This window comes from Raphanus sativus, chromosome 9, assembly GCF_000801105.2.
Source record: "Raphanus sativus cultivar WK10039 chromosome 9, ASM80110v3, whole genome shotgun sequence".
In the NCBI taxonomy this organism is placed as follows: domain Eukaryota; kingdom Viridiplantae; phylum Streptophyta; class Magnoliopsida; order Brassicales; family Brassicaceae; genus Raphanus; species Raphanus sativus.
Genome location: NC_079519.1, coordinates 11,882,722 through 11,943,669, shown reverse-complemented (window position 1 = coordinate 11,943,669; position 60,948 = coordinate 11,882,722). Strand labels below are relative to the sequence as shown.

General features: G+C 39.3%; 5 protein-coding genes and 1 long non-coding RNA gene across 12 annotated transcripts; 2 read left to right on the top strand and 4 right to left on the bottom strand.

Moving 5' to 3' along the window:
- Positions 1–3,346: 3,346 nt before the first annotated feature.
- Positions 3,347–4,284, bottom strand: LOC108826754 (uncharacterized). The gene is made up of 2 exons (XR_001945531.2): positions 3,987–4,284; positions 3,347–3,738 (listed from the first exon to the last, which is right to left on the bottom strand). It is a non-coding gene; the product is annotated as an uncharacterized LOC108826754 (long non-coding RNA).
- Positions 4,285–11,261: 6,977 nt separating this feature from the next.
- Positions 11,262–14,290, bottom strand: LOC108825752 (protein DYAD). Of its 3 annotated transcripts, none has more exons than XM_056995202.1 (9): positions 14,152–14,290; positions 13,960–14,045; positions 13,795–13,882; positions 13,632–13,726; positions 13,014–13,540; positions 12,552–12,935; positions 12,362–12,476; positions 12,205–12,288; positions 11,262–11,941 (listed from the first exon to the last, which is right to left on the bottom strand). In XM_056995202.1, the coding sequence occupies exons 3-9, from the start codon at positions 13,874–13,876 to the stop codon at positions 11,531–11,533; spliced, it is 1,698 nt and encodes a 565-aa protein (XP_056851182.1). In that variant the 5' UTR covers positions 13,877–13,882; positions 13,960–14,045; positions 14,152–14,290; the 3' UTR covers positions 11,262–11,530. The 3 variants fall into 3 exon arrangements, with proteins under 3 accessions (XP_056851182.1, XP_018454606.2, XP_018454604.2); XM_018599104.2 differs by having other exon boundaries at positions 13,972–14,045; XM_018599102.2 differs by lacking the exons at positions 13,960–14,045; positions 14,152–14,290 and having other exon boundaries at positions 13,795–13,888.
- A 2,043-nt stretch (positions 14,291–16,333) lies between these two features.
- On the top strand, positions 16,334–20,024 carry LOC108823988 (sister chromatid cohesion protein SCC4). Of its 2 annotated transcripts, XM_056994621.1 has the most exons (12): positions 16,334–17,012; positions 17,138–17,206; positions 17,283–17,399; positions 17,468–17,969; positions 18,117–18,155; positions 18,249–18,370; positions 18,439–18,585; positions 18,696–18,785; positions 18,876–19,000; positions 19,078–19,283; positions 19,395–19,519; positions 19,595–20,024. In XM_056994621.1, the coding sequence occupies exons 1-12, from the start codon at positions 16,500–16,502 to the stop codon at positions 19,781–19,783; spliced, it is 2,244 nt and encodes a 747-aa protein (XP_056850601.1). In that variant the 5' UTR covers positions 16,334–16,499; the 3' UTR covers positions 19,784–20,024. The 2 variants fall into 2 exon arrangements, with proteins under 2 accessions (XP_056850601.1, XP_018452812.2); XM_018597310.2 differs by lacking the exon at positions 17,138–17,206 and having other exon boundaries at positions 16,335–17,012.
- Positions 20,025–24,492: 4,468 nt separating this feature from the next.
- On the top strand, positions 24,493–26,880 carry LOC108824418 (F-box protein At5g51380). Its single transcript, XM_018597842.2, has 2 exons — positions 24,493–25,909; positions 26,431–26,880. Exons 1-2 carry the CDS (start codon positions 24,702–24,704, stop codon positions 26,696–26,698), a joined length of 1,476 nt encoding a protein of 491 aa, XP_018453344.1. The 5' UTR covers positions 24,493–24,701; the 3' UTR covers positions 26,699–26,880.
- A 625-nt stretch (positions 26,881–27,505) lies between these two features.
- Positions 27,506–29,049, bottom strand: LOC108823897 (cell number regulator 6). The gene is made up of 5 exons (XM_018597205.2): positions 28,891–29,049; positions 28,704–28,811; positions 28,374–28,488; positions 27,982–28,250; positions 27,506–27,869 (listed from the first exon to the last, which is right to left on the bottom strand). The coding sequence occupies exons 1-5, from the start codon at positions 28,891–28,893 to the stop codon at positions 27,660–27,662; spliced, it is 705 nt and encodes a 234-aa protein (XP_018452707.1). The 5' UTR covers positions 28,894–29,049; the 3' UTR covers positions 27,506–27,659.
- An 8,116-nt stretch (positions 29,050–37,165) lies between these two features.
- Positions 37,166–39,528, bottom strand: LOC108827394 (uncharacterized). 4 transcript variants are annotated; one of them, XR_001945654.2, is made up of 9 exons: positions 39,369–39,528; positions 39,145–39,273; positions 39,024–39,063; positions 38,665–38,740; positions 38,376–38,576; positions 38,039–38,248; positions 37,639–37,949; positions 37,468–37,566; positions 37,166–37,399 (listed from the first exon to the last, which is right to left on the bottom strand). XR_001945654.2 is itself a non-coding variant. In XM_018600781.2 (8 exons), exons 1-7 carry the CDS (start codon positions 39,409–39,411, stop codon positions 37,683–37,685), a joined length of 966 nt encoding a protein of 321 aa, XP_018456283.1. In that variant the 5' UTR covers positions 39,412–39,528; the 3' UTR covers positions 37,166–37,566; positions 37,639–37,682. The 4 variants fall into 4 exon arrangements, 2 of the variants coding, with proteins under 2 accessions (XP_018456283.1, XP_018456282.1); XR_001945653.2 differs by having other exon boundaries at positions 37,468–37,949; XM_018600781.2 differs by having other exon boundaries at positions 37,166–37,566.
- Positions 39,529–60,948: the final 21,420 nt, after the last annotated feature.

The window sequence follows — 60,948 nt, the reverse complement described above, 5'->3', positions numbered from 1 at the left end:
TCACAAACACAAAAAATAATAATAATACAAACGGATGCTAAATCAAAAAAAAAAACTTATGATTAAAGGTATTAATCTGATAATTCGTTGAAAGCATATAAATGTTCTTCAACAACAAAACACAAAAAAAAAATACACAAACAAAGATTCGACAACGCGAAATACAAACAAGCAAACCCATTAGTCTTCAGCTCGAGACGCCTGAGAGAGGTATCAGACACATAAGCCGCTCCGAAGTCAACCTCGAGCGAAACTCCTGACGCTTAAGGCGCCTCACTTCTTCGAGCTCGAAACCACCCTCGTTATATTCAGTCAAAGCTTCGATTCGAGCTCGCACCCCCTGCAAACGGATCTCCATGTCCTTCTCTTCCTTCCCCTTCTAAAGCTTAGCTCTCACAGCATCTAAAACCACGTCATACCCATGAGCAAGGGAACGACGAGCCAGACGACACTCCCTGCGGGTTGCGACATCGCGACCTCCGATCTCTCGCTTAAACTTCTCCTTCATCGAATCAAGATCTCCCCGAATCGCAGACTTCTACACCTTGACGACTGACAACCTTTCCTTGAGCTCCTCGACCTCCTTTCCATATTGTTGTTCCTTCGCCCGAGCCGCTTCCAAATCGACCCGGATTTGTTGAATTGAAAGAAGATGATTCTCGATCTCCTCCCAGCTTGGGAAATCAGCCAAACGTGCCTCCATCAGGGCAGCGAACTCATTGCTCGCCTCCATAGCCTAAAAACAAGAATCTGAGACGAACCGTTTTCGACAAAGACTCTGAAAGAAATCGAAAAATAGCTTACCTTGGCATTGGCAACCGCCATTTGAATATATGCGTCACATTCCCGCATCTGATCCAAAGAAGGAATCTAACACCCCCGAGCTCTGATCTTACGCCAGATCAACGCAAGGCTCTCTGGGTTCTCAAGAACCGAAGCATTGGTGTCATACGAAAACGCTAACGAAGATACCTCCCGACTGGTCGAAGGACGATCGATCGGATTGGCCTGAGAGTACCTTCGCAAGGAACCCGCACCGGTTAATGGAGCTTCAAGCTCGACGAACTAAGATCCACAAAAACTATCCCTTCCAGAACTCAGCACTGAGTTCAATGAGTTCCAGAATCTACATCGTCTTCACCTCGATTCCCCACCGAACCAGCCGAAACGATCAGTATGGCCTGTTTCCCGGTAGCGGGAACAGCGATCGACACTGGCCTAGCAAGAAGACCAGGAGATTGAGGCTGTGATCTCGTCCTAAGCGCTCGTCTTTCCGGAGTACCTCGAACCCGCTTTGACGATTCAGCGTCAGAGGACGCATCGGAGTCGTCGGCTGAAGTTTCATGTTCTCTCACCCTTTAGCAAAGAAATTTTCAATTTCTAGGAATAATGACTTATCAGAAGATCGATAAGGAGGCAAAAGCTGACTTACTCTTACCCTGGCGACTTCTCTTAGGTCGAACAAGAGCTACCAGCCCAATAGGATCAGCACGATTCCGCCCAGGTGGAAGAGCAAAAGCAGCTCGAATTCGATCAACAGTAAAACCAACACCGAGGGTTGCCTCGACGCAGCGCCGCAATCAGCCCATGGAGATCAGGAGTCATGGGATGGCAACCAAAAGGCTCTACAAATAAACTAAGAATCAATACACGATAATTATCGAGAAACGAGGAGGTAATCAAAATCATTTACCGATTTTGTTAGACCAATCCCCGGGAATCCTAGTGAAATCGAAGTCACCAACCGACGCCGAGTTGATCTTGAAAACAAAAAAAAATTCTCTCTCCATCGATCATATCTTTTGGGAGTACCACCAATAATGGTACGACCTTTGCATGGAGTCAGAATCAGCGTACATGGGAAGCCGTTGTTCTGCTTTATGGTGAACAACTGCTTCAGCTCGGCCAAACCAAACTCTAACCTCTCCTCTCCAGCTCGAATCCACGATGTCAAGAAATATCGAAAGAAATGGGGAGACATCCGGGTAAAAGCCATTCTAAGCTCCGCCAAAGCCTCCAAAACAAAACGAGGAAGAGGAAATGACAAACCGTTGTCTTTAAAATGAGACATATATGCTCTGCAATATCCCGGCCTTATGGCTTCATGACTATCGCCGGGAATTTCAATCTCAACGGCATAGTCGACCCCCCAAAGTTCGTAGATGTCCTCGATGTCCGGACCTTTGAGGATCGTTGGAAGATGCGGACCATACCTCTCATTCGCCATGATTTCAAGACGTAAAAAAGGAAGTATAAGAAGAACGATATGAAAGAGATTGGATTGTTGTGTTAAAGAAGGCAACTCACTCGGTAATATATATATAAACCCGTGTGAAAATGGTTCCTGAGGTGGTTAATTATAACCGGCCATGAACAGTCGATACTGGCCACACGATTTGAGAAGTGGCCGACCAGTAAAATCGAGCCAGCGTGCGTGATGTTCCATTTACCAAAATTCGTAACAAGACCGGATAATGAACTTTCGCCTTTTCGGCTTCCTAAATGGGCCACAAAGACTGGGGGACAAATGTTGGTCCCAATTTTGGTCAATCCTCTTAACGGGCCGAGATTAGAGACATGGTCCGCGAAGAGAGAAGCCCACGGCGAATCAGCGAGCTCGAGATGAAGTCTTCAGGGATCCCGAGATCGAAGGAGAGGTTGCGAAGGCTAAGGAGCAAAGAAGCTATAAAAGAAGAGGAGATGTCAAGTAGAAGGATAGGTGAAAAATCTTAGAGAGAGCACACAATACACTTCGATCTCACTTGATATAGCTTTAGATCTATTCTTTTATCGACTTCTCTTGTAGTTTTCGATCCCTTCTTGTTTATTGTAATCGATCTCCTTAATCAATAAAAGTTTATTTTTTTTCAACCGATTTTCAGTTACATCGTTGTGTTCTAAGGATATTGTTGCCCACATCCTTTTCATTTTCCAGTTTACATCACAAACACTATCAAATACTTAGTGCGGATTTAGGATCTACAGATACTTTTTGTCTTTTCTTTACAATAAAAGACACTTCTCACATTTGACACATTTTTGTGGGACCTATGTGATTCTTTGACAATTTTGCCCTTAATGAGAAGGAAGAGATTTTTGTGGACATGGATATATATATGTATATATATATGAATATTTGTGGACATAGATATATAAATGTTTTCGTTTGTGGACAAAGCAAGTTGTGGACAAACGATTTTAACGTACATATCTTTTATATCTACATCTTCTATAAATTATATTGTTTAAATAGTATGAGTGATATTGTTTGAACCAATGAATTGTAGATATACAAATTGTGGTTGGATTAGTCGTGGATATCATAGATATACTATCAATAGATTGATGAAACTATTTTTGTTGATTAGCAAAAACAAATTACATTAATAAATCAATAATTTGCGACGATCATTCATTATATCCGTACAACAAGAACCAACGAAACAAGAAGCACAAGAAAAAAGGAACATATTTTACATCACCTCTTAACTGAATCAATAAGAGCGGAATATGGGTATCAAATCAATAACATAGAAGAAAAACATTGTATGTGGACGGCTCACTTGCAACAACTTCACCAAACAAGACACCACTAGAAGCCACCCACTAGTCACCAGAGATCTATTCAACCATCCACGCTCCAGTTATCCACACACCACCTATCCACGCAACCCCCATCCACACGCTACCCGTCCACATCTTTTGCAGATCTGGATTTTGAAATCGAACTTTGCAGATCTGGATTTTGAAATCCACAACAACACTAAAAAATCAGCAAAACAAAAACGAGAATTGATTAAAATAATTTTGAGATCAAGCTCATAACAACAAAAAGATCCCAGCTTTTCTAACAGAGAAAATATATAGACGGAGAAAAAGAAAGATGTTATTGGAAAAAGGAGGAGAAGAGAGAAGGTGGAGCCATTCATGGGAGAGTAAATGATGAAGAAGACATCAAAGGAAGAGACGAGAACACGGATGATTACCATCGCATAGATCGTCACGAACAGAGGCTTCAAATTCCTCACCTCTTGAAACCCATTTCGCCAATCCTCCACCATTAGTCTCTCAATTTTTCAATATCTCCTTCCTCAAATCTCCATTACATAAAGATTTGTATTTCTCGGAATTCCTTCTTCCTCAAATCTCAATAAAATGGAAAAGAGATGTTTCGGAAAGAAGCTTTTGGATGATGAAGACAGGATGAAGAGAGGAGAGAAGAAGGTTTGTTTAGGTTGATGTCAATTAGGGATAATATTCTTGATTCAGTTTAGAGAACGACAGATGCGTGCAGACTTAAAGGAACAAAAGAAAAGGTAATTTTTGAGTTGAAGTAGGATATGATGGACAAAAACACTAAAAATATGTCTCTCAAGTAGAAAGTGTCTTGGACTGTAAATCCAAAATCATAAAGTGTTTTAGGGAGTATTTTCTAAATATATTTCACTCTGCATAAGTCATACTCACACAGCCATGTAGTGAACACAAAGCAATATATTCTTTCACCTTTTAGAGAAGAAAACTGTACATGTGCTCTCTATGCCAAGTTGTATACGCTTATTTTTGGAGGGTTTCTCTCTATAAGTGGACTTGGAATTTCGTAGTTACAAATGTCTAGTGTCTTCTAAATTATAAAATGACACTTCATCTTTTGTTGATCGGGTCAAAGAAATATTTCAAAAATAAACATCTAAAGTAACGATGGTAGCGCATGTATTGACCCAATCAAGTATATTAAAACAAAAATAGGGGACTTCATCGTTATTTATAAAATAAATTTTCATTTCCAGTATGATTATCCTGATGATTCTGTAACCGAAAGCTCAAATGACATATCCATGGCATAGGAGAACAGTCTGTGGTTGTTAACCCTATACTCTTCTAGTAAAAAAAGTTAATTGAATACTACTGAAAGAACTAAATCGCCATAGTTGAAACCACATATGAATTGTCAAATCACCATAGAAATTATCTCTATCCAAAAACCGAATGCGGTTGCATTTGATAGTGACCATCTTTCGTAGTATTAGGAGCGATGGAGCTTTCCCAGTGAAAGAATGCCACAAAGGATTAAATAAGAAGTATGTTGTTTGCTATGTTTGATGATAAGTTATTGGGTAAACGACCTATTTCCCCACCATAAGTATCGTATAGTAACAAATACACACAAAGTTTTACCCTCGTCTTAATTCCACATATTTTAAGTTATTCTACATATTTCTCTCTAATTCAAAGTTTCAAACAGTAAAACCACATAATCTTTCAGATGAAAACTAAAACCGACACAGAGCTGATTTACATCGGTTTAATATTTTTTAATTTAGAAAATAACCAATCAATAACCAAATTAAACCAAAAACATATGTGTTACAAATAATAAACCAAAAATTAACTAAATCTAACCTAATAACTTGTTTCAAACCAAGAAGCCACGTCATCATCTTCTTCCTCGGTTTCTCTTCTTTTACCATTCAAACACCACTAAGCTTTCTCTAACTTGCATATCTCCTTCGTTTCCTTCAATGGATGCATACCTCCGAAAGCTAGAACACATTACTTTGAATGATGAATCTCACTATCTCTTGGTCTTCCTCGGGGAGTGACTCGGTGACGATAAGTGGCGGAGGAGGGGACGCGACGGACAAACGTGACGAGCATGATTCCGAGATCGATCTCAAAGCATGACATGGAGAACAAACTCAGTGGCATATCTGTGTTGAGACTGATGGTCCTTAGGTGAGCAAGGTGAGCAATAAAGTCAATGCTAATGCTCCTTTGGCAATTTATATTTATTTTGGATGTCTCTATTTTCTTTTCCCAGCTTTTTAAGCTCTGTTTGTAATTGCTAAAGTTTATATTCTAGAGATGTTCTAAAGAAGGACAAATTGGTTTTTATTTGGTTAGTTTTTTTTGGTTTAAATGTTTCCATTTTGGTTTAGTTTATAAACCATTAAATCAATAAAAAAACCGGGTCTATGTGGATTTATGTTTTTTTTTTTTTTTTTTGTCGTCAGCCCATCTGTTTAGATCAAGTGGTGGTCGGTCGGGTGACCCTCCGTAGAGTGTCTCCGTCTGATCGGGTCTGATCTATATGGGAAAATATATGGCCTCTACTCCTTGCTTCCTTCGCCAGTGCGTCGGCTCGAGCGTTCCGGATTCGAGGAATATGAGTAAGTCTCACATCCATGAAGTCCTCTTGGAGTTTCCGGTAGATCTCTATCTCTGCCGAGAAAATAGGCCACTCCGTCGGATTTGTGGTCATGTCCACAAGGTCCGAGCAGTCCGTCTCGATTTGTATCGAGGGAATCCTCATATCTCTCAAGCATGAGGTTGCCCAGAGCAGACCTTCCATTTTCGCATGTAGCGCTGATAGGCTTCTGTAGCATGCCCGCAATCCAAAGATTTCCGAGCCCGTTTGGTCCTTAAGACTCCACCCTAATCCACTTACCATACCATTATCGATCCATGACGCATCGATTTGGCAAGTAGGGATTTGAGGTGTCCAAGGGGACCGGGGTATTGTCACCACCGCCACTAAGGTAGGTTCATCACGATCATCCTCTGATACTTCCTTCTCGTTCGCCTTTCTCCACGACTCTGCTTCTAGAGTTGCATGTTGTAGAGTGTCCATCGGAGAAACGACTTTCCCATTAAAGAGCTTGTCGTTCCTTGCCTTCCAAATGTACCAACAGATCCATGGGAAGGTATCGAATTGTGGTCTCAGCGGAGCCACTTCTTTTCTTTCCCAAAACAGAAAATTCATGTTTTGGTATATCGATGTACTCGGGAAGTAACCCGGAAGGGACGGATAGTCCGATAAGGCCCAGACTTGTAGCGCTGGGGGGCATTCAAAGAGAAGATGGTTAATCGACTCCACTGGGTCGGCACATCTAGGACAGCTCCTATCGTTGCCCAGGTGTCTATAGGTGAGGCTTTCTGCCGTCGCCACGCATCCCGAGATAGCCTGCCATAAAAAGTGTTTCATTTTACTCGGGGCCTTCGTCTTCCATACATGTTTCTGGAGACTCGTGATGCTTGGTTCAAGAACCCGCTCATCCATAAGACTGAGCTTGTTCGAACAGAGTACTTCGTAACCCGTCTTGACCGTATATACTCCTGACTTTGTATGATTCCACACATATCCATCTGGAACTGACGACTGAGAAGGTTTCAGTCCAAGGATAAGGGGGATGTCCTCTGGATGGAAGAATTCCCGTAAGAGCGGTATGTCCCACTCCTTGGTATCATACCTAATAAAGGATTGAACAAGGAGTTGGGGTAATCTATATACGATGTGATCCGCCGGTCTAGGTGGTCGGGCCACGGAGTCAGGGATCCATGGTTCACTCCATACCCTCGTTTCGCGACCGGTGCCAATCGTCTTCCGTAGGCCTAACTTAAGCAGAGGCCGTGCTGCCATAATACTACGCCATCCATATGATGGGGAGTATGTCTTCCGATCTTCTAAAGGAGAGGTATGATTATAGTATCGTCCCTTCAGAACCCGTGCTAACAGTGAGTTCGGATAATGTATTAGCCTCCATAATTGTTTTGCAAGAAGTGCTATGTTGAAGTCATGGAGATCAAGAAAACCTAGTCCTCCCGAATCTTTCGGGGTACAGATCTTATCCCATGCTATCCAATGCAAGCCTCTGCTATTTTGTTTTGAACTCCACCAGAAGTTCGAAGTGGTGCTCTTTAATTTATCCGTAATGCCTTGTGGAAGTAGATAACATGACATCACATAAGTTGGGACCGCTTGGGCCACTGATTTGATTTGTACTTCTTTGCCTCCTTTGGACAGAAGTCTAGATGACCATGTGTTAACTCGTCCATTAAGCCGGTCTTGTACAAAGGAAAAAACTTTCATCTTTGAGCCGCAAATTTGTTCTGGTAACCCGAGATACATTCCCATGCCTCCTTCTGTAGAAAAACCAATGACCTCTTTTATGTCTTGTTTTAGTGAAGATGGTACTTTATTTCCGAAAAATATCGAGGATTTGGATGCATTTAGCCTTTGTCCTGATGCTTTCCCATACGTATATAGGGTGTCTATGATCTCCTTGCATTGGCTAACATCCGCCTTACAGAAGAAGAGACTATCGTCCGCAAAAAGTAAATGTGTAACTCGCGGGCTCGCCCTCGCTACACGGAGTCCTATTATCTTATGTTCTGCTTCCGCTCCGTTCAGCAGCGAGATCAAAGCCTCGGTACAGAGGATAAAGAGGAACGGGGACAGCGGGTCTCCTTGTCTCAACCCTCTCCTCGGTTGGATACGTCCTCTTGGTTGTCCATTGATAAGGACTTGATATGAGACCGAAGTGACACAACACATAATGAGGTCAACTAGTCTTTCATCAAATCCCATCTTTATCATCAATGCTGCCAGAAAATTCCATTCCACCCTATCATATGCTTTACTCATGTCTGTTTTAATAGCCATGAAGTCCTCCCTACATCTTTGGTTCGTCCGTAGCGCGTGGAAATTTTCTTGTGCTATCAAAATATTGTCTGTAATCAATCGTTTTGCCACAAAAGCAGATTGTGTCTCCGAGATCAAATTCGGGATGACCCTCTTAAGTCTCTTGCATAGAAGCTTAGATATAATCTTGTAGCTAACATTGCAGAGACTAATGGGTCTGAATTCCGTCATGTCTCTCGGCTTCTTTTTCTTGGGGATGAGGCATATGTTTGTCTGATTCAACAACGGGTCAAACTTGCCCGTCGTGAAAAAATCACGCACCAGTCTTATGATATCTTGGCGCATCTCCTGCCAGAATCTCTGAAAAAGCTTGCTAGTCATACCATCTGGTCCAGGTGCTTTATCAGGGTTTATATCAAATAGGGCTCTTCTGATTTCTTGCTCTGACGGTACCTCTAAGAGTAGCCTATTGTCAGCTTGAGTGACCTTCTCAGAAATATAGCGGAGAGGGGTATCTAACTCTGTCGGCGATGAAGTCGAGAAAAGGTCCCGAAAGTATTGAACAGCCACGTCTCCACTCCGATCTCACTTTCTACCAACTTTCCATGCTTGTCTTTGATACTAATAATCCGGTTATGGGCTCTCCGTTGTTTGGTTAAAGCATGATGGAATTTAGTGTTTCTGTCTCCATCCTTTTGCCACTGATCTCGACTCTTTTGTTCCCAATAAGAGTTTTCCTCTTTAAAAGCTGAGATTAGTTGTCTTCTCAGAGCCTCCAAATCTTCTGTAGTAGCATTATCATCCTCTTGTGCTCTGTCTATTCTTGCTTTTAAATCTTCAATCAGTGTGGCGGAATTAGTAGGATTCTGTTTTCTCCATGAGCTAATTTGATTTCGACATGAGGTAACTTTTTGATGAAAATTCCGAATTGGAACTTCATCAAACTTTCCCCATCCTGAGATTACCGCTTCTTTGAAACCTTGTTTTCCTATCCACCTCTTGTCAAATCTGAAACTCTTTCTTGTCCTCCTCACACTAGATTGGATCCGTGCTAGGACCGGTCTATGGTCTGATTCCCATAGTTGTAAGAATTCCACAACAGTATGGGTAAATAAAGTGTGCCATTCTTCATTTGCGACTGCTCTGTCTAATTTGCATTTAACTTTTCCGGATCGTCTTTTTCCCACCCACGAGAAGGAGTTTCCCTTATATGGAAAGTCAAGCATTCCACAATTTTCTAACATGATTCGGAAAGGGAGGAAAGAGCTCTCTAAACGACGTCGTCCTCCCCTCTTCTCATGGTTTCCAGTTATCTCGTTGAAATCTCCAATCATGAACCATGCTTCGCTTCGGTTTGTATTCATGCGTGACAATCGTTCCCAAACTAGATCCCGATGTCTAACCACAGGGTCACCGTACACAAATGTCATAAAAATTGCATGTCCTTCAAGTCTCGTTTCAATATCAATCATGTGCGCATCCGCATACAAGATTGTAACCGAAGGATCATCCATATAAAAAAGTGCTAGACCACCGCTTCGTCCACGAGGCTCAACGGTATAAACTTGGTCATAACCATAAGACACTTGCAAATTTTGCAGAATATGACGATTGTTTTTTGTCTCTGACAGAAACAGAAATCTCGGTGAGAAACAATGATACAATTCATCAAGATGTTCCTTTGTCAGATCGGCTCCTACTCCTTGACAATTCCATGCCACCACATTCATCTTGAAAGTTTATTATTCTTTTTTTTTTTAAATATAAGTATACTGGACACATCAACACCAGTTATACACTAATGCAATGAGCCAGGACCAAACTGCTTGTTGATATGTTGCAAGTCTGTGGCTAAATTCTACGAACCAAAAACACACTCAGAAATAACAAAATGGAGTTTTGAATCTTATTGGGCTACACTTATACATGGGCCAACAAAACCAAACCAAATCCACTTTAGAAAGCCCCGTACAGAATTTGCTTCTCCTCCAACGAAGCGGTGCCGTCGACGGTAAGGCCAGTAGCTCAGACACCTGAAGGCTCGCCAGCAGTATGTTTCGGGAAGTAGAGAACTTGAAAAAATTATCAGGCACTCTTCGTTATTACAGTCGTAGCAAGCACTAGAAGAATCAAGTGATTTTTGTGTCGTCCGTCCACAAATCTGAACAGAAAGAATGAGGTAATTTTTCGACGAAACTCTTAACACTAGGGCAAAAATTAGAGACTGATTGCACTTGCACCATTGTCAATCACCCTATATCAGGGGAAGACGATGCAAGGCTGGAGCTTTCCCGTAACGTAGATCAGTCCTCGGAGTTTGGGGCCTGCAGCGATGGAAGCAATGTATAGAGAAGGTCTCGAGAAGACTAGATTGACGTGGTGTAGAGCACGAAGGTGAAAATTATGAATTAGAGAAAATAGATAGAATAACTTAAAATATGTAGAATTAAGACGAGGTAAAACTTTGTGTGTATTTGTTACTATAAGATACTTCTTGTGGAAAAATAGATCGTTTACCCTAAGTTATTAGGTCCTAACATATACACGAGTTGGTCTTAACTCAACCATTCTTACTCGTATATATTTGATTGATGTATACTGTGGATTTACATTTCGAGAGAAAAATACATTTATGAGATTTTTCTTCACGATTTCGAATAAAATATCTTTAAAACATGGCGGCTGAATTTAAAGGGGACCGTATTATCCAGAAAACCGGACTAGCCTGGACCAGTTAATTACCACAAAATTCTCTGCGTGGTAGATACATACAAGTTTATCACAGCCAATTTTGCATAAAATGGATTTGAAATTAAACGCCTCAAGAACTGAATACGTATATATAATACTTAACGTACCGTTGATAAAAAAAATAGTTCAGTGATAAAGAACCATCTGATCCCAGTATCCAATGTATGTTTCTATGATAAGCCGAGTCAAGTTATACCCCCTCTAAATACACTTAAACAGAGATATGAAATCTCTAAATTAAAGAGGGGAAATTTTCAAAATTTTACAATTATTTCCATAAGAATAATATAATAATAATAATAAACCTTTTTCTCATTTCCGTACTCTAAACCAAAACAGAGCTTACTTGCAGTTGCTTTAGAGGCTGAAGAGATTCAAGGGAGCTTGATCAGGTGGAGTGGCGGTGAAGGGAAAAGGCAAGAAGAGAGGACGCTTAGCTGCAAATGGCTTGACTGGACAAGTAGTGGAAGAACGAGATGGTCGGTTGGGACTTGGCAAAGAAGCAATCTCATCAGTATCAGTAGCAGCAGCAAGAGCAGGCAGGTTGGGCCATGAGAAACTCGCCACAGGCCTGCAGATTCTGAAACCAGTGTTGTTTATAAGTGAAAGTGGTGATCTCCTGCCTTTTTGAGGGAACTCTGTCTCGTTGTTCACTTCCTCTGGTGTCTTCATCATTGGTGAATCCTCTAGTAGCAAAGGCGTCTCTATTGAGTCTGGCTTTCTAGGACAATTCTCATCCACTGTTTTCTGAAGCCATCCCATATCTTCCTGCAATATTATTTTGTATCCATTAAACACACAAATGTTTCATCATTATTCATTATCACCAAAGTTGTAACAGAATCATTTGTATTCTCGAAGGGAGCTTCCTAGTTTCCTTGCATCTGCTACATATTAGAGGTTTATCTCTTCTGACTACTTAATAGTTACTACATCATAGCAAAATTTAGAAAACTTTACGTTAAAGTAATTGTTGAGCTATAACTAGCAAGAGGAGTGCTTGTATTCCATAATTTAGTAAGGAGATATACCTCCATTTTATGCAAGGTTTCGGCAATTATCACTAGCTGGTCCTCGATTTTGTATTTCTTCTTCAGCAGATCGGCATAGATCTCCTGACATGAGGCAGCACAGATGTTAGCATCAAATTAAAGACTATCACAAGATAGAGATTAGTTGGGCTCTTACCTTTGCTAGAGGCATCATATTGTCTTGGTCCACGTTCTGAGTTGTAACACATGAATTAGGTGTAGTCATGATAGCAAGCTCCTCGTCCTTCTTTGAAGCGAGTTTCTCCAATTCTCTTCTCAAGACCAAGACAGGACATGATGAGTTACAATAAGAGAATCAAAAGAAGAGAGAGGGAAGTTTTTGGTACCTTTTCAGGAAAACCAATTCAGCTCTGATGTCACGGAATTGACCAGCGCAGATAGGATCTTGAGTAGGGCTGTCACCGAGCTTCCAACCAGGTGGAGGTGTCCAAAAAGGATCATCAACTCCAGCTTCTTTCCTTAAGTGAACCAAATCAGAGCTCTCCAGCCAATACTCCATAGCCCCATCGGCATTGTGTTTCCTCATGAACCTATCAAGACCTCCAGGAGCCACCTTACCTTGCATGTGCTTAAGCAGATGATCCAACAGACCCGTGTCTCCGATAAGCTTCCTGGCTTCTAACCTCAACTCAGACCTGAGTATGGGGTTGCCAAAAACTGCATTTTTATCCTTCATCACTTTCAACATGTTCTTCTCAGCTCGTTTGTACCTTACCAATACCACAAAACTCCAAAAACTAGAATCAGAAGAACCACAAAATGCAAATCCAAAAGATGATCTTTTTTACCTCTCAATAGACCATCTGTCAATAAACTGGTTTGGTGATCTCCTCTTGTAAACAACGATCTGGGTTTCCTTCCCAGCGAGTCTGGATTCAACAAGCTTTCTCTTACGTTTTTGCTGGTCTGAATAATCAGAGCCTTGTGTTTCTTCTTCTTCCTCCTCCTTGAATCTAGAACATTCCTTGTGGCGGCTCTGGTAACGCACGCGCATTCTCTTCCCCCATTTGATCATCCCTCCCGACTTCAGCTCAGACAAGCACTTTCCTTCAACGCGAGAGAGATTGTCGTCGACCCAGAAGCTCCAGGAGTTTCTATTCATAGAAACTTGGTGAGGTGCGATTCTCCTGTAAAGCAAATCCGCGGCTAGCTCCGACGACACCACGTGGCTCTCGTCCAAAACGGGAAGAAGACTCCTCCTCCTCCTCCTCCTCTCTGGTTTAGTCCGGTTCGTCCTGTTGCTACCGAAATGGGATCTGATAGAGTACATGCTCGGGTATCGGAGAGACACGTGGCTTCCCGTGATTTTGCTAACCTGCAAAGTTAAACCCCAAACGGAACATCAAAAATAGAAGAAGAGATTAATAAAGTAACAGAGGGGGGAATCGGCGTAGTATTTTTGATACCATGACGATTCGGACGGATTTAAGTTGTTCCGGCGACCTCAGAGGGAGGACAGAGTGATCGATTTCGTAATAAGATCCGACTCTTAGGTGACCCACTGCAGAGAAATAAATTAGAAGAATAAGAAGAAGCAGATGCAAACTTTTGGTACTTTTCAGTCCTTACCGTTGACGGTCTGTGGCGGCGGTGGCGAAGAGTATTTGCCGGCGGAAGAAGATCCTCTCAACGGATACCTCTTCACGAACATCGTTTCCTGCATTGAAAAAAAAAATCGGTTGTTGCTTGCTGGAGACTATTTATTTGAAAAAAGAAAAAAAAAAAAAGCTCAACAAGAAAGTACACGCGCTAGATGATGATGATGATTTTTGCTCCCGATGATCCTCCTCTTAATTTATTTACTTCCACCTTCGTTTTATCTGAAAAAAAAAAGACAAATTTAAGCAGCGAAAACTTAGAAAACTGACAACTGAGAATCGAGTCGGCAAATATATAAAGATCTGAAAATTTTGATTTTTCTCTCACCAGAAATAAAATCTTTTTGGGGGATGGCGAAGGAAGAAGAAGGACGAACGGGAACAAAAATAAAAAAGTTTCGAAATGTTGCATTAATTAAAAATCTGATGGGTGCTTTTTATACCGAAAAGAGAGAGAGAGAGAGAGAGGAGAGAGTGATATGCGTGTGCATGTCACGTGAGAGAGTTTTCCTGCACTGCAAGATGGGCACAGTGGACATATTTGCCCTCAAACTGTCTCTAACCTACGCAACGGTGATCGTCCGCGTGATTTGTTCGTCTGTGCTCGCCTACAAAGAAAAGGGGAAAAATGGCACACTAGCTTGATGCCACGTGTTCTGTTTTGTAAACTTCTAAGGCTTAGGGGAAAATGAATCAGTCGTAGCCAATAAAAGCTCTGTGCACTACTATAATACACACGTCCGTTATAGTCTACTAAAGGCTAGTTACTCTAGAGTCCAGAGGGGGGGGGGGAGCGCGACTAACACGCGAGAAAATCAATAATCTACTGATATATTTGATTTGATGCACTCTGATGTATTCATAATCAGACAAAACTTTTTGATTTACAAAAATTTAACTTTCGTGGCCAAAACAAATTACAAACCTAAGTATTTATATGGAATACGATGTATATATATGACATTTAAAATAATTAATAAACACTCTACTGATATATGTAGTATTAGTTTTAAAAATATATTTAATATATAATAATTATCATGATATTTAAGACATTCAATAATTAATAAATATTAGCAATTGGTATTAAAAATACATACCAATAATATCATCATAATTTTTATGATTTCAATGATTAATATCATAGCGTGTTTCTCTTATTTATATTGGAAATATTGATAGATAAAGATTATTATAAAATTTATATTAAGTATACTATTATATCTGAATTAATCTGTTTCTTTGGTTTATTCGTTTTGATCGCTTAATGTACTGTGATTTCTTAAAAATAACATACATTCGGTTTACACGATACTAGGAAATCCAGACTATTTTCACTATATATGTTTAGTTTGGTTTTAAATTGTTTGGTTTTACTAGATTGAACATTTCTAAACTATCATTATTTTGTTGATGTTTTATAGTTGTGTTTTTAATAATACCTTCAGTGCTACATTATCTCTTTTCATTCCATATACAATATGTGTTTAATTTCAAATACAAAATTTCTAATTTAATTATTACTATATAAAAAATTATGATCCAAAATCTATATCACATAAATATGAATGTGATTACGAATATGTATATTGAAGTTTTATAATTTATAATAACTTAAAAATTATATCTAATTAAATTATTAATTTTTATAAAAATAAATATTAATCTGCACAAGGCGTTGAACCAGTGGCGGACCCACTAAGTTAAATGGGGTGTCAGCTGACATCCCTTAAATATGATAAATGTTAGAAATGCATGTATTAAACGTAAAGTTTCTGCAGCATTAGTGGTTCTAGTAGTACTCTGACCCCCGTAATATCTTGAGTTCGAGCCCATAGTGGTTTGACCCCGGTTAAAACCAAACCTGGGTCCGCCACTGCGTGGAACATCAACTAGTATATTAATATTCACACTAAATTCGTTTATCGTAAGCATTGATGTTTCTCATATACATCTTTCTTATTCTTTGTAACTTTTATTGTTGTTCAACTAAATCTAACTCAATTTGCATTAAAATAGGTTTATTTAACAAGCTAGAAATAATTTAGTCCAATAAGCCTTAAAGATTTTTATTATGAGCAAAACCCAAAACTTTGATTCCATTATTGTTTCTTTTCATAAAAAAGAATTAGTTAGTTTACAAAAAACAAAAGAATTAGTTGACAAAAAAAAGATAAAAAGAATTAAAATCAAATATTTAGATATAAAAGAATTAAAATTAAAATCAAATTATTTAACATTTTACCAAAAATAAAATAAATAAAAATCAAATGTTCAGATATATGCAGGTACGACCTCGTCTAGGAAACGTACTTTTTTTTTGACATGAGAAATTGTGTATTAATCGTTGCACAAAAAAAAAGTGTGTATTAATCAATTTCGGTGTAAAAAAATAAAAAAGGAAGTGATTTACCCCCAAAAGGAAACTGACGTAGAAATTTACAAAAAATTAAACCCTGGGCCTAGCTAATTATGGAACGAAGCAAAATTAACGGGCCTGGATATCATTACACCGGGTCGGATCTGAGAGAGAGAGAGAGAACTTTCGACATCTTCTTCGCCGAGAAAAGAAAAAGGTCAAGGCTTGGTGTTCGTTCCACCGTCTCCGATCTCCAGTCAAAAAATCGGATCTTCCTGGGTTTCGATTCCACAAGTAAACAGAGATTGTAAAAGAGTATGGAAGGTGCTGCGGTGGCGGAAGGTCTGTGGGGACTAGCGGATCACCACGAGAAGCTTGGCGACATCGGCAAAACAATAAAGTGCTTAGAAGCCATCTGCCAGTCCCAAATCTCGTTCCTTCCTCTCGTCGAAGTCAAGACACGACTCCGCGTCTCAGCTCTCCTCCTCCGTTACTCTCACAACGTCAACCACGCCAAGTCCCATCTCGAGCGCTCTCTCCTCCTCCTCAAATCCATCCCTTCCTCCTTCGATCTCAAGTTCCGGACTTTCAGCTTGCTCAGCCACTGTTACCACCTCCTCGCTTCCTTCCCTCCTCAGCGCAACCTCCTCCTCAAGGCTCTCGAGCTCGCTTCCTCTGTCCCTCAGGATCTCTCTGCTTACCTCTGGTCTTGTAATTTCAACTCTCAGCTCGCTAACACCTTCATTATCCAAGCTGATTTCCCTTCTTCCCTCTCCGCTCTCGAGTCTGGCTTTCTCTCCGCTTCTCACATCTGTTTCCCTGAGCTCCAGGTTAGACTAGACACTCTTTTTTTTTTTTTTGAATGAACAGACTAGCGGTGAGTGTCCATATCAGCCTACATTATCGGCCGGTCACCGGAATCTGGAGTAACCCAGATTTTAATTTTTACCCCCAGTGGCCAGCGGGATTCAGGGTCCGTATTGGGGCCGAAGCTCCCTCAAGACCACTAAGCCGTCCTCGCTTGGTTGACTAGACACACTCTCTCTCTCTCTCTTCAGATGATTCTCTGTTATTAATGTTTTGTGGGTTTCTGTAATCAGATGTTCTTCACTGCATCTATGCTTCACGTTCATATCATGCAATGGACCGATGATTATTCAGTGGAAAAGGCTGTTCAGAGATGTGATGACATCTGGCAGACCGTTTCTTCAGACAAGGTAATGCTTCTGTTTCATTTGGTTTTGTCTATTCCGTCAGCTGATTGATTACTCCTGTCATTTTGTAGACTGAAAGATGCCCCGGTTTGTTCTTCTACAACGAGATGCTTCATGTTTTCTACCGCCTCAGGCTCTGTGACTACAAGAACGCTCAGCATCACGTCGACCGCTTAGACCAAGCCATGAATGCTCACTCCCACAAAACCCAGGAGGTTCAGCAGCTTCAGGATGAGCTCAGTTCGTTGAGTCATAGTCTCTCTCGTAACGACCTTCCCTACAGGGAAAGAGCAGCACTCTCCGACAGACAGTCTCAGCTCCAGGATCGTGTAAATGCATTGTCTCAATCTTCTACTACCACTGCTAACTCTCTGGAGCCTGCGTTCTTTGGCAATATGGACCGTGCGTGGACGGAGAGGCTACTGCTTTCACAATCTCCGATCGATGGAGAGTGGCTACCGAAAAGTGCCATCTATGCTTTGGTCCATCTTATGGTTGTCATATCCGGACGTCCCAAAGGACTCTTTAAAGAGTGTTCAAAACGTATTGACTCTGGAATGCTCATCATTCAAGGTTATAATTCTATAAATTCTTCTTTTTTTTTTATCTCACTAAAATCACCAGAAAACCATTTCTGCTTCTTAGGAACCAACTAAGAAGCTTAGGGGATTTCATATAATGGCATGACATTCATTCTGTGTTTGCTTTATTTTTATGCAGACGAACTGATCAAGCTTGGAATTACTGACGAAGTTAGAGGTTTAATACTACAACTCTATTGAAATTTGAATCTTGGTCGAAGCAACGGTTCTTAATGTTGAAGCTCACATTCGTTTTTTTTTTTCTCTGCAGAAGCTGATTTACGGCACACAGCTATCTGGATGTCTGGGATATATCTAATGCTACAGATGCAGTTCCTTGAGAATAAAGTGGCCTTGGAACTTACAAGGTCTGAATACGTCGACGCACAAGAGGTAAAATCATCGCTTCTATTTACCCCTTTCACTTAGGTCATATTAACAATAAATATTTGATGGTGCAGGCTCTGGTTGAGATGAAAAATTTGTTTACTCGATTTCCAACGATCTTGCAAGCGTCTGAGTGTGTGATTGAGATGCTCAGGGGGCAATACAGTCACTCCGTCGGTTGCTATGGTGAAGCTGCTTTCCATTCTATCCAAGCTTCTAAGGTAAAGTTTTCTTAACCTCATGTCTGTGCCTAGTTAAAATATTGAACCAACATATTTGACTTTATGCTACTGATAGTGATTTATTTATTATATGCAAAATGTAATTTCAGTTGACAGAGAGTAAATCGTTGCAAGCTACGTGTCAAGCTTTTGCAGCTGTTTCTTACCTTACAATAGGAGATGCTGACTCATCATCAAAGGTGTGACATTTTGATGTTTATACTTGCTTTGCTTTATAGCCGTGAGCTGCTGAAGAAGGCTGCTTACACCCCCTTCTGCTTTGTCTTTAGGCACTTGATTTGATTGGACCACTCTATGGAATAACGAATTCACTATCTGGTGTGCGAGAAGAAGCTAGTATTCTCTTTGCTTATGGTCTCCTTTTGATGAAGCAACAAGATCTACAGGAAGCAAGGTATGTGCTCCCTTCTCAGTTCACTAAGATAAAGATTTATGCTTTAAATGTAATGGTATGATGATATGAAAATGCAGAAACCGGCTTGCCAAGGGTTTGCAGATAGCGCATACTCATATGAGTAACCTGCAGCTAGTTTCACAGTATTTGACACTCCTGGGAAATCTGGCTCTTTCCTTACACGACACGGTACAAGCCAGAGAGATCCTTCGTTCCTCTCTTACACTTGCAAAGAAACTCTCTGATATCCCTACTCAGCTATGGGTTCTATCCAGCTTCACAGGTTTTTTATTATTATTATTATTATTATTATTAGTGTTATTTTTTTTGGAAACAGAATTGAGTTTTAAAGATCCAAATATCTGACCACAAGATTTTGGTTTTGTTACCGCAGCTCTGTATCAGCAGTTGGGTGAAAAAGGGAGCGAGATGGAGAACGAAGAACACAGGAAGAAGAAATGGGATGAGATGCAGAGTAGACTAGCTGAAGCGCGTGGATCCATCCATCACATTGAACTAGTAAGTGAAGAACCAAATGATTCTCTCTTTTATCTGTTGTTTAGATCTTTGAGGTTGACACAATTCTGCTTACAGGTGGAGAAAGCTAGGTTAGAAATGGATAGGGTGGAGGATGCACAAGAACAGTGTGAAGTAACATACGGGATGCAAGCGAGTCTGGACATTCCAGAGTCTGTGGGTATAGAAGGTCCATCACCGGCACAGTACTCCTCGAGGCTTGTAGGTTTAGACACGGGAAAAAGATGGGGAAAACGAAGGGTATGACTTACAAGTTACAACCCAGGAGCGATGAGTTGTAAGCTGTGTAAGATGTGTTGATTAGTTGGTGTATTATTTAGGAGTTAAATTGTAGAATATTGAAACATCAATAGAAGGCAGCTAAAAATGCCTTCGTTTACGGGTGTGTAGTCCGAAACCTGAAATTAGGCTATCTCTATACCCGACAGCAACATGGATCTGTCTGACTGGATATATAAGTTAATTTACAGAGTGTTTGGTCTGATAACCTTTGTTCTTGCTATTGAGTTATTTCATGCATGCTATAGTAACATATCAGTTAGATTATAAAGGAAATTAAAATATGTAAAATATACAGACGAGGGAGTACTTTGCATATACCACGTGGAAGCTCGGGAACTAATGCTGAAAGTGGTTCACGAGGAAATCTTTGAGCCAACAATACAAAACACAATTAGAGCATCGTTAACCTTAGCACTTCTAATGGAATACTTATTCATTTTTTAGTAATAATTACTCTCTCCGTTTCATAATAGTTAATGTTTTAGAAAGATAATTTTGCTTCAAATTAGATGAAGTTTTGAGATTTTAAAGTTACTTTAATTTTATTAGAAAATGTTCAACCAATTAGGTTTTACACTCTTTTTGTTATTGGTTAATTGATTTTAAAATTATATCTTTAAAATACTTTTATTAAAGAAATATAGTTTTCTTAATATTTGTGCACTAGAGTAAAACATCAAGTATTATGAAACGGAGGGAGTATGTCTTAAGAATTCAAATCAAGAAACCTCTAAATTTTTATCCTCCAATGTAAGTTGTTTATTTTGAGGTGTTTAAAAAAATTGTTAAACTTTTGGTTCACTGGGGAATTTCATCAAACACTTGGTGGTGGTCATAAACAGGTGAATGTTTTGAAGAGTGTAAACAACAAAACCTAAAACTAATTGAATCTCTAATTGGATTTTAAGGAGAAACCTTGACAGGAAGTTTCTGAAAATTAGAATTGTTGGTTGTGATTAGTGGAGGAGAATCAAGCAGATTGGGTTTTGGATTGTGGATGACAACAAAGGAGGAATACTTTTGATGCCGATGAAATTTGAGAGATGGGTCTGTCTGATTCCGTTCGTAAGGAGCGAACTCGAGGTCATGCTGAATCATGAGGAAAATACAGAAAGAGAAGCGAAAAAGAAAAGCAGAAGATGAAGGGGAAACAAAACAACACGTGTCTTTAAGCACCACTTCAGAAGACGCTTAATTAAGCACCGTTCTTGTGTAATTACTTCATTTTCATTTTTCTTTTAAATCCAAATCATTAAATAACCCATTAAGCAACTCATTAAGCACCTGGGTTAATGGTACTCTTAGTGGTTTTAAAGATTTTCAACGACAAAGTTTACAACAACTTCTTTCTCATGCTTTTCACCAAGATGATTATGATGAATAAAACAAGGCGGAACGTTATTCTTTGGTGTACAAGTTCAAAAATATACTAATTTTTATTGGAAATGTCTTAATACACTCTAAGAGTTAAAGTTTTGGTGTAAGTATTTCATTGATATAGCTGCAAGCACGCACTGACAAGGATAAGCCACAATTGCTTGAAGCTATGACTAGAATTTTGTGAAACAACGAAAATATTCTAAAACAGCTGAGTTTGGGCCAATCGAATCAAAATCAACATTTTGGAAGACTTTCATCTCGGAGTCCATCTTCTGTGGGCAACAATTCTGGCGGTCAAAGTTAATTTAGTATGGGTCCCGGTTTTCAACAGTGGAGAACACTGTCAAATGTACAACAGTAGGGCACACTATCAAGTGCATAACAGTAAAGCATACCACCAAATCCACAACATTGGACTGTACAGTCTGGTTTTCAACAATAGAAAACACTGTCAAATTCTCAAAAATAGGGGACATCGCCAAATACTCAACAGTGGGTTACACCACGAAATGCACAACAGTTGGAAACACCATCAAATTCTTAACAATGGAGAAGTACCGCCAAATGCACAACAATGCCAGGGGGGGGGGGGCACCACCAACTGCAAAACAATAGGACACACCGCTGAATGCTTAATAATGGGACACACCACCAAATGTTCATAAGTGGGGTACACAGACAAATATTTAATGTAATACACCACCAAGTATTCAACACTCGGGGTGGATGTTAAAGACCAAATCCTTGAAATGGAAAATCAGGGGAACGAATCCAACTAATATTCAATATGGATTTTCCTTGGGTAATAATCATAAAGTTTAAGATACTGCAACAAAAGGAACTTCGCTGGGTACCCAACAACCACAATCACCCGGGATAGGTTTAACAATTTTGAATCTGTACAAAATATTCGAAAAACCTAGATCAAAACATATGTTCAACATATGGGAAACATGCAAGAAAATCGAAGTGACGAAGAAGATGAAGATTAGTTTGGTATAATAATGTTTTGTCATTATTGCTATAGTAATTTGGCGTGAAACCTCTATTTATTAAATGCTTCCAAACATTTTCACGATTTGCCAATTTCGAATTGTTGCATTTCCGACATGGACAAAACATCTTACCGCTTTCTAGGGCGAGCGGTGTGGAATATGCTTGATGCATAAATGTCTCCAGTCCCGCAATGTATTCTTTCGTCACTCTCCCGTTAGCATCTCTATGCATATACATCCACCTCCGCAACTCGTAGACATTCCCGGAGCCTGACATTTTTTTCCTTTCACGTTTTTTTTTTTTCTTGTTGGTGTGTTTAAAATGATGTTAAAACTTCCATATTTATAGAAAATTTTCGAATCTAGTAGTTGAAGTTTTGCGATGAATTTGCGAGGAATAGGTAGGTAGCCAAAAAAAAACGTGCTTCAAAATTCCTCGTTAAGTTCACGTATATCATTTCCTCGTAAAGGTGACATAATCTTACGTTGATTTAACGAGGAATGTATATTTCCTCTTTTCCTCGTAAAGATAATGCAAGCTTTACGTGGTCTTTACGAGGAAAGTGTATTTTCTCGTTAAGACCACGTAAAGTTACGTTGGTTTTACGACGAAATATTGTCTTCGTTATTTTACGAGGAAATAACGAGGTTTACTTCTTTCTTTTTAATTTCCTCGTAAAATCGTCGTAAAGTTACGAGGATTATATTTCCTCGTTAATTTTCCTCGCCAAAGTGCTGTTTTCTTGTAGTGCAATGAGACTTCACTATTTTATCCAAGTTTTAAAATTTGCAGATGCAAATTTTGCCGAAGTAGTGATAGAGACGTGAATATACAACACATACTCAGAGAACGATTTAGATGACACAGAAACATTATACACTAAAAATGCAGTAGATGAAGAATATATAGCTTATTAAAGGAATAATATTGCAAATATGTTATGGAAAATTTTAAATTTTTGATATTATGTTGTCTATGCTGTGTCATAAGAAGAAATTAAAATTTTATATATTTATTAGTAATAATTATTCTTCTATATTAAATACTCCCTCCGTTTCAATAAGATCAATGTTCTAGGAAAAAATTTTGTTTCAAAAAGGTGTATTTTTTATGTTTTCAATGTACTTTTTGTCAACTAATAATTAAAAATTGTGGTTTTCAAAAACATTAATTACATTTCTTGAAATCTTTATTGGTTTAAAAGTATAGGAAACATAAAATTACAAAAAACTATGCAGTAATAACTATATTTTAATATGTTTTCTTAATATGTGTAAAAATCCTATAATATGTATTATTTTAAAACAAAGGGAGTATACATTTAAATTTAATTTGTATCCTGCACTGTTTATAATATTTTTATAATTCTATTATTAGTTCCGTAGCGCATTTTGTTTTTGTTACCATTCACATTTTACTATGTATTGTTTTTATTTTTTATGACCGGTAATATTCTAAGTTAATTTTTTTTTTGGACAAAATATTCTACAGTTAATAAAACCATACTTTAACTATATCACAATGGTGATTGGTTCGACTGTGTCTGAAAAAATTTAGCTGTAGGTAAGTTGGTCGTGGCTGTAGAGTTGTTACTGTATATTTTTCTGCAAAGACTTTTGCTGTAGTTAAATTTGTTGTAGCTGTAAGTTATATGCTGTAGATATTTCAAAATAAAATATGTTATGTATATAAAATAGTTATTTTTATCTACTAAGATAATTTACATTAATGATTTTTATAAATTATCAAAGTTTACTGTTATTTTGAGATGTGATATGTAAATAATATTTATATTATTTAAAATATTTCACTAATTTTTAAAACATACAGAACTAAATTAAAATATTTATAGATGTTTTTACTATGATTATCTAATTTATTTGATATTATAGATAGTTTTTTCTTTTTTTTAACAGCAATTCTCATTGATATTATAGATAATTTTTCCATTTTACAGTTTATACATCATATAAAACAAAGACGTATAATTTTGTCTAAAATACATAAGAAAAAAATTTGTTTTAGCTTTTTTTGCAGTAAATTTAAAAAAAAAGTGTTGCGAAAAAAAAAGTTTAAAAATAAAGCTAAAGCATAATTGGTAAAATTTAATAGAAATTTGTTGTACATAACTTACAAAAATAAAGTTACAAACATGATTGGTAGAGAGATACAACTCAACACGGTATCTAATCGGTATATTCATTACCACTCAATCTTGTGTATCATTCGGAGTCTAAATCCACATTGCTTATATTACCAAATCCAAAATCATTGTTCAATGCATCAAAAAGGTTACTATTCGGAATCTTAGTTTTTTATTGTAATTTTATTTTTATTTTATGCGGAAAAAAATTCGAAATACCTCTCCTTCTCTCTCTAGCCTTCGTTCTCTCTCAAACATCTCTTTCGAAGTATCCGTTAGAATCTAAGAGAGAAAAATCGCCACTAACTGAAAAACGAAGAAGCAGAGAGAGAGAGAGAGTAGTCATTACAACCTGAAAAGCAGATGACGTTCCCAAAAACGATGTCGTTACGCGAGAAGAATCCGACGAGTCCCAAATCGCCTCTTCCGAGAAGGAGACGGTCGAGCAGCTGGACCACCTCATGGCTCAACCACTCGACAACGTCCTTCAAGCAAGTCGTCTCCGCCGTGATGATGCAGCAGTCTTCTCATCAATCCCCAAGATCCATCTCAAAACCCCAAACCACTTCCACCACCGACATCAACATCAACATCGATCGAACCCTCTCCTTACCCGATTCCCTCCTCCTCAAAATCCTCCACAAGCTCCCCGAATCCCGAAACGACGCCGTTTCCTTAGTCTGCAAACGCTGGCTGAATCTCCAGGGACGACGGGTACGGACCATCAAACTCCTCGATCTTGACTTCCTCTTGTCAGGGAAGCTCCTCTCGAGATTCCCCAACCTCACCAATCTCGATCTGTCCAACGCCTGTGTCTACCCCTCGCGATACTCACCTATCTTGCTTTCCCACAAATCGATCTCGTTTCGTGTTTCTTCCAATCGGGACTTCGTTGAGAAGAATCTGTTACAGAGTGAACTGATTGATAGAGGGCTTAGGGTGTTAGGAAGAGGAAACTGCGACTTACTCAAACTCGTAGTGACTAACGCTACTGAAATGGGTTTGTTAGGTTTTGCTGAGCAGTGTTCTGATCTGCAAGAGCTTGAATTGCGCAAGTGCAATGACAATCTCTTGCGTGGTATCGCTGCTTGCGAGAATCTGAGAGTCTTGAAGCTTGTGGGGAGCGTAGACGGGTTGTATGCTTCTTCTGTTTCTGATATCGGTTTAACGATATTAGCTCAAGGGTGTAAGAGGCTTGCGAGGCTTGAGCTTAGTGGTTGTGAAGGTGGGTTTGATGGGATTAGAGCCATTGGGCAATGCTGTGAGTTGCTTGAAGAGCTTAGTGTTTGTGACCATAGGATGGATGATGGTTGGGTGGGTGCGCTTTCTTGCTTTGAGAGTTTAAAGACGCTGAGGATATCGTCTTGCGGAAAGATGGATGGGAGTCCTGGACCCGAGGAGTTGCTGGGTTCTTGTCCGGCTCTGGAGAGTTTGCAACTCGAGAGGTGTTGTCTGAGTGATAGAGACGGGGTGAGAGCGTTGTTTAAGGTGTGTGATGGAGCAACGACTGTTCATATTCAGGATTGCTGGGGACTTGATGATGATTGTTTCAGTTTGGCTAAAGCTTTCAGGTACCAATTTTACAAATGTTTTCCCTTCTTCTATTTAAGTTCATGGGCTGCTGTTGATAAAATGATTACTTTACAGACCAGAGGACAGTGTTATTCTATTGCTCTCTTTTCATATCTGCTTAAGGAGTCAAAAGCAGCTTCTTTGAGATAAGAACATGTAGTTTAGCTTTAATTAGACCATTAAAACTTAGAACTTGGTAGTGATGTTGCACATAATATGGTTAATATAAGAGATTGTGAAGAACATTGCTTTGATTTGTTTTTTGTGAATCTGTGATCCATAAATCTAAAGAACATGGTGCAAGTAAATCTGGTCAGGCGTGAATCTTCATAGGACGGTTCAGATGATGCAGTTAGGTGTAGATCTTCATAAGACAGTTAGTATTGTCGGTTGTCGAATCGTTTATGTAATATTCCTAATAATTGTAATATCATAATAAATCAGCGTTTAAGAAAAAAAAATCTAAAGAACTCTCCTCCTCGATGTCTTATGATGATCATTCTTTTTTTTTTTCTTGCAGGAGGGTGAGGTTTTTGTCTTTGGAAGGATGCTCGGTCCTAACAACAGGCGGTTTAGAGTCAGTGGTTCTGCGGTGGGAAGAGCTGGAGAGCATGAGAGTAGTGTCATGTAAGAACATAAAAGACAGCGAGATTTCACCGGCGCTCTCGTCATTGTTCTCCCTTCTCAAAGAACTGACGTGGGGACCAGACACAAGGTCTCATCTCTCATCGAAACTCCAAGGTGCTGGAATTGGAAAGAGAGGTAGCAAATTCTTCAAGAAGAGATAATGCGATTAAAGATGTGCCCTTAAAGATGTTGATGTAGTAGACAAAACTCTTTATATTTACTTTGTTGTAATTGATAAAAACATATTTGTAGAAACTCTTATGTATTGCAATGTTTTGTTATGTATAATTGTAACAATAAAACTATTTTCCTAGTAGCAATTTCAAATATTTTATTTTTTTCATTTTGGCTCTTCATTGAAAAATCAAAAAAGATTTACAAAAGACGTGTGTGACAGTGTGAGGGGTTATTAGTTGCGATTTCTAGAGAAAACAAGTTTGAGAAAGTCGAAACATTCACAAGAAAAGAAACTTCTACTTCTTAGTCTTCTCGTATCTTGGAGAGATCTCATGGCTTCGTCACTTCTATAAGCTCTCATCACCGTGTCTTGTTCCAGTTCGTCTTCTCTAAACATCAAATCTGCGGCGTCATCCTCACCGTAGAAAACATCTCTCTTTCCGGAGTCAACTACACCATTTCGTCGACATGGAGTAAGTCGTGACGAACGTAAGACACCGTCGGCAGTCGAACCAGCATCTCTTCCGATCATCTTGTATCTAACAGAAAAATTCAGCGCCAAGACCTTGCCTACCTACTTTCGTCGTTATCGTTACTTATATAAGAATATTTTTGCTTATTTCATTATATTAAATGAATAAGAAATTTATAAGAAATGATGTAAAACGTTTAACGAAAAAAAAATACAAAAATCTTAGGTAATTTCGTTTATGTTTACCCAAAACAAAGATAACAAGCTACGTAAGTAGAATATTTCAAATCAGATATATAGTTTAAATACTAATAAACTATTCTCTGAAAAAGAATAATTTAATTTTGCGATAAGGATCATGATTGTATGAATATTAAACAAACCAAGTCGGTTTACATATAATCCATTCCTCATAAATCCATTACAAAACAGAACAAAACAGGACCTTGAAATCTGGTTGAAACATTGAGTCTCTACAATGGCCGCATCTCGAGCCCAGAGCCATGACGTGAAACAGGGACGGAGTCATTAGAGGCAGTCATCTCTTGAACCGGTGGCGGGTTAACCACAGTCATGGGCATCACAAAGTTGTCTGAAAGACGGTTCTTCATCTCACGGTGCTCTTGACAAACCGCACAGAAATGTAGGCAACAATGCACCATACATGGGTCACATGGAGAGTTCTGTTTAATCAAAAACACATATTTTTTCGAATTATTTTGACATGTATCAATCGATTCTATGTTCTATATAAAGCCAGATTAAGATGTTACAAAAAGTTGGTGACTTTATTACCTGGAGATGATATTTCCTCTGTAGAGTTTGCCTGACGTTACCGGTGTAAATCCCACACATCCACCAAACGAACAGCAAGCCTTCCCACATAAGAAATGTTGTATGCGGATCGATACCGGGAGCACAAGCAGCAATGGATGCAACTGTTAGACCGCCTTCAACTACAATCGAGTGGCAAATACATGCCTTGGTCCACGAGGTTTCTTCGTCACTCAGAGTTTCATAGACACGTCCGAAGAGAACACTTGGGCAAAAGAGTCCCTGCCAAACTGTGTAATTAACAGTTTTAAGACAACGGAAGTAAGCTACTATGTTCTCCAAGAAACGACACTAATCACTTGATGATGTTTTTTTATACAAATTAAAAAAAAAAAAGAAAAATGAGAACTTACAGCTACTCATGTCCTCAGTGCACCCGAATATTCCAGTAGTCCATGGCTCATCTGCAGGAGCTTCAAAATTCTCAGGTAGAGCTTGGCCACACTCGTTGCATTTCTGAACAGCTAGCTGGGGAACATGTATTTTTGCGGAGAATCAGAGATGACAACACGATTTCACAGATCCAGACACAACAACACTAATCGAGCGCGTAATCCGACAGAAACATTCTCGATCATTAAAAAAAATCGAATCCAAGAAATATAACGGTAATCAGGTGACAGTTCTTCAGAAAACCTTTTAAGAAAGATCAGATCAGTAGAGAGAGAGAGAGGGAGACATACATGGGGAACCTGAATGGGTTGATTGAGTTCGCCGGGATTAACCTCATCGACCGGAGCTTGCTCCTTCGTCAACTTCACGTATTTCGACGGTGCTCCTCCCTCCGACATCTGAATCAATCAACATAATTTTGACGATGAGAAATCAAATCAACTAAAATCGTATAGGAAAGAGAAAAAAGACACGAACCATATGTTCTTCGTCTTTGCTCCGATGGTCGGATCTCTGTGTCTTTTGACTCTTCTTCTTTTTTTTTTTTTATCGCATTGAATTAGAGAGACTTTGGGTTGTTTCTCTGCTTTTAACCAAACTGTTACCAAACGAGAGTTAAAGACTAATTGGTCTGAAGACTTTTCCGTTGACTTACCCATCCCACTAAGCTACGTCCGAACAAAACGATGCCGTTTACCCTCTTCCAATGGATGAGACACTCGGTTAAGCAACCTCTCAACTTCAGCCAAAAGCATCCTCTGCCTAGAGCTGGCCATCCTCTACCCAATCTTCCATAATTTCAAATTCTAAAATCTATTTATTTGCGAAGTGATTTTTCGCGAGGGAACTCTCACGTTAAAAAGTTAGAGTGGTTAATGTCGATATTATACTTAATGAATAAAATATATAATTAAGCTAAAAATAAAAACGAAAATTAATTTATTTAATTAGATAATTGATTAAAATTAATAATAGTAATATTTATCCAAAATCTAAAAATATTTTAAATATAAATATAATTCCTATATGTATGTTGTGTTGTTATCTGAATTTGTTTTTAAAATATAAAGTTGAAAACATAAATTATATAACCAAATATTAGTCAAATAATTTTTAAAATTTTATATAATTGAAAAGATAATATTAAGTGATTTTTAAGATTTATTTCTATATAATAAATAATAAATATGTGTACAAAGAAATTTTCAAAAAATTATAGTTAATATGTAAGAATTATGATTAATTATAAATCTATTTTTATAATTAATATGTAAGAATTATTTTGAATATATCACATAAAATAATAATTTATTATCATAGTCTTTTAGTTAGTAACACATATATTAATGAGTAACTAGATTTTAACCCGCGCTCGGGAATATTTCAGTTTAATTTTATTTTTTGTTTGGTTTGGTTCAATTTTTGTTTTTTTTGTTTTTGGTTTTTTCAATCCAAAATATGGAAACCGTTCGTTTAATTATGAATTTCTATTTGGTTTTATTTTAATTATTTTTGTTCGGGCTGGAAAAAAAACTTTAATCAGAAGAACCAAACCAAATCAAATCCGAATAAGTTGTAGAAATTGGTTAATATCTGAATGGCAAAATTTTATATCTAGAAAACCGAGCCCGATCCGAATCGAAGTATTTCAAATAGCCGAATGTATCTGAAATATATTTATATAGTTAAATATATTATGTACTTTTAGACTAATATATAAAAGTATCCAAAATGTACGATATTTGAAATTTTCCTAAAGTAAATGTCTAAAATAAGTAAACAATACAAAAAACACAAAAAAATATTTGAAATATCATTAATTCTCTATAAAAATATTCAAATCAAACCAATTTCTACGTTAAGTTCAGTTATTCAGGCATACATTATTTAAACTTATATATAATATATTATTTTTAGTTTTAGATTTTCATATATAAATTTTAATTTTTTCAAATAATTTAAAAAGATTATTCGAATACGAACCTAACCCTCAAAAAAAAAAGAATCAAATATAGTTCATTTAAATATAGATGATGGTCTTCTTGTTAGCTTACTTCTATTTTGTTTTTTTTCTGATTGGTTTGGTTCAGTTTTTGGGTTTATGGTTTTTCCATCCAAGATATAGAAACCGTTTGTTTATTTTTAAATTTTGTTTCGGTTTGACTATTCTTGTTAAGGTTGGGCAAAAACTCTAATCTGAAGAACCGAACCAAACCCATCCGAATAAGTTGTACCGAATCAAAATTGGTTAAATATCCGAATGGATTAAAAATTGTATCTAAAGAACTGAAACCATATCCGATCCCAACCAAAGTATTTTGAATACCTGAATGTACCCGAAATATATGTATATACTTAAATATATTAATTATTTTTTGATTTAGTATATAAAAGTATCCAAAATATATGAGATTTGAAATTTTCCAAAAGCAAATAGCTAAACAATACTCAAAACACAAAAAAAAATATTTGAAATATCATTGATCCTCTATCCAAATATATGAATTTTAAATTTTTAAAAATAGCTTAAAAAGATTATCCAAACACGAACCGAACCCGCAAAAATCCCAAATATAGTTCCTTAAAATATATATGGTCGTCTTCTTAGTTGTTTATTATTTTCTATAACAACTAAAATCGGTCTGTATTATTATTTTTCATACTGATATCAATCTATCTATAGCGAAGTTGTTAAGATCATGGATTTTAATATCCATCGAATTTTGGAAAATATTTTAAAATAAAATTATGAGCATGTTAAGATTTGTTAGAAATCGGTATTAGTTAAGGAAAATACTGATAATATTCTTTAAACGAAAATGATAATCCTAATATTTTTTTCTGTTTAAAACAATGTAAATAATCATCATAAAGCCATTAATTGATAGATTTATTATACTCTAAAAAGCTTCCAGGTTATTGATCGAGAGAGATGTGGTTATTGTAAATATCACAAGTGATTTCTTGAATACTTGTCATACCTTTTGTATAACATAATATTCAATAATATTAGACATAAGCAATTTGACCAAAAATAAAAAAAGCAATTTGTTCGTATAGGTTTTGTATAGTTAATATTAATGAATTCCACATGTATAGAGGGCCTTGAATTTTGTTGTCGTAACTATTCGGTGGGCTTTCAGTTTTGTTGAGATTTTTGAACAATCTAAAATTTCAGCAGCTAATTGGTTGATTAATAAGTGTAAAAAATAATTAAAGTTTTCAAATAAGGAAATAGTATTCCATTGTAAATAACAATGAAAATTAAGGGCAGAATCCTATGAGGGATTCTGCTTTAATAGTAAAGATTATAAAATATTTAGTAATTATGATTTAATATAATAAAACCCAAACACAAAAACGAATTTAAACTTTATGAAATCAGACAACTCATTAAAACTGATATAATGAAAATATTTTAAAAAAAAAAAAAAAAGATAATTTATATACATATTTTGTTATTATCCAAGAATATCTTTAATAAATATTAACAATTATTTCTATATCTTTCAATCATAAATAAAATTAGTTACAAAAATATATAGTTCAAAATATTTCTACTATATATATGAAAAATTTCAAGAAATTAACAAAATAATGAATATATATATTTTGATAAATAAATTTCATATATATATATATATATATATATATATATATATAATTTTGATATTCTGTAAAAAAAACTTAAAGATCATAAACAATAACTTATCATGATATTTAGTTAGTAATTGTAAAATGATTAGGTCCGCTTGAGCGGACACAACACCTAGTATCAGTTAATCCTAAACCAATCTTAAAAGAAAAGTACCATATGATAGTTAGAAATATTTTCTTATAACAAATACAGCATAAAATATCAAAATGATCCAAATAAATTTTATCAGGGACGTAAAAACAATTATATCTCTAAAATTAATTAATCTATATTTAGGCTTTCGATTAAAGTTAAGAAGGGGTGGGATTTAGGATTTTTAAACTAATAGTAATTATAATTTTATGGTATAAATATTAGTTAAGTTATAAAAGTTTTTTTAAATATATTTGTTTGTCAATAAAAAGTTTTAATAATTATTTTTTTTTAAAATGGTTTAAATAGGATTTTCAGATTTCAAAAAAAAGTAAAAAAACTAAAAAACAAATTCACAAAAATTCAAAAAATTGGAATATGTTTTGGATTAAAAAAATCTTCGAAAAATTATTTTTATTATATGTTTAAAATTTATTTATATTGTTTTTTTTTTTTTTTTTTTTGTCATCAACATAAACAAAAACTCTCATCTTGACTCGATAATCCAAGCCGCTAACTCTGAGTCCATGTGAACGACAAAAGACGGTTGCATCCTTGCACTTCGTGCTAGTCTATCCGCCTGCATATTCTGTGTTCGTGGTACATGAATAATCTCTGAGTTGATGAGGACATCTTTAAGGGTCTTGATATCTTCCAAATAACTTGCAAAAGCTGGCCATTCCTCTGGTTCCGAAACCATCTTTACCAATTGGGAACAATCCGTTGCAAACGTAACCCTGAACTGACGTAAGTTTCTCATACATTCCATTGCCCATATCAGCGCCTCCACTTCTGAATGTAGTGGAGATAAACTTGCCCTGACATTCCTTGCACCCATTAGGCTATCAAAACCTTCCAAAGTACTATACCAACCTTGTCCCGAAGAAATGTCTTTATCCTTCCACGAGCCATCTATGAAACACCATCTCCCTATTCGTGGTCCAGGATTGTTGTCATCCACCTGTCGTACCTGAACCTGTGCATTCTCCATCTGTGCATCATTCCATAGTGCTGACTCTGTGTCTGCCAATTTTAACGTATCTCTCGGGTCTACATCAAGATTGCTAAAAACCTTAAGGTTCCTGGCTTTCCAAATGTACCATAAAATCCAAGGAAACTGATGACATTCCACTTTTGGGTCAATTCTCCAAAATAAATAATCCAAGTTTGTAAAAAGAGATTGGTATGGGAAAATAGCTGGGCTGGAGGGGATCCGTGAAAGAGCCCATACCTGACGCGCTGGTGGACACTCGAAAAACACATGATTTATTGTTTCCTCGGGAGCACCACATCTATCACAACATATATCCCCTTTTAGCCCTCTTGCTTGCAGGTTCTTCTTAACTGCTATGCACCCTGATACCAATTGCCACAAAAAATGCTTCATTTTTGGTGGACATTTAACTTTCCAGCAATATGCTTTCAGAATATCAACTGTAGGTCCTAACACTGGCAATGATCTCTCCTTATCCGGATAAACTCTCTCCACCTGATATCCTGACTTCACCGTGTATTTTCCATTGTTTGTAAAATGCCATCCATCCCTATCCCTCAAATGAACCTTACTCAGAGGTATACTTTCAATAATTTTGACGTCCTGAGGATCCACGAGAGTCCGAAGTGCCTGCGAATTCCATGTCCTTGAAGTTGAGTCAATAAGGGAATCAACTGTCAGATCAGGGTAAGTAATGTGAAGATTTTTGTTTGCTGGTCTCGGGCGAGTGGATGGGATCCAGGGATCATTCCATACTGAAATAGAAGATCCTGTACCCACCCTTTTAATTAGTCCTTTGCTAACCAGAGATCTAGCAGAAGTAATACTCCTCCAGCCATACGATGAGGAATATGATCGGATCGGTTCTAGGGGTGAAGCATTCCTAAAGTACCGTCCTTTGAAGACTCTTGAAAATAAAGTGTTGGGTTTCTCTATCAACCGCCATAGCTGTTTACCAAGCATAGCCGTATTAAAATCCGTAAGTTCTTTGAATCCCAAACCTCCTTCCTCCTTACTTAGAACTAACTTGTCCCAAGATTTCCAATGCATACCCTTAGTACTTCCACCTGGACTCCACCAAAATTGTGCAACTGCACTTGTTAGTTTCTTTGTTGTCGTCTTTGCATTTATTTATATTGTTATATTTATAGAGTAAATGTATAATAATATTTTACCTCTTAATGAAACATATTTTGTCATTTTTTCCTTGATTGCTTTTTTTGGTAAAAGAAAACATATTTTAGAGTCTTTTGGAAAATTTACTCATCTTAACATTTTACATGATATATTAATTCTCAAAAAAAAAACAATTTGCATGATATATAATAAGAAAACTCTAAAAGATAATTCTACACATATCTTACAGAACCATTACTTACATTTCCCTTTTTCTTATATAAGAGTTTCATCATTTTTTTTGAAACACAATTTTTTTTCTTTTGTACCACTTTTGAAACACAACTTAATTTCATTAAAATTTAACTTTACCGGTTACAATAAATAGAGAGAATCTCATTGATGGTTTTATTGTTCTCTTTGATGGTTTTGTTAAGTTTCCACAGGTTGTTTAATTTTTGATTGGACATAAATTACTTTATTCACTTTTTAGAAGTATACAAAATTTATTTCGATCTATCATTATTTAAATTTACATATTATTTAAGTTTGCATGGCGTATGTGAATCGGTCTCTCAACATTTCTGACTCATTCTCTTAAATAATATTTTTTGGATGATTTTAATCGTCGATGTCGTGATGGATTTTGACCCAACACTCGTCCACTAGATATCAAATGTGTGACACCAGCTGAAATGGTCAGCTATATCATGATACAGCCACAAGGCCGAAAAATGTGTCTTTAGAATTCGAGGATGTTTTTGACAAAAATATACCAACATAAGCTAAACCTGAAATGAAAAGGAAAGTAGGGGTGATCATTTCGACAAAAGCTTAGTGAGAGAAGCTCCAGGAGCCTCAAAATCATCATCCAACATTCACCACACAACATAACAAAAGCTCTACCTAAAACATCTATTATAACAAGAGCAATCAATCAAGAAATGAGGATAAACCCCGACGGTGCCAACATGAGACCATGCCACCTCGATTGGTCTCCGCGTTCCTCATGTTGTCACGTGAGAACTTTCATATCGTTATCTCCACGACATCACGCTGTCTCACGCCTTTATGCAATCAAGTTACATACAGCAGTTCACGCTTGATCCGCCACCACATACACTCGTTCCTGCCACATCACGATGTCTCCACCACATCATGCTGTGATACGTAAACGGTGCCATAACATTTACACGTTGTCTCCATGACATCACGATTTCTAATGTTGCCTCCACGGCATCCTGATTTCTAACGTTGCCTCCACGCTATTTCTAATGTTATAATGAATCATGTCAACTCACGCGATTGCCACATGATCCAACAAAAAACGATACAACGCCCGAGACATACATATACATCATTCCACCACGTTACACCTACACACATAGACCTAAAGGCCTTCTCTGTACCATATACACTACCCACACATGCAGATTTTCCACACAATGCAAACACCCACATACAAGTCTCAATCACCATACAACCATATTATAGATGTAAAATTTTAAATGTATCCATTTTGTGTTCAAATGTTTGGAAACTGAATAAACAGATTATAAAATACATGCATCACTAACTCTTACGTTATATCTTTTACATTTAATGTATAATAAAAGATGTGGATGGGTAACACATACAGATGAACAGTCTCTCTCTTAAATAAATTGAAAATACTTAACATACATTTGATAAACCTAACTTTTGAATGGTAGACATTCTTTATGGAAGAGATCCGATGTTTTTACCAACAAAATTAGATTGTACTACTAGATAAATTGGAATTAATTTAACATAAAAAATAATCGGTCTAACTATGATATTGTGAAAGTTCTTTAGTCCAGTGGTTTAACTAAGAATTCATTAATGCTTCTATAGCAAGAGGACTGGATTTCAAACTCCAGAAAACGTGAATTATGCAGATTATGGAGAAAATAGGTTATAAGAGGTCTTTAGATGGTGTATGGCGTATCATCGAACATAGATCTCATAAGACGGTCCGAAATGACGTAGTTAGACCTATATTCTCATTTTTTTTTGATCAACAACCTGTATTCTCATATAATAGTAGAATTATCAGTATTTTGGAAGGGTCGGATCTGACATTTTGGAACCATAAACATTGATTAAAATTTTAGTTATTTTTTTAATAATTTGGTTTATTTGACCTTTAAAAATTGTGGGGATTAAGATCAATGTTTTATTGGGCTTTGCAATCCCTACATTGTGGTCATTTAAAATATGTTACGACTGGTAAGACATAGATGATTGGGTAAATAACAAAGAGATTCATTGAAGTTAATATAAAAACAATAGAGGTTGATATAAAAACAAATGAGGTCTGTTAAATCTTGTGATAAAAAAATGAAAAAAGAGGTCTATTAAATCAACTAACACATACTAATAACACATACTAATAGATACGTCTACTACAACTTAGTTTGAAATTGTCAAATCGCATGACTGAAAATTAGTCAGTTTTCTTTGGAGCCATGACAGCGTCGAAGGAGCAATCACAGCTTGTTGGATACCCTCCAATCTCTGTACCTGAATTGAGGTCTGAATCGACAAACGGAACATGAACGGGGGGAGGACAGACAGCAATATTTGCCAGACGTGGAATTGGAAATGCATCAGTAGTAGACAAGACTACAAGTTACATCATTACTACAGCTAATACCATCGACGAAGGATTCAGGTTTTCCGACCATGGAAACTTGTTTGGCCACAGTGGATCTTTGTCCCAAGTGAATACAAGTGGCCAAGAGTCTTAAGAATATGGGTATTTACTTCTTCACATCCATCACAAGTTCTACGTTTCTTTACATGATTAGCTAAAACTGGGCGTGGAAACATTCCGACATAAAATCATAATTTTTTTATTAAAGTAAATATTACTCAAATGTAAAATCTTCGCTTAGGATGCAACCAAAGATTCCAAGAAACGAACAGTTAAAGACACTCAAAGTGCAGACAGAGAAAATAAACAAACTTCAAACACTGAACCCAAACTCTAGCAAATGATGACTTCTGCTTCATATATCTGTTACCTCAATTCAATCGAGCCCGATCTTCCCGAATTCTGTAGCCTTTTTATATCACAAAGGCATATCAAACCATCGAGGAATACAATTAAATCTGTAAAAGTTATACCTACCTCAAAACGCTTTTGACCTCTTAACAAATAACCGATGCAGAAGGTCTCAAACTCTTAGAAAAGCTGTGTGTGGACTTGGTAGAAAGACAATTCTTTCATCTGTAATAATTTTAACAGGTTCCAAAAGAAACACACATGGTAATAAAACTAAGGGGGATCTCACAATTCTACCTTGCAAAGCTCCAGGCCGCCAAAGACAGACAGATTATCTCAAACTAGTACTGGCGAACGGGACTTCTCGACACCCTTCTGTGACCACCAGACCTTCCATGAGGAGAACGTGACCTGCTTCGTTCACGACCCTCTCTCCCACTCCTGGATCTCCTGTCATACGGCTTTCTATGATCTCTACCGCGATCACGGTGTCTTTCTCTTTCCCTAGAACCGCTCCTCCTACTCTCGCTTTCCCTCGGTTTCCTTTTATCATCCGTTTCTTTTCCTCTGACTAGCCTTTCCTCTTCCTTCCCTTTATCTTTAGCAGCCTGCAGTTAATAAAAAAAAAAGCATTTAACAAGGAATAATTACTTGCATGAAGCATCAGGATACTAAAATATTCAATTGATAGGCTTACTTTTTGTTCAGCAAGAAAATCTCGGACCATGCCATAGCCAACATGTTGCTTCCCAGTGACATGAGACTGAGCCCTATCTACAGCATCACTAGACACAAGGAATGAACCACAAACCTCGCACAGTGCCATCTTCTTCTCATGTACCATCGCTAGTGCCTTCTCATTTGGACGTTGTAACAGCATTGCCTTCTCAGTATTAAGCGCTTCCACCTACCACAGTTGCAAAAAGAAAAGATAAGCGCTCAGTTCACAAGACGTATAATTTTACTGCAATGAGGGGAGGAATCAAGCAGAACACCATATAACAAGATCCACTTAAAAACTCAAAAGCATGTACCTTTCTCATTAGCGCTTCAGCTTCATCAACTTTGCCTTCCTCGCCAAGTGCTTCCACTTGTTCCAGAAGGTTCTTAATCTTCTCCTCCAAAACAGATAACTGTTCAGATTTTTCTGAGGATAGAGTAGGCGGTGGAGGAGGTTCAACCTCTTGTGCAAGACGTTCCCGTCCACGCCTTACCTTCCTATCAAGATCGTTCACCTGCAACCAATTCCCAATCTTAGCACATAGAACAAAACCAATACTAATGATATAAAAAAAAAAAATAGGAGTGGAAAGCATTACACACCAACTTCTCGCAAAACTGAACAAGCTCAGCATCGAATTTTGGAACATAGGAATCATGTCTCGGAGAGTTCTCGAAGCTGAAACAAGCCAAGCCAAAAAAAAAAGATAAAGATTTAGACTTGTTGAGTAAAAAATGGCGGTCTTAAGGAGGGCTTAATATTAACCTCTACAGAGAACATTGATGGACCAAAACGGAGCAACCAAATAACCAACTTTCTTTGTTTTTTATTTTCAAGACCATGGCATAGAGTACTACAGTGTAACTGACTTAATCAAATGAAGCACAGTTATGTCACAAGAAGCGACTCAGATTGAAATTAAATACTAAAACATAATGTAAAGTGGAGACAAGCTTCTCACCTCTCTTTTAACTTTGGATCATGAATTCTCGAGCATGCTCCTGAGAAAAAAAAGCAAAACCACAAATGAAGAGCTAAGACAATAGAGAAAAAGCAAAGGAGTTAAAAGTTAAGTGACAAACCAAGATCACTTTTGGTGTTGACGAAGAGGTCATGAGGACAAAATCGAACCATGTAGAATGCACAGACCTCTCTATCATCCCACTTAATCTCCTTGAACCCTCTTCTCTCTTCGTCCGTCAGATTACGAGCTGCGAATTTCCACAGAATTATTCCCTTTACTTATTATTGCGTCATTTAAACGGAAAATTCACCCAAAAAAAACTAACTAGATTGGGAAACTAACCAGCACCCATAAGTTCGTCCAGCAGAGCTCTTTGAGCGTCCATAGCGTATTACGAATTCGAGAGAGGATGACGAACAGAACAAAACAAGTGTGATGATGATTTAGGGTTGGTTTGTGTTGGAGATGGATTTAGCATCCCTCCACAAGGCCCATCGAACAACAACTTTCGGCCCATCGGCATCGAGATCCCTCTTTTGAGATTGGTTCGATCGATCGTTTGAACCGGACGACCGATCGATCGGTTAAACTTATTTAGGCTCAATACGCCATTGCTTGGCTAGGAAGCCCACGAACACAAATTCAGGCCCAAAGGTTCTAGGGCGAACAGGTCCTAGGGCGAACGAAGAGCAAATTAACGAGAGCTATAAAAGAAGGTCGAGATGGAAAGAGAAAGGGATCCAAAATACATTTTAGAGCACTGACGGCAAGATTAGAGTTTACCAACCAATCGATCTACCTTGTGTTCTTGCCGGCGCTTTCAGCAAAGCTCCGGCCTTTTCTTTCTTTCGTTTCACCTCCTTGTAATCCGTTCAAACTCATTCACTAATCAATAAAACGTCTTCGTAAGACCCACAAAATCGAATCCTCTTTACTTTCAGTCGATCAACAAACTTGGATTCAACAGTTGGCGCCCACCGTGGGGCCTTACAAAGTAACGTTTGCAAGGTTAGTATGAGCTCTGAAAACACACCCATGGCGTTAGAGGGGGGAGTCGCCGCCGATACGCCGGTCGCCGCAACGCCGTCCGTTCCTGAGATGTTGCAAGCTATCATGGCACCCTTCGTTCAACAAGAGGAAACAAACAAAGCACGAACGAACGCCTCGCTGCACTCGCCGCCGCCTTCGGAACCCTAGATGGCGAAGGTAACGAAGCAGAAACCGCCAGACGACGACTGTTCGCCACCACAAACCCTAACCCTAACCCTAATCCCGACGAACCAACCGACGACGCGCTTCCGACGCACGTCGACACCACGCAACCGACCGACGGCTCCGACTCTCTTACAAGCCGTCAGATTGCCGACTTGCAACTCTCCTTACGGGATATCCACTCCAAGATCCACCACGTCAAGACGTCGGCTCCGGAGATCGAACGCGTTCTCGCCTCCACCCAGCGGAACCCTTTCACCAAGCGAATAACAAACGTCAAAATCAAGAAGGCGGAAAAGCTTCGCATCCCCCCGTACACTGGTGTCACAGATCCCACCGATCACATGACAGCTTTTAACATAGCTATGGGTCGGAACCATTTCTCTGACGAAGAGAGAGACGCTGGTCTCTGCCAACTTTTTGTCGAGAGTCTTTCCGGACCGGCCCTCAGCTGGTTCTCTCACCTGAAGGAGCATTCGATCGACAGTTTTCACGATCTATCCGTGTCTTTCCTCAAGAACTATATCATGTGGACGCGTCAAGGCACATCGATGGCCGATTTGTGGAAACTATCTCAATCGTCAACCGACAGCCTCAAGGATTTCATGGACAAGTTCAAAGAAGTACTGTCCAAGGTTCCCGTACCGGATCAAACAGCCGTCGAAGCCCTAACCAACTCCCTATGGATCAACTCCAAGTTCAGGGACTACCTCTACGAGCATCCGGATATCACCATCGAAGACGCCCTGCACAACTCAAAAAACTTCATCAGGCTAGAGGAAGACAAACGAGCTTTCAACGCTAAGCAGCAAGCTCTGAAGCAAGCAGCGGCCAAGACGACGGATACCCACGAACCGCGTCAGCACGCACCTTACAACAAAAATGACAGGAGAAAAGGGATCATTTCTGCGGTCGGAGAGAGCGACCAATCGGGCACAACAGCCGCCGTACGGGAGCCGGGATGGAACGTCTGGGAGCGTGATACCGAAAACAAAACGCAACAACCTCGAAGTTCCTCCTCCGCTAACCCGAAGAGCTCCTCCGTCAGAGATCTGAGCAAGTACTGCGAGTATCATGAAATGAAAGGTCATGATACTAAGGAGTGCAGGCATCTCTATGAAGCCTGGCTTGCATCTACTAGTGATAGTCGCGCGAAGGCCGATCTCTCCAAGCAGAAGACAGCGAAAAACAACAAGAGCTGGAGTAAAAGCAGGGACAAAAAGAAAAAGTCCCAAGGAAAGAAGACAGAGGATTCTTCCCCGAACGATGACGCCGACGAATCGCAACAAGACGATGACTCCACTTCCGACGAAGATAAACCGAAGTCTCGCCGGAAGATCTTCACGATCCGACCGTCGCCGTCCCCAACTCCTTCCACGACGGAAATACCGAAACCAGACCTGCGACATTCGCTCACTCCGAGAACGGTCCAACCGATCGACAGCCTTACTTCTACCGATAGTACTCACATGGAAATCGACGCTGAGGAAAAGAGAGGTAACGATTCGGCAAGAACGCTCAATGCATCCGACGCTCGGCACGTGCTGAATTCCAAGCGAAAGGAGCCCATTCGTCGCCAAGACGAACTAAAGAGGTCGAGCGGTCAGTTCGACGAGGGAGAGACGATCGATCTCCGCGCCAAGCTCAACTCGGAGTTCTCAGACCTTCGCGAGAAACTCAAGCGGAGCAAGACCGATCGTTCCACAGCCGAACCAGAGCCAGTCATCTCGTATCAACATAAGCCTCACGACTTGCGTAGTCGACTCAATTCTCTCCGGGCCAAACGAACGGCGAAACCATCGACGAAGTTTCACGAGCAATCACATCGATTGAACGTTATCATAGGAGGATCTCATCCTTGCAATGAGTCCGTCCGATAGGTGAAAGAATTCCGCCGGAAAGCAGTCACCGCAAAACGCTGGCCCGCCACCCCAGAGACTAGCCCCCAAATTACTTTTTCAGCCGAAGATACCGTGGGCGTCCATATGCCTCATAATGATTCACTTCTCATCGACATCGGAATCAGCGACTGCACTGTGACCAAAGTCTTGGTGGATACTGGCAGTTCGGTCGATCTCATCTTCAAGAGCACACTTATCAAAATGGGGGTGAGCCTCGACGAAATGAAGCCTTCAGCGCGAACGCTAACGGGATTTAACGGATCGTCCGAGACCATGCTTGGAACGATACGCCTGCGCGTCTACGCTTAAGGCGTCGCAAGGAATGTCAAGTTTTCAGTGATTGACGTCCGCGCTCCTTATAACGCTATCTTCGGCACGCCCTGGCTCCATTATATGAAAGTCATTCCTTCTACTTATCACCAGTGCGTCAAATTTCCCGGAAACGACGGACGAATTATCACTCTTCGTGGCGATCAAGCAGCGGCTCGCGACCTACTCGTCGCCGAAGTGAAACATCAGAAAGCAACTTCTCATGTTAACACAGTCGCAAAACCAATCCAGAAGATCTATCCCTTGAAAGACGAGATTCTTGAGATAGTCATCGACGACACTGATCGCGCCAAAATCGTCCATATTGGAGCTTACCTCCCTGACGAGATGAAAGACAAGCTCGTCTCGTTTCTCAAAGATAACGTCTCCACCTTCGCTTGGTCAACAGCTGACATGAAAGGGATCGACCCGAACATCACAACGCACGAGCTCAACGTCGATCCCACTTTCAAACCGATTCGTCAGAAGCGGCGCAAACTCGGAACCGACCGATCGAAAGCAGTAAACGAAGAAGTCGAGCGATTGTTAAGCGCTGGGTCGATTGCCGAAGTGAAATATCCCGAATGGTTGGCAAATCCAGTCGTCGTCAAGAAAAAGAACGGCAAATGGAGGGTATGCGTCGATTTCACCGACCTGAACAAAGCCTGTCCGAAAGACAGCTTCCCTCTCCCTCACATTGACCGCCTCGTCGAATCAACATCTGGAAATGAGTTGTTGACATTCATGGATGCTTTCTCTGGTTATAATCAGATCATGATGCATCCGGATGATCGAGAGAAGACGGCCTTCATCACTGACCGCGGTATATATTGCTACAAGGTAATGCCGTTCGGCCTCAAGAATGCTGGCGCGACGTATCAGCGTCTTGTCAACAAGATGTTTGCCGAGCGATTGGGAGTCACAATGGAGGTCTACATTGATGACATGTTGGTTAAATCACAGAAGGCTGCCGATCACATCGATCACCTCAAAGACTGTTTCCTCATCTTGAACGAGTACGGTATGAAGCTCAACCCAGCGAAATGCACCTTCGGAGTCACATCCGGCGAATTCCTGGGCTACATAGTCACTCAAAGGGGAATCGAGGCAAACCCAAAGCAGATATCCGCCATCCTCGATCTCCCCAGTCCCAAGAACAGCCGCGAAGTGCAACGATTGACCGGTCGCTTGCAGCACTCAATCGGTTTATCTCCCGATCAACCGATAAGTGCCTTCCGTTTTACGATCTGTTGCGCGGCAACAAGAAATTCATCTGGGACGAACGTTGTGAGGAAGCATTCGATCAGCTCAAACGCTATCTCACAACACCACCGGTACTAGCAAAGCCAGATAAAGGTGACACGCTATACCTTTACATCGCAGTGTCCAACGCGGCCGTTAGTAGCGTACTCGTCAAAGAAGATCGAGGGGAGCAACGACCGATATTCTATATCAGCCAACGCATGACCGACGCCGAAACACGTTATTCGACGCTCGAAAAAATGGCATTCGCTGTCAGAACTTCAGCACGCAAGTTGAGACCATACTTCCAGTCTCATTCGATCGTCGTCCTCACCAACTTACCGCTACGAACCATCATGCAGAACGCCAACCACTCCGGCAGACTCTCGAAGTGGGCTATTAAACTCAGCGAATACGACGTTACGTTCCATAGCAGACCAGCCGCCAAATCGCAAGTTCTAGCCGACTTCCTCATTGAGTTAACACCTGAACTTGAGCAAGACCTCAAACTGCCGAGCGACGACTGGATCTTGCATGTCGACGGATCGTCTTCTATCAAAGGCTCCGGGGTTGGCGTCCATCTTCAATCTCCGACTGGAGAACTGCTCCGGCAATCTTTTCGACTCGGTTTCAAAGCATCCAACAACGAAGCCAAATACGAGGCTCTCATCGCCGGTCTGCGTTTGGCACGAGCTGTCCAAGCGAAACGCATCCATGCGCACTGTGACTCTCAGTTGGTCGCGAATCAGTTTAGTGGCGACTACGACGCCAAGAACGAACGAATGGACGCTTATCTCAAAGTCGTCCAAGATCTAACCAAAGAGTTCGAGTCTTTCCAGCTTACGAGAATTCCCCGCGGTGAAAACGTTTGCGCAGATGCGCTAGCAGCGCTCGGAAGCAACCCAGCTGATCAAGTCAAGCGGACAATACCGATCCAACACATTGACAAACCAAGCATCACACTGTCTCACGACGTGGATGAACATGTAGCAACGATCGACGCACCAACCGCCATGGATACCAGTGTGTCGCTCGATCGAACCGATGATTCACCTTCCGACTGGCGAATCCCATTCATCCGATATCTATCTAACGGCGAAGTCCCGGAAAACAAGTGGGAAGCCCGCCGTTTGAAAGCCAAGTGTGCGAACTACGTTCTCATCGACGGGCGGCTACACCGATGGACTTCTGCCAAAGTTCTCCTCACATGTCTTAACGCAGAGGAAGCAACATTGGCGATGGCAGAAACTCACGAAGGAGGAGCTGGAAACCATTCAGGCGGCCGTTCTTTAGCTCTTAAAGTCAAAAAAGACGGATTCTATTGGCCGACGATGCTCGCCGACTGCGAAAATTACGCACGTCGGTGCGATAAGTGCCAGCGACATGCATCCGACATACACTGTCCGACTGAACTGCTGCGAACTTCGATAGCCCCATATCCGTTCATGCGTTGGGCGATGGACCTCGTCGGACCAATGCCAAGTTCCAGACAACGTAAGTATATCCTTATCATGACGGATTATTTCACCAAGTGGGTGGAAGCGAAGGCGCTCGTCAACATTACCGATAAGGAAGTGCAGAACTTTGTGTGGAAGAACATCATCTGTCGGCATGGTTTTCCCTACGAAATCGTCACCGACAACGGTTCTCAGTTCATCTCAGGAGACTTTCGTGGTTTTTTGGAACGATGGGGGATTCGCTTGAACACATCAACGCCCAGAAATCCACAAAGCAACGGTCAAGCAGAAGCCACCAACAAGATGATCATTGCGGGAATTAAAAAACATCTCGATCTCAAGAAAGGACACTGGACAGGCGAGCTCGATTGAGTACTCTGGTCGCACCGAACGACTCCGCGACGGGCGACCGGTAAAACGCCATTCTCTCTAGCTTATGGAGTCGAAGCAATGGCTCCAGCTGAAGTCAATGTGACAAGCTTGCGACGGGCGAAGATGCCACAAAACGCAGAACTCAACAAAGGGATGCTGCTCGATGCTTTGGACGCGATCGAAGAACGACGGGACCAAGCAGTTCTCCGAATCCAGAATTACCAACATCTCGCCTTGTCCTACTACAACAAGAAGGTTCGTGCCAGACCGTTGGAACTCGATGACTTGGTTTTGCGCAAAGTGTTCGAAAACACAAAAGAACGAAACGCCGGCAAGCTGGGAACGAACTGGGAAGGCCCAAACAAGATAGTCAAGGTCGTCAAACCAGGGGTATACCGATTGGAGACTTCCGCCGGAGAGCAAGTACCAAGAGCTTGGAACGCTTCCAACCTCAAGAAATATTACGTCTAAGTTCCTTCCGTCTCAAAAAAAAAAAAAAAAAAAAAAAAACAAGCTGAGCGATGACCTCACCATCACTTTCGCTCAACATCGAATGGATGACACCACGTCACTTCCATTCAGTTTCCGACAGATGATACCACATCACTTCTGTCACAATCCCGAATGAGCCTGCTCGCGTCACTTTTGCCTCATTCGAGCAAATCGAACTACGATCGGCTTGATCCCTCCATGAGGGTACGTAGGCAGCCTAACAAAAGGGTGCAGCCACAATCCCAACCAAAATCACACACTCCTCGTGAAAAATTGGGATCAATCTCTCCTGCGGCACCATACGCATGCAAGCACGTCGAGTCAGCAATGCTGCACAAGCGCTACGCATCACATGGCCCGATGGAAGACACCACGTCACTTCCATTCAGTTCTCGGCAGATGATACCCACATCACCTCTGTCTCGACTTGATCTCCACCATCACTCTTCGTGAAAAATTGGGATCAATCTCTCCTGCGGCACCATACGCATGCAAGCACGTCGAGTCAGCAATGCTGCACAAGCGCTACGCATCACATGGCCCGATGGAAGACACCACGTCACTTCCATTCAGTTCTCGGCAGATGATACCAACATCACTTCTGTCTCGACTTGATCTCCACCATCACTCTTCGTGAAAAAATTGGGATCAATCTCTCCTGCAGCACCATACGCATGCAAGCACGTCGAACCAGCAATGCTGCACAAGTGCTACGCATCACATGGCCCGATGGAAGACACCACGTCATTTCCATTCAGTTCTCGGTAGATGATACCCACATCACTTCTGTCTCGACTTCTGTACTCGTTCAAACCAGTCCGAACATTTCGCGCAGCTCAAATGCGAAATCTCATCTCTTCTAGCTGACCGATCGATTGATTACACCCGAGTGATCGTTCCACCTGCCCTACGCCAGCATGGCCGGTCTATCCTCTCCAAACGATAAGTCCGCGAAAAGAGCGTTCGATCTTCAAACTCGGATTCAACTAAACCACTCATTCGTGCAATGGTCCGCAATCCATCCGATTAAAGACGTCCAGTCATCGTCACACGATCACACGCGAAGGTAACGAACTGACGTGTTGGGAAAACCTTCTTGGGATAGAATCCAGAGGTTGACGGACGATCTTCCACTGGTCTTAACGGACGATCGATCGTTAAAATCGGGGGCTGCAAATCTCACGTGCTCGCGAAGTCGGTCAAACACAAGAAAACTAAGGAGCAATCTACTAAGTCTGCGATTAGCTTTTCAGGAAACAAATCAAGAGAATCCTAAAAGAGCACAGCAAACCCAAAGAGGGTATCCAAAAGGAAAGCAACAACATAATGTAAATAATCAAACAACAACACACGGGCAGATCAGTCTCCAGCGATCGATCTTCAGACGACCTTGTCGGAAGAAGAAGCATCCATCGCCTCGTCAGATTGGTTCGCTCCCGAGGATACGTCAAGACCGCTAAAGCGAGGAAGAATGAAATCCTGCTCCGTGATAGCCTCGACGGTAACTTCCTCCATCTCTCTCCTGAAATTCGCTTCATTAGCAATCAAGGTGTCGATGAGCTCCTTTGGGATAGACGTACCAAAGTCTTTCAGTACATCCATCGAACCTAAAGTCCCAGAGGCCTTACTATGAAGAATAAGTTTCTTCTCGCGTCTATCCCGATCGACCATGTACCTCTTGAACTTATCGAAGCATTCGTTTGCCGCAGCCGCAATACGACTCGTCTGAGAAGCGAGGTCGCGACGATGCACCTATCTTGCAAATTCCATCGTCTTCTTTAGATCCTCAGCCTCCGCCTTCAATTCAGCAACCTTACTACGAGCGGTCTCCAGCTCTTCTTCGAGATCGTCAGATGTCTGTTTCGCTTGTTTACGCTCGCGATAAAAACGAGTTCGCTCATCAACGATCTCCTTGGACTTCACGAGAGCAGCTTGCTTAAGCTTCTCGATCTCCACGTCTTTGGCCTCGATCACGAGAGCAGCTTGCTTAAGTTCCTCGATCTCCATCTCTTTGGCTTCGATCGTGGCCTCGGCACTGGCGAAATCCGATGCCATCTTTCGCAGCGCCAGCTCATAATCCGCTATTAGTTGATTCTTGCGAAAGATAGCCTGCAAAATAAAACAAAATGTTAACATCCATCGCGCGCTGGAGAAAGTACTCTAACAGAAAACGAAGAAGAATTAGTAAGTGGAAACTTACCTCCACATCGGCCTGAGCAGACTCGGCGAACCTATCCGGGAACGCAAGCGTAGGAGTCTCCGGCATCAGCTGCGTGCCGGGTCGGATCAGCCGATTCACTCGCCGACGGATCGATAGTCATGACTTCCGCACTCTCGATTGGCAATCCTTGAGACTCAGTGCCACGCTCATCGGTCCCGATCTTCCCAGGTGACGAAATCTGAGCCTCAGCTTCTTTATCTTTAAGCGACGAGACAGAACCAAAGTTTCCACCGCTTAGTTGAGCACGGAGAATCTCACTATAGTTCGGATATGCCTTTGGGATCTTCCCCATGATTGGGAGTGGCAATCTCTTCCCTTTTCCTTCTACAAACGGCTCGTTCGACATCCAATCGACTGGAACAAAGGGAAGAAAAGTTAACACAAACGAATTTCTTGAAAAGAAACTAGAACAAATCGATCGATGTACAACAAGATACCTCTGGCGATTCATTCCCGCTGACGCTCGATTCTATCAAGACTGAAATCTCCCCAACTCTGCTGCCTGAGCACCGCGATCTTCGGGAGGTCTCTCCAAAAGGTATCTCGAGCTCCGATGGCGTGCGGAAGACCAACTGCAAACAAAAAAAAAACAACACACACAAACAAGAGTTAGTTTCGATGGTAGTGAAACATCGTTCGGCTCAAGTTATCTACCAATACGATCGCTCCATAAGACATGGCACTCTTCGCTAGGTGGCTCCTCGAACGCTGCCTCGTCGGCTTTGACGTAGAAGTAAAAACGTTGCCATTGTTTCGGCGGCGACGGATGACCCATCAAGATGTGGAACCCCGACCGCATCTGTATCCCAAGAAAACCATTTGGTTTGGGCTGCGTCTGGATTACTTCTTCAAAAGTACGAACGGGCATTGAGACATCTATCTCAGCCGCCATCACCATCAAAGCGACCGCAATCCTTATCGTACCGATCATTATTTGTGTCATAGCCACATCCCGCCGGGCACAATATGAAGTTATTAATCGAGGGATGGGAAACCATAGCTTAGCTTCTCGCCCAAAGAAGGATTCGTAGACACATTGATAACCGAGCGGAGGCGTCCATGGTCGCTGGTCGGAACCTGGAATCACGAAGGTAACGCCAAACGCTCGACACGCCTTTAACAAGGAAGTAACGCTCTCGACGGTTGACCGAGTGGGTAGAACATCGCCCCAGTCCTGACCTCCCACCGAAGAGGATCGAGCGAGCTCAGGCGCGAGATCAAGAAGCTGCTCGATCTTCCCGCATCGACTATAACGAAAAGGAATAAGATGTCGCCTCTTTCCTTTAGAGCAACCTGTGACCTTGAGCTCCCTCGAGAAATTCGTCGTAGTCGCCCCAATCCCTTCGATCGGTCGGTCAACGCCATCATCGTCAATCGCATCATCCCCGTCGTTTGAATTTCGATCAGCAGATCCCGCTCCATCCGAGTCCCGCGTGACCGATCCAGATTCATCAGAACCCAGCGATATAATCTCCTCTGATGAATCATTCACTATTCGATCCGTTCGTGTTTTTCCCATGGAATCGCGTGCCCGGTTCGTAGCTCCCAGCTTCAGTCGAACGGTCGGACCAGACGATTTCGTCACAAGGTTCAGATCGATCGGGACCCCTTTTCCCTTCTCCGAGCAAGGAAGCTTCGCCGGAGACGACATCGATCGATCGCCCGTCGCCGAAGAAGATGGGAAAGAACTAAAAAAAAAGGATGGAGAGGAGAAAGAGAAAAGTTAGAGAGAGAATACCTTTTAATCTGAAGAAGAAGTGAGAGCTTAAGAAGCAAAGCCCCTATTTATAGTAAACGGGCCCGAACTTCGAGGATAAGTCACATCATTAGGCCTATTGGGCCTGTATCGGCACCTTCTCTCTCCGGACCACCAGATGCGACGCTCCTATCGATCGATCGGATAGTTTCTATGAGCACATTTGCAACCGGCCGATCGATCGAATTACGAGCCCCGATCAGATCACTTAGCAAGTCATTGACGATCGATCGATCGTCAAAAATTCTACGATCGTAAGTCCTATCGATCGGTCGAATAGCTCCCATTAAAAGCCCTTGCGACCGACCGATCGATCAAATAACGAGCAAATGCTCCGAGACAAAGTCGACCGACCGATTGACTAGAGAGAACGCAGCGCCAAACACCCCCATTACGCCAGATACGATGATCGATCTCCGCGATAGATTGATCGTCAGGGTCAAAAGGATGGGACGTATTCTCGTAGGGCAAGACGCGTCAGCACCAAACCCGTTATTCTCAAAACCATAATCTCACTACCCATCGCGAGATACCTACGACATCTCGCCGACGGAGTGGGGGGGGGGCTTACTGTTGGAGATGGATTTAGCATCCCTCCACAAGGCCCATCGAACAACAACTTTCGGCCCATCGGCGTCGAGATCCCTCTTTTGAGATTGGTTCGATCGATCGTTTGAACCGGACGACCGATCGATCGGTTAAACTTATTTAGGCTCAATACGCCATCGCTTGCCTAGGAAGCCCACGAACACAAATTCAGGCCCAAAGGTTCTAGGGCGAACAGGTCCTAGGGCGAACGAAGAGCAAATTAACGAGAGCTATAAAAGAAGGTCGAGATGGAAAGAGAAAGGGATCCGAAATACACTTTAGAGCACTGATGGCAAGATTAGGGTTTACCAACCAATCGATCTACCTTGTGTTCTTGCCGGCGCTTTCAGCAAAGCTCCGGCCTTTTCTTTCTTTCGTTTCACCTCCTTGTAATCCGTTCAAAGTCATTCACTAATCAATAAAACGTCTTCGTAAGACCCACAAAATCGAATCCTCTTTACTTTCAGTCGATCAACAAACTCGGATTCAACAGTTTCCTTCACCACCAGATTGGCAAAGCCCGTCCTCGTCTGCCGTTAACTGTGTTCACTATATAGAATCATCATGTCCACATCAGCAATTTTTTTATTTATCTATTATTTAATAATAGTAACTAGATTTTGATCCGCACATCCGCGCGGATATATTTTTGCCCAAAATATGTTGTTTTTTGTTTTTCATATCACTATTTAGGGCTAGACAAAAAAATCAGATTCAAAGAACCAAACCAATCTTGATCCGAAAAAGTAGTATCATACTCGATCCGAAAATAGTACCAAACCCGAACCAAAATTGATTAAATATATGTATTATTCAAAATTTTGGTATTTATATAACTGAAACGTAATCCGATCCGAACATAAATACTCCGGATATCCCAAATAGATTTATATAGTTCTATATAATAATTATTTTTAAAATTTAATGTATATAAAAACATGTAGAATATATATGATACTTTTAAGTTGGTTTAAATACTTAATATATATATAAATAGTCAAAAGTAAATATTTAAAATAATTAAAGTATAATCAAAACACCAAAAATATTTAAAATAATTATTGATTCTCTATCAAATATTTAAACAAAACTAATTTATATATTAAGTTTAGGTACTCTGACATATGTTATTCAATTTTATATGTAATAAATTATTTTTTTTATAGATTTTGAGAATTCTAAAGTATATAATAAATTTTAAAATTTTAAAATAATTTAAATGGGTTATCCAAATCCGAACATAATCCACAAAGATCTGAATCGAACTCGAACCAAAATCTAGAAATATCCAAATGGGACTAGGATGTTTCATCTCGAAAATTCAAAACTCAAACTGAATCCGAATAGGTACCCGAACGTCTATCCCTAGTTACTATTATATATCATATATATGTCTTTGTATGATTAACCATATTTTATATGTAGCATCATATAAGTAAATCATATAATTAATAGTATTTTATACATATTATCATATAAATAATCTCATATATTATATATATAATGTGAAATATATAAACCATAATTTAAGTTGGTGTTTGAAATTGGACTTTGTATCGTACTGAAAACATTTTTTATCATGGTTATCGGAAAATTATTTTGTAAAAATCAATTTTTGAATATACATTTATTTTTGAATGAATTTTTGATATAAATTAATTTTAAATTATTATTTTGATTTGAAATATGTATATAAAATAACATAAATTCATTACGTTTTAATATAATGTAATGGACTTCCAATATTTTAAAATAACATAAACCGATTATTTTTTTCTTAATAAACTGTTATCCATGTTTTCAAATAATATTATATACTTTTTATACTATTATCTATATTTCCAAATAATTCCTAATTAACTTCTACATTAATAAGATATATATTAGGCAAACCGAACAGTTCGTAAATTGTATCTTTTTTTTTTTGTCATCAAACATACAGACTCATACTGACTCTGTACACCAAACTGGTAGTTCAGCATCCATGTGAATGACAAAAGACAACTGTTGTCTGGCACTGCGTGCTAGACGATCCGCCCTTGAATTTGCCGTCCTTGGTACATGAATGAGCTGTGAACTATGGAAACTACTTTGTAAGCTCCTGATATCCTCCAGATAACTTGCGAACGCCGGCCACTCTTCTGGTTCCGAAACCATCTTCACCAATTGAGAACAATCCGTTGCAAACGTAACCTGAAACTGTCGTAAATTCTTTATGCATTCCATTGCCCAAATCAATGCTTCCACTTCCGAATGGAGGGGAGACATACTTGCTCGAACATTTCGTGCCCCCATTAATCCCTCATAACCTTCCAAAGTACTAAACCAACCTTGTCCCGAGAAAGAGTCCTTGTCCTTCCACGAACCATCAGTAAAACACCATCTCCCTGGAATTGTTCGGAGCTGGTGTACTTGCGGTGGTATGGAATGCCGGGTAGTCAAGTCTTGGGCAGCAGCCCACATGGTAGACTCCGTTTCAGCCAACTTTAGTGTATCCCTAGCATCAACATCCAAATTACTAAAAACCTTGCTATTCCTTGCTTTCCAAATATACCATAGAATCCATGCAAACTGATGATCATTCATCTTGGGTAAAACTCTCCAGAATAGATGATCCATGTTAGTAAACAATGATTCTGAGGGAAACACATTTGGATTTGTTGGTATAGTTGACAATGCCCATATTTGCCGCTGGAGGACATTCAAAGAATACATGATTCAAAGATTCCTCCACACTCCCACATCTGTCGCAATTAATTTCCCCTTGCATTCCTCGGGATTTTAAATTTTTTTTGACCGCAACACACCCTGATACAATCTGCCAGAGAAAGTGCTTTATTTTTGGTGGACACTTAATTTGCCAACAATAAGCTTTCAACACCTCTACCGTCGGTCCATAGAAAGCTGGTTGTTTTTCTCTGTCGGGGTAAACCCTTTCCACCTCATATCCTGATTTAACCGTATATTTTCCATTGTTGGTGAAATGCCAACCATCCTTATCTTCTATACAAAGTTTACTGAGAGGTATACTTTCAATAATCTTTGCATCTAATGGATCCACCAAGGCCCGAATGGCCTGTGAGTTCCAAGTCCTAGAACCTGGAGTAATAAGAGAGTCCACCGTAATATCCGGGAATAAATTGTGATTATTTTTGTTTGCAGGTCTCGGGCGAGTGGTTGGGAGCCAAGGGTCATTCCATACTGAGATAGATGAACCTGTTCCCACCCTTTTAATTAGTCCTTTGCTAACCAGAGATCGAGCTGATACAATACTCCTCCAGCCATATGATGGGGAGTAAGAACGGATTGGTTCCAGGGGTGAAGCGTTCCTGAAATACCGACCCTTGAACACTCTAGTGAATAGAGTATCCGGTTTATGAATTAAACGCCAAAGTTGTTTTCCAAGCATTGCCGTGTTGAAATTCAAGATATCCTTAAAACCCAGCCCCCCTCCTCTTTAGGAAGGCACACCTTATCCCATGATTTCCAGTGCATGCCTTTCGTACTTCCCCCAGGGCTCCACCAAAATTTCGCGACCGTACTCGTGAGCCTGTTTATAGTAGTTTTTGGTAGTCGATAACAGGACATTACATGGTTTGGTAAAGCCGTAACCACCGACTTGATGACCACTTCCTTACCTCCTTTAGTAAAGTACCGAAATTTCCACCCATTAATTCTTGTATCTAGTCGATCTTGTACGAATCCAAATACTTGTACCTTTGATCCACTTAGATTTTCTGGTAATCCCAGATATGACCCCATACCTCCTATATTCTGAATCCCCAAAATATCTCTCATCTCTTGCCTCTTAGATTCCTCAATTTTATGTCCAAATTGAATAGACGATTTTTGAAAGTTTATCAGCTGACCGAAGACTGCCTCATACTCCTTTAGAATCCTGAGAATAGTCTCACATTCATCTCTCTGTGCCTTGCAAAAGAAAAGACTATCATCCGCAAACAACAGGTGAGATATTGATGGGCAAGCTCTCGCTACTTTCATTCCCGTCAATTGTTTTCCTTGTTCCGCTTTCTTAATATTTGCAATCAGCGCCTCTGTACACAAAATAAATAGATATGGAGATAGTGGATCCCCCTGCCTAAGACCCCTTTGTGGGATTATAAGTCCCTTTGGTTGACCATTTAATAAAACCCGATACTGGACCGAAGAAATACATTCGATCATTAGTCGTATCCAATGTGGATCGAAACCTAGTTTGTTGAGTAGTGCTTGGATAAAATCCCATTCCACCCTATCATATGCTTTACTCATGTCCGTCTTGATTGCCATATACTTATTTTGACAAGATTTATTCGTCCTCAATCCATGGAACATCTCTTGAGCAATCAGAATATTATCTGAAATCAACCTCCCTGGTACAAAAGCCGATTGTGTTTCCGATATAAGTCTTGGTAGACATATTTTCAGCCTCTCACAAAGCACTTTTGATATAATCTTGTATCCCACATTGCAGAGACTGATGGGTCTCAACTCTGTCATCCGTGTAGGTCTTTCTGTTTTTGGGATCATACAAATGTTTGTAAGATTTAACCTTGGGTCCATGACTCCTGTAGTTAAAAAGTGATTAACCAATTCCACCAGATCATCCTTTATAATGTGCCAAGAAATCTGAAAGAAAAGAGCAGTCATTCCATCCGGTCCTGGTGCTTTTTCTGGGTGCATCATAAATAAAGCTTGTTTCACCTCTTCTTCCGTTGCTACCCGAAGAAGACGTTGATTCATCTGAAATGAGATAGCTGGTGTTATCTCCTCCAGGAAATTATCAAAGTTGGAAGGATCAGTAGTCGTGAACAGACTCTCGAAGTAATCCACGGCCACCTTTTCCACTCCATTCTCATCCGTAATCCAAGTGCCCGCCTCATCATAGAGTCCCACAATCCTATTGCGAATCCGTCTTTGCCTCGTTAGTGCGTGATAGAAATTAGTATTTAGATCCCCCGATGAATACCACATGTTTCTACTTTTCTGATGCCAATACTCCTCCTCATCCTTATATGCTTCCTGCAATTTCTTAGAAACCTCAATAATCTCCTCCTGCGATCTTGAATCATCAGTTTGTACCTCCTCCAATGCTTTTTGAAGCTCCGCAATTTTTTCCTTTCCAAATGGTGGATTATTTTTTCGCCAAGCCGCAATCTCGTGCCTGCAATTACTAATTTTTGAAACTAAATCCTCTGATATGCCAGGTCCAGATTCATTCCAGCCCGAGGCTATTGATTCCAAAAGACCCTCCTGCCCAATCCATCTTTTATCAAAACGAAATTGTCCTTTTCGTCTACGAACTTTATCCTCAATAAAAGCTACTATCGGTCGGTGATCCGACCCTACCATTCCCAAATATTCCGTATATGAAACCGGAAAAAGAGTATGCCATTCCTCATTGGCTAGTGCACGATCCAAACGACACCTAATCATAACCGCCCCCTTGCCTTTTCCTCTTCTACCTTGCCATGACATTTTATTTCCCCTTGCAGGGAATTCTAGTAACCCACTGTTTCTGATCATATCATTGAAAGGAATAAAAGAGTTAGCACTCCGTAAAGATCCGCCCTCTTTCTCATAGTTTCCAGTAATTTCATTCAAGTCTCCAATTATAAACCAAGGATCAGATCTCGCCAATCCATACCGTGTCAATCTCTCCCATACCTGTTCTCGCAATTTCTGTACCGGATCGCCGTAAACAAAAGTTAAAAAAACTTTTTTACCAAGGGTGACTGCCTCTACATCTATCATCCTATTACTCGTATAAAGAACGTGAGTTTCAAATGTATTATTATAAAAAAGTGATAGCCCTCCACTTCTCCCATTGGGATCTACTGTGACCAAATTATCATAACCAAAGTGTACCTGCAATCCTTGTATAAACTCTGCATCTTTTTTTGTTTCCGACAAAAAAAGGAAGTCTGGTTTGTACTTGTGCCATATCTCCCGAAGATAACTCATGGTCCACTTACTCCCCACTCCTCTACAATTCCAGCTCAATATTTTCATATAATAAATTCTTTAAATAGCTCGAGTGAGCTAAGAGATATAGATTTAATGTTATCTTGATATCTCATCAATACCACTAAGATCCTCATCCACCAACTCGTAATCCATAATAATTGGTCCAAGTTATACTTAATATATAGTATAGAGGACTCAACAAACATCAAACAACCCTGAACATATTCCATTTGACCGGGACAATCTTGAGAAAAGAATGATAGCCCATAATAAATTAGCCCTATGGGCCCATAATTTGAGTTCTGAATGTTGTTCATACATTCAAATAGATCGTGACCACACCTGCAATATTCGTCATAGTTCTCTATTTCTCCCAAGCTCCCGTGTTGTATATAACAAACATTTTGTCTCTCAGTCACCAAAACCCAATAATCTGAGCCATATCTCCACTTTACCTGCCTGTGCCGCATCGAACTCATCCACCATTTCCCATAATACCATTTCAGACCCAAAAACCATCGAAACCAGTGATCTCCATCCGGCCAATACTGTCCATATTTGATACCTTGAAACACAAGATCATATCTTCCATATCTCATATACACAACCATATCTAAAGATAAATCGCTAATATACTTCACCAAATAACAACCACAGCAAAACCTCAAATAACCAGACACATTCCATTGCATAACTTGAACAAATAGACTGCCAAGGAAATAAATGGAAGCCACAACAACCATATAAAACCCAAAGACCCCATAAAATTGAAAGGAAAAACATATGCTCATAGAGCTTATTAAAAACCAAATAACAACCCCAAAAACAAGACCCCCATCCTGTTTTCTAAACTTATCAAATAGACTTATTCTATCCATAAAATTATGGCTTTTGATGCACGTTCATTAGGTTTGAAGCCACCTTGATCTCCTGTTGATACCTATTATCTCCCAGACGAGGCCCTGTTTTGACTGGAGCCTTCTTGCGAGGGGAAGCAATACCTTTTGCAGTTCTCATCTTCGTGCTTGCAGCAGAACTCAGGGTAGATTTGAAGAGTCTTTTCTTCGTGGCTTGCTTCACATTCTCTTCCTCTGTCTGCTGCTTCTTCTCCTCTTCGTTCACCGGTGGTGCCTCAGTGTCATCGAGCTCTGCTTGTGCCTCCAGTTCGGCGTTGATCGCAGCTACCTCCTCCGCAGTAAGCTCCGATAGATCATCTGCTGCTTCCAAGTCCTCCCATTCCATGACCTCATCCTCTCCTATCTTCAGCTGTCCCTCCACCAAACCCTGAAGCTGCTTGGTCCATTCACCGCATCTGTTGGGTCTGAAACCAACTCGTTCCCGGCTGCCTGTGTCATCGCGAGCTGCTCCTGAAACCCGTAAATTGTATCTATGAAAATATATCCAATTGTAAAACATATGATCCGGTTTAGTAATGTTATTTAGAGCAACAATATTATAGTTATGTTTTTCGTGCAACCAATATTATAGATTTATAGTTATGTATTAGTTTTGGTTGCAAGGCTATTTGAACTTGAATTTGGCAATGGATTAAACAATATCTATCTTATTAAAACAGAAACATTCTGTTGGACTTAACATTTATTTTGTAAGTTTTTAAATTAAATATACTTTTATACTTTATAGTTAAACCTACATTAAATCATTAATGTTCCTTTCTTTATACTATTATCCATGTTTCCAAACAATATACTTATTTCTTTATACTACTATCAATGTTTCCAAACAATATATTTTTTATACTACTATCAATGTTTCCAAACAATACAATAATTAATCTTAGTTATTTTATATCTATCATTTTCTCTTTAAAATTTTGTAGAAACGTCATAATTTCATAAATTGCAAAATAATAAACTTTAAAAATTGGATTATAAGATTACAAATTATGAAACTATTATAATTTAAATCAAATTAGATTACATATCGGTCATCCAACAGTTCAATCGGTTAGTCTTGGATTTTAATGATTTTTTTAATATGAATATTTTAAAAACCTAAATTGAATTGTCAGATCTCCGGATTAACCGGTATAATCACAATCGGGTTGAATTAAAAAACACTGATTTAAATGCAAAAATATTCTAAATACACTCTTTAAAATTACCAAAATATTTGTTATATTATTAGTGAAATTTTTCATCGTAAAATATTCCGCGCTTTCAAACGCGGGTCAAAATCTAGTTTTTTTTTAAACTATGAACCAATAACGACGTATGGTCCAACAAAATGGGCTTTTCACTTTGGATTGAAATTTGGCGTGAAATGTTTAGGCAATATTCAGTGATTGTGCTTTTAAAAATCAGTGGCATTCAGCAGTAAATAGTGAGATAAAATTAGGGTAATTTCTCATTTTACTTCATTTTAATAGATTAGATTAGCAATTACAACTGTGTTCACTATATTTTCGTTTATTACCTTTTTCGGTAATTACAGTTGTATCTTTTCGTTATAAATTTGTATTATTAATACTTTTTAAAATTTTAGTATTTAAAATTTTAAACAGGATTTATGTAGTATTTAGTTAAATTTTTTTACATCTTTTACAAATCAATATTTCATTAAATTTTTTTATAAAATTATTTTTAGATATATATATATCATTTGCTTGTAGATCAAATTTCCGTCCATTAAAATTATTAAAATCCAAAACATCAACTAATATGACAAATAGGTTCACATTTGCAACTAAAGTATAAACACACAAAGAATTATTAAGAAGAAATAAAACAATATATATGTAAATTCTGTTGATTTAATAAAAAGTTAAGAATATAAAAAATTTCATAAATTTAGGAATATACTTTTATTCAAAATATTCTTTGGAATTTTTATGATTGATGTAATTTTCTGGTTACTTTCTTTTAGATAAACTCAAAACAATTTTTTTTTGTTTTTGAGATTTTGAATTTTTTTTTGAAAATGATGAACTTGTTATAAAATAATATTTTGCGATTGATTCTGATTTGATAACATTTAAAACCTCATAGAAAGGAAACTATACAATTATAAATAACACATAAAATATTTACAAATAATTGATTATTTAGAACATGTAAACTATAAATTATTGTATTTGAAATACTGTGAATTTTATTACCTCCCGAGTCTCTGAAGGGACAATTAAAAGAAAATTTAGAAGCCAATTAGGCAAAAGTACACAGCCGTCAAACCCTAGCCATCAAGAGAGAAAAATAGAGATTTTTTTATACTTTCAAACCACTGATCGGAGGCTTCTCCAGCTTCGACATCGGCTTGTTTAATTCGTTTTCCTTCTTTTTCTTTGATATGTTTTGTTTCCAGTCGCTATTTTATTGCCAATTTATTTTGAATCTGGCATGGTTTTTTATTGTTCTTTTGTATTCTTCTTCCAATTGGTTTGGAAAGATAAAACTTTCGGTTCAGTTGAACTGTTTAGAAAAGAAAATTGACAGATCTACTGCGGATGGTGGCAACAGATCTTACCGGCTTCAATCGTTGATGGTTTTTCATTCGATGGTGATGGAGTTCTTGCTGCAAACTATGGTTACTTCAAAAGGTAGCATGAAGTTCTATGGAACGGTAATCTCTTTGACTCTGTAAATATAGCAAAATAGAGAGTTGTCTTATCTCGGTGGCTCCTATTGGAGTAATAAAAAGAGAATGACAATTGTTTTCAACTCACTCTGAAGCGTGGTGCTTTTGGATTAATATGAAGGTTATCTCCTTTAAGATTCATCTATTCCACAAGCAATTATGAAACTTCTATTTGAAAAATTTTTAGTCATCCATACACAAAATAGATGTGTTGTTTTACTTTGGATCCCTACTGGTGTATCCTTTTTCTATGTTGTTTTGTTGGTTCTCATTGTTTAGAACTCTTTGCCTTGAAGATTTAATAATACAATCCAGCGACAAAAAATAATAATTTTATTTTTAATCTATAAATAATGCTAAACTAAAAATAAATATAATCAAAAACATTTAGTAATCAAAACTAAAATAGTATACATAAAAAGAACATGTAATGAATAATTATTTATTTTGACAAATAACTGAAGATAGTACACATTTCAGTTGATGGATCCTAACTCTAACTTTTTGGTTCTCACGTAAAATTCATGGAATAGTTTTATTCATTCAGGTATTCACAGGTTATCAATATAACTTATAAGTGGGTTGGTTTTCGTATCAGTCTGTGACTATGACTCTATAGACATATTTCAGTTATGTTTCTGAGTACTGCAGCCACTTGAACTATAGTTTTCTTATACCAAAAGATCCCAAGAACTCTTCACCTCATGATGAAGCTCTTATTCTTTTCTTCCTTTACCGACAGACATGTTCAGTTCAACAACATACTAAACATCCAGCTAAAACTTTAGCCACAAGAAACAAAGATCTAAGA

What these genes read in the sequence shown, in the direction of transcription:
- LOC108825752 (XM_018599102.2), bottom strand. Translation starts at nt 13,888, where the DNA reads ATGCAGGAAACGATGTTCGTGAAGAGGTATCCGTTGAGAGGATCTTCT. An exon ending in GAATTGGTTTTCCTGAAAAG is followed by an intron (nt 12,477 to 12,551) that starts GTACCAAAAACT and finishes GGTCTTGAGAAG; the next exon opens with AGAATTGGAGAAACTCGCTT. An exon ending in AAACCTTGCATAAAATGGAG is followed by an intron (nt 11,942 to 12,204) that starts GTATATCTCCTT and finishes ATAATATTGCAG; the next exon opens with GAAGATATGGGATGGCTTCA.
- LOC108823988 (XM_056994621.1), top strand. Translation starts at nt 16,500, where the DNA reads ATGGAAGGTGCTGCGGTGGCGGAAGGTCTGTGGGGACTAGCGGATCAC. An exon ending in CACTAAGCCGTCCTCGCTTG is followed by an intron (nt 17,207 to 17,282) that starts GTTGACTAGACA and finishes TTCTGTAATCAG; the next exon opens with ATGTTCTTCACTGCATCTAT. An exon ending in GGTTCTATCCAGCTTCACAG is followed by an intron (nt 19,284 to 19,394) that starts GTTTTTTATTAT and finishes TTGTTACCGCAG; the next exon opens with CTCTGTATCAGCAGTTGGGT.
- LOC108824418 (XM_018597842.2), top strand. Translation starts at nt 24,702, where the DNA reads ATGACGTTCCCAAAAACGATGTCGTTACGCGAGAAGAATCCGACGAGT. An exon ending in AGTTTGGCTAAAGCTTTCAG is followed by an intron (nt 25,910 to 26,430) that starts GTACCAATTTTA and finishes TTTTTCTTGCAG; the next exon opens with GAGGGTGAGGTTTTTGTCTT.
- LOC108823897 (XM_018597205.2), bottom strand. An exon ending in AACCCATTCAGGTTCCCCAT is followed by an intron (nt 28,489 to 28,703) that starts GTATGTCTCCCT and finishes CATGTTCCCCAG; the next exon opens with CTAGCTGTTCAGAAATGCAA. An exon ending in CACTGAGGACATGAGTAGCT is followed by an intron (nt 28,251 to 28,373) that starts GTAAGTTCTCAT and finishes TTAATTACACAG; the next exon opens with TTTGGCAGGGACTCTTTTGC.
- LOC108827394 (XM_018600780.2), bottom strand. Translation starts at nt 39,411, where the DNA reads ATGGACGCTCAAAGAGCTCTGCTGGACGAACTTATGGGTGCTG. An exon ending in GGACGAACTTATGGGTGCTG is followed by an intron (nt 39,274 to 39,368) that starts GTTAGTTTCCCA and finishes GGAAATTCGCAG; the next exon opens with CTCGTAATCTGACGGACGAA. An exon ending in CAACACCAAAAGTGATCTTG is followed by an intron (nt 39,064 to 39,144) that starts GTTTGTCACTTA and finishes TTTTTTTCTCAG; the next exon opens with GAGCATGCTCGAGAATTCAT.